Below are 72,089 nucleotides of genomic sequence, written 5' to 3' on the forward strand. Positions count from 1 at the left end.
AAATGAGGCAAGTTTCTTTGATAAAGCCTCATTGCTCATTACCAGAAGGAACTGAGTCAAATTTATTAAAAAAAAAAAAATAAGAGCCATGCCCCAATTGATCAAAATGATATCATCGGTACCTAAAGGGCTGAAAGTTCATGCATGTCCTTTGACGTAATAACACCACTACTAGGCATGAATACTAAAAGAGATTTAGGGGAAAAAACAGAAAATAAAAAAAAGGAAAATGATCTTTATGTATAAAAAATATAGCATCTCTCTTCTCAGGACAAAAAAAATTAGAAATTAAGGAGATATCCATCAATTAGGGAATTACTCAATAACCTGTGCTATGTGTTTGTGATAGAATATTATTGTTCTCTGGGAAGTGATGAGCAGGATGCCCTCAGAGAAAGAAAATATCTGGAAAGTCCTACATGCACAAAGTGAAATATACTATATGCAAAGTAATAGCAAGTTGTAAATATCCAGCTGTAAATAACTTTTTTATACTCAGTGTTTTCATCCACAACTATTCTGAAGAACTTATGATGAAAAACCCTATCTATGCAGATTGAAGCACTCTCTATACTCTCTCTTTTTTTAAACTTAATTTTCTTAGTATATATGTATATATTTTACATATACCTTCTGGTTCTAGGATATCAGAATAGTTTTCCTTGATGATTTCTTGAAATATGTTGTCCAGGGTCTTTTTTTTATTATTATTATGGTTTTCAGGAATCCAATAATTCCTAAATTATCTTTCCTGGAACTATTTTTCTAGTTAGGTTTATTTTTCCAATTAGATATTTTACATTTTCTCCTATTTTTTCCAGTTTTATAAATTTTGTTTGTTTCATGATGTCTCAATGAGTCATATGCTTCCATTTATCCAATTCTAATTTTTGATGAACTATTTTTTCAATTAGCTTTTTAAACCTCTTTTTACCATTTGACCAATTCTACTTTTAAAGGAGTTATTTTGTTCAGTGAATTCCACACCCCTTTGCCAAATTTATTTTTAAAGAGTTGGGTTTCTTTAAGTCAATTTTTAGTGATTCTTTTTCCAAACTGTCAATTTTTATTTTCATAATTGTTCTACATGGCTCTCATATCTTTTCCTATTTTTATTTCTACTTCTCTTACTTGATTTTAAATATCCTTTTTGAGCTCTCCTAATAAAATTTTCTGAATCTGAGACCAATTTGAATTCCCTTTTGAAGCTTCACGTCTAGGCATTTTGCTATTGCTATCTTCTTCTAGGTTTGTGTTCTGATCTTCGGTGTTATCTAGTAGCTTTCTATGATGATGGCTCTTTTTGCTTTTTTGCTCATTTTCTAAGGTTAATGTCTATTCATAGAGCACAGGAGAGGCTCCCAAGTTTCTTTTGCAGGGAGGGGATAGAAGCCTTTCATTGGCTTTCCGCACTGGAGCTGGAGATGATACCAACTTTCCCATTGCACAGTGTTTGCCTGGCCTAGTTGCCTTATTGTGTCAGAGTTCCAAGGGTTGTAATTTGCATTTTGCACTTGGATTAGATATCTCACAGCTGGCCTGCTGAGTCTATTTTTATTTTTTTAAAACTAATACCAAATAGTTTTGATTTCTGATTTATAGTATAACTTGCACTCTAGAAGTGCTTCTTATTTCTAACTTTTTTTTCATTGTTTCCCTCCACATTTCTTATTCTTTCAAATGTTTATTTCATTATTGTTTTGTCTAGCACTGTTATAAATTGTGTCCTTGATTGTTTTATTGGTATAGCAATTACACATTAACTTAGAATTTTTAACCTGGGGCCCTTGAGCCTAAATACACACACACACACACACACACACACACACACACACACACACATTTGTATTTCAATGTATCTGTTTTTCTTTGGAATGCTATGTATTTTAATTTATGTATTTAAAAATGTTATTCTGAATAAGGAGTTCATAAGGCTTTCTAAGATTGCCAAAGAGGTCAATGTGAACACCTTGGAAGTTCAGTCCCATCTTAGGTTATGTCACCATTTTAATGATATTAGCATAATCTATCCATGAGCACTAAATATCCTTCCAATTATTTAATTTATTAATTTTTAGGAAGGAAGGATATGAATATTTATTAAGTTGTTAATATGTGTCAAACATTGTGCTTAGTAGCTAAGAATAACAAAGTACATTTTAAATATAACCATCTCAAATATAACCTGTAAGCCACAGTTGTAACAAAAGTATTTTTAAGAATAAACAATGACAATCATTATTTTCTTTCACAATATGATGAATATAGAAATGTATTTAGAAGAATTACACATGTTTTTTCTATATTGGATTATTCGCTGTCTTTGAGATGATAGTAGAGAGGAGAGAGGGAGAAAAATTTTAAACACAAGGTTTGATAAAGATGAATGTTGAAAATTCTCTTTGCATGTATTTGGAAAACTAAAATATTATTAAAATAATAATTAAAAAAATATATGATGGTTGTAAAAATATGCCAATAATATATCTGATCTCATAGCATGTGCAAAACTCCACACCCAGAGTCCATTATCTTTTCAATTATGAGAGGATGGGACATTTTCTCATTTCTTCCCATGCCTGATCCTTATAATTTTGTAGGATTCAATTCCATTTTATTCTTCTCTGTTTACAATTTTTGTATTATTTTGTGGTTTTGCTTGGCACAGTGGAAAGAGCACTGAGTATGAAGTCAGAGGATCTAATTTCAGACTTGACTTTTGATACTTACCATCTGTGTGACCATGGGCAATCACTTAACCTATGTAGTCCTCAGGTTCTCATTTATAAAATGAGGGGCTTGGACTGCATGGCTTCTGAGATTTCATCTAGCACTAGACCTTTGGCTCTTGGGTCCCATTTATATTATTCTAAAATTAATCCATTTGTTTTCTTATATTTCTCTGTATTTCCTATAATTTCTTATAATGTAATAGTATTCCATTATATCTTCACAGTATCTTTAGTGTGCATCCTTTCTCTCTCTTCATGTACCTATGACATTGGTATAGGCTGTCATCATATCACATCTTGCTTATTACGATAACTTTTGGGCTCAAGTCTTTCCCTATTTCAAGTTATTCTCCACCAAGCTGCCAGTGATTTTCCTAAAACACAGGTCTGACCAGTCACTCTTTAGCCAGTGAACTCCAGTGTCCCCATTTTATTTTCAGATCAAATATGAGATGTTCCTTTTGGTATTTAAAGTTTTTCAATGAGTTAATAAGCATTTACTTAATACCTACTATGTGTCCTTTCCTCCCTTTTTAGGCTTCTTATACTTTTCTTTTTTGCATGCATTTGCAAGCAAGTAGGCATATGATGTCAACTTGCTTTTCTTCAAACACTCCCCTCTTTATCTTTAATAGTGGCTCCCTTTGACAGCTTAGTACTTAGCATAGGTTATGACAAAGCTTAAGGAATGATTGCTGACTAGCTGACAATATGCTTAGCTATTCCACAAAGTAGGGTACCTGATTTGTTTGTAGTTTTGTGCTATCATAAAATACATTGTGGTGAATATTTTGAAGTATCAGGGATATTTCTTTCAGTCCTCAAATCCTTTAAAGGAACTTTGGGGTTAAAGGCTATAATAAATTAAATCATTTTTAAAAATCTAATTTCAAAAATTTTTGAATTGTTGGAGTAAATTTTCAACTTCATTAAAACTGTTTTAGTGTTCCTGGATTCCTACAATATCTTCAAAATTATTTCCATATCTTGTTATAATAACCAATTTGTAGGATATGGAGTTAAACCTTAGAGATGTTTTAATTTGGATTACTATTAGTATTATTTTGAAGCATTTTTTTTCAGCCAAATTCAATAGTTTGCAACTCTTCAGAATGATCTGTTGGTGTTAATTAAAATTTTATTTATTGGGAAATAGCTCTTGGTCTTAAGCATTTGTGTTTATTTCCTTTATTTCTTGAAAATATAAAATATTTGATGTTAATATTTTTCTAATCAATAATACCCTTCTTAACATAACTATATTAATTTTGTTCATGAGAAAGGTTTTTCAACTTTGTTGTTATTGTTCTGTAGTCAGTGTCTGACTCTTTATGATCCCATATACCATAGATAGATTTCCACCTTTGATTACCTTCTCAAAACTGTCCAAGTTCGTATTCATCACTTCCATAGTACTGTCTATCCATTGTATATTTTTCCTTTCCTTTTTAATTTTGTTTTCAATCTTTCCCAAAATCAGGATCTTTTCCAATAAGTCCTGAATTCTCATTATATATTTGGCCTTCCAGTGAATAGTCTGAGGTTTTTTTTTTTTTTTAATGTTAAACTTCAAGTCAACTTTTGTACTCTCCTCTTTCAATCTTATCAAGAGGTTTCTTAATTCTTCCTTACTTTCTGCCACCACAATACTATTGTTTGCATATCTGAGATTACTGGTATTTCTCTCAATCATCTTAATTGTAATTTTTGGTTCATCATTTCAGAGTGTAATGCACTCTTTATATAAGTTAAATAAATAAGGTGACAAGATGTAACCTTGTCATATTTCTTTTCTGGTCTTAAAAAAATCAGTTGCTCCGTATTTTTTTCTGTTATTTCTTGTCTGGCATACAGGTTCCTCAAGAAAAAAATAAGATGATATGGTACTCATATCTTTTTGAGGACTTGCCACATTTTGTTGTGATCCACACAAAGGTTTTTGTGCAGTCAATAAAGCAGAAAGAGATGTGTTTGCTTTTTTTTTTTCCTAGAACTCCTTTGCTTTCTTGCTTTCTCTATAATTCAGCCAATATTAGCAATTTAATTTCTAGTTCCTCTGTTCCTTTGAAAATCAGTCTGGTCCATGGTACTGATACCTAAACCAGGTAGGACAAAAACAGAAAAGAAAATTATAGACCAATCTCCGTAATGAACATTGATGCAAAAATCTTAATAAAATATTAGCAAAAATTACAGAAAATCATCTCCAGGAAAATACACCATGACCAAGTCAGATTTATATCAGAATGCAGGACTGGATCAATATTAGGAAAACTATTAGCTTGATTGACTATATAATCACCAAATTAACAAAAAACATACAATCACTTCAATAGATGCAGAAAAAAACATTTGATAAAATTCAACATCCATTCCTATTAAAAACTCTCCAGGGGTCCTCAAACTTTTTAAATAGGAGGCCAGTTCACTGTCCCTCAGACTGTTGGAAGGCCAGACTATAGTAAAAACAAAAACTTTGTTTTGTGGGCCTTTAAATAAAAAAAAACTTCATAGCCCTGGGTGAGGGGGATAATCGTCCTCAGCTGCGCATCTGGCCTGCGGGCCATAGAGAGTATAGAAAATTAGTCTGATCTTCTAGTATTTCTTGGTTCATATACACTGAATCTAAGCTTGCAGAATCTTAAACAGCCATCTTCTGTTTGAACACATCCAACTTACTTTGGTTTGTAGAGCTTATGTTTCAGGTTCCTGTGCAATATTGATCTTTATAGTATGAGACAATTTTTTTTTTATCTCCAGAAACATCCAGAAATAGAAGAGCTTACTTTTATCTTTGGTCCAATTCCATTATTACATTTTTAGTACAGGAGTTATTAGTAGCTACTTTTTGCCCTTTCCCAGTAATCTATTGGATACCTTCTGACTTGAGGGAACTCATCTTCCCATGTCTTATCTTTTATCATTTTAATACTATTTATGGGGTTTTCTTGGCAAAAATGCTAGAGTGGTTTGACATTGCCTTCTCCAGTAGATCACCCTTTGTCAGAATTATCCACTATGACCTGTCCATCTTGGATAACCCTGAATGACATAGTTCATTTTTTCATAGAGTCTCAAGTCATTCTGCCATAACAAAGCAGTGATCAGGAAGGGCTTTAACTTAGTCTAATTTACATGATTTTATCTTTTATAACCTCCCCCAACCATAGTTGTGAGAGGTGCCTCTATCCATTTAATTTTTCAATGAACTGTCTGCACACATCCACACAGACACATGTGTATGTGTGTGTGTGTGTGTGTGTGTGTGTGTGTGTGTGTATGTGTGAGGGAGAGAGAGAGAGATAAAGAGACACAGAGAGATAAGGAGAGAGAATTTGGAAATATATAAATACAAATGTATCTATGTATGTAAGTATAGATGTATACTTACATATATACAAAATATTGCTCTAACTTGATCTCTATTTATCTATATGTATGTATATATACATTGTATTTTAAAATTTATTTACCAGGCTGATTTCCTATTTTCACAGTAGTTCCTATTAAAGGGTTGTAAGTTATTCTTTCAGTTTGTGTTTTATGGCTTATTAAACATTGAGTTATTGAATTCAATTATATTTGATTCTTATGAATTTAATTAGTTTTATTGATCTAATCTCCTATTTTTAACTTATTAATACCTTTGATAATTAAAGCTGTTTATTATAATCTGGCACCTGGAGATTTTTTATTTCATTCCTATGTTTGTTTGTTTGTTTTCATTATATTCCTTTATATTTGTGATTTGTTATTCTTTCATTGTAATGGGCTGAGGCTTGAGTTGATGCACTGAGGTCCCAAGCACATGAGGCTAAATAGTAATTGGACCATACTCTATTAATAGATAAGCTTTCCTTTTCCACTCCCCTGCCTCCACCCACCAAAATCGTCATTTCCTATACAACACATCAGGACTTGCACAAAGAGTGGGTGGGGGCCATTCTCTCTCCAAGCTTATCTATTAATAGAGTATGGTCCAATTACTATTTAGCCTCATGTGCTTGGGACCTCAGTGCATCAACTCAAGCCTCAGCCCATTACATCTTTTTTTTTTTTTTTTTTTTTCAGGTTAAGGGAAAAATCTTCCGGCAGACAGGTTTTATAACCCACCGGAAGGGCAATGTCCAGTGCGAGCAGCTCCACTATCTTTAGATAATCGCCAGGTGATGTGGAGAGACCCAGAAAGTGGTGAATGGAAGGGACCAGATAGGCTAACTGCTTGGGGGAGAGGGTTTGCTTGTATCTCTACAGTGGAGAAGGAATCAGATGGGTGCCAACGAGCCGTATTCGCCTTGTCCATCGCAGAGAGACGGAGCAGACTCTTGAAATGAAGGAGAAGACCCAAGAAATATCGGGTGGTTCTGTTGCTGATTGTGCTCACCATTGAAAGGGTGTGGCAGTTATGGCGTTTGACTCATGGACATAGAAAATCATTGGACTTCAAAACCCTCAGAAATCATTGGATTCTCTGAGACATAAGATTGTTGTAGGACTTTAAAGCCCTCAGGAATCATTGGATTTTCTGAGAAATGATAAGACTGTTACAGGACTTCAAAATCTGCTGGAATCATTGGATTCCCTAAGACATAAAAAGACTTTTGCTGGACTTCAAAAACTTGGGGGGATCATGTGAAGCAATGGACAATAGACTGGTTTTGGACTATCTCTTGGCTGCTGAAGAGGTGTATGTGTGACTGCTGTTTACATACTCTCCTTCTAGGACTTCTGGCAATCTTTTACATCATACTGTTGATTTATATTGTTTGTTATACCGTTACTTGGGTGCATAATTCATGTTTGTTATAACACATCAAGCCTGCACTGACTGTGGGGAGAGTCATCACTAATAGTCTCTGCGTTGTTGCTATGTGCTATGTGTTCCCATGCTGATGGGTTTGTGCATAATAAGACCCTTGAGCCCAGAAACTTGCTAGCAACCCCCACTTCCCTTTGGTGCTTTTCATCTCCCTTCCTGAGACGTCAGGGAGGGCGTGATTATCTCCTTTTTAGTGCTTTCACCTCCCTTCCTGAGAAGTCAGGGGGGTCGTGATCACTTCCTTTTCGGTGCTTTCACCTCCTTTCCTGAGAAATCAGGGAGGGTGTGATCACCTCCTCTTGGGGGCTCTGACCTCCCTGAAGAGTCAGGGATGGCATGATCACCTGTGTTCTAAAACAAAAGAAAGCGGGAGATGTAATGGGCTGAGGCTTGAGTTGATGCACTGAGGTCCCAAGCACATGAGGCTAAATAGTAATTGGACCATACTCTATTAATAGATAAGCTTGAAGAGAGAATGGCCCCCACCCACTCTTTGTGCAAGTCCTGATGTGTTGTATAGGAAATGATGATTTTGGTGGGTGGAGGCAGGGGAGTGGAAAAGGAAAGCTTATCTATTAATAGAGTATGGTCCAATTACTATTTAGCCTCATGTGCTTGGGACCTCAGTGCATCAACTCAAGCCTCAGCCCATTACATTTCATAAAAGATCATTTGGCCCAAAACCATTAAATAATGCCCAATGGTAACACAATTATTATAGCATAAAATGTATCCATCAATTTAGCTAGTTTTTTCTGTTATATTCATTTGATTGAACCATGAGAAATGAATATTCTTCAAATCACTTAATTCATTATTCAGTAAAAATGATTTTGATTAAAGCATTATCATAGCAAAAAGTTTGATAGTTGCAAAGTACTTTGGAACCCAACTGCTGCAATCCATAAATCAAGGAATTCCTATTGTAACATACCTGAGAAGCCCCTGGTTGAAGATATTGAAGGAGAGGAAACGTTCTATCTCTTCATAAATCAACCCATTTATGATTGGATCTAATAATTAAACAGTTTTTTTTTTCCTGACATCAAACATAAATTGGCTTCTTGCCAATTTCTATCCATTGCTCCATATGCTTCTATCTATTAATCTTTAATTTTTAATTTAAGAGTCAAATAAAACAAGTCTCAACCTCTACTATCTAACAATTCCCCAATTACTTGAACACAGTTAAAATTCTCTCTCTAGCCACCCCACACTTTCTTCTTTTTTTTTCAGTATAAAATGTCCAGTTTCTATGAATGGTAACATTTCAAGTCATCCTGATTCTTTCTTCTCTCTCAGCTCTCCTGCCAATCAGTTGTTAATATTGTGAATTCTAAGTGTATAATATTCCTTACATTTCATTCCTCTTCTATTTATTTAGAAGATCACCAACTTAGCTCAAGTATTCATTACCCTTCACCTGGATTTACCAAATTAATCTCATAATTTCTGTCCCCCTCCAACTCATCATCCACACAAATACCAAATTAATATTTTCCGGAACATGTCACTCCATTGCTCAAGAATGTCAAATGATTCTCTATTGCCTCTCATATAAAATACAAACTCTTCACATGCCCTCCCATACTTATTTCATATAGCCACCCTTCATGCACTCTAATCTCCAATCAAGCAGTTACTGAACTCTACATAATATTTCCACATCTGTGCTTTTTCAGAGTTTTCACTTATGTTCAGAATCCTTCTTACAATCCCTATCTTCCTTCATGGCTCATCTCAGGTGACATTTCCTATATGAAATAATTTCTGATCTCTCCATCTGTTAGCATCTTCTAGTGGATAGATTTGAAATTAGAAAAGCTGGGTTCAAATTCATTCTCTACCACATATTTGTATGATATTATACCTATCATTTAACCTATATGGGCCTCAGTTTCCTCATCAGTAAAATGAATGAAGTTTGATTAGATAATTTCCAAGTTCCTTTCTAGCTCCAACTATTATAATCTTACAAAACTGCCTTACTTACCTGTACAAAATTTACATCTTCTTCCAATAAGATGTTTAAAGGCAGGTACTCTTATTTTTGTCTTTTCATTCTCCCATTACCTAGACCATGGTTTTATTGAATGAATATTTAGTGCTTCATGAGTAATACACACACATAAAAGTAGATAGACATATCTATTTGTGCATATATACATATACATACATATACAATATGTATGTATGTATGTATGTTTTGGACCTCTGTAGTTCCCAAACAAAAGAAGACAAAACAAAACCCACAAACAAATCCCTTAACCCCAATAACATCCAAATACATTTTTTCCTTATAATTTCTTAGTCATGCATAATTCCTTAAACATATACTCAGTATGCCTTGATAAGGGAATAATGATGTTACTTGAAGGCTATTTTAATTTTAAAAATCTGTGTGTCTTGCTTTCCTGAATTTGGCAATGACAAATTATTGGATCTTAAATATAATGTTTTTTAAAGTTATGAGTAAATATAATTTGTAAAGTTACTTGCATTATAGCAAAATCAAGCTCTAAACTAATGAGGTAAAGTCAATTAGCATTGAATATTGTGGAATAGCTGAAGGTCAAAGTGTGAAATACACAACATGAAATTCACAATAACTCTAGTAGTGAGCCTGGATGCACTTCTTCTTTGGGAGAATGGGTTGAGGGCCACCACTAAATGATTGATGAGTGTTCTGGATGGATAAGAATGCCAGTCCCTAAAATGTGTAAAATGCATATTTCCTTTTTTCAGCCCTATAAACTACCAATGCATGGTCAGTGTGTTATTTAAAAGGCTGGTAATGTGAGTCTTTGTTAGTGTTTCCCAGTGTTTTATTTCCTTTTGCTTTCCTGGAACAACTAAGGCTAATGAAACCTGACATCTCAGTGCTATAATATGTTGACTCTCCTCTTTTGCCCTTATTATACATTGCAACTGCACATAAAATGTTCTGTTAAGATATTTTAGAATTTCTCCAAAGTGAATAAAGGGCCCAAGGTTATTTGTTTGCTTCTTGAAATGATGAATAAATAGACATTAGTGAAGAACCAGGTCAGAATAAGTAGTTGGATTTGTAATAGTAAGAATTATGTATCTTGTTACAGAATAAATCCTAGAACTGAGTGCAACCTTAGGAGATCATTGAGTCTAGCTCCCAGGATAATCTTTGCTTAAACTACTTAAAGATGAGTAGTTCTCTGTACAATTTTTTTTCAGTATCACTTATGATGAGAAGAAATCAAGAACTATTTTAGTTTTCTATTTATTTTTAGATCAGAGATTATGAGGAGAAAGGGACTTTAAAGGCTAAATAGCTCAGCTCCTCTATACATAGCACAGTGGATAAAATGTTAGACTTTAAGAACATCCTGATTTCTAATACTCCCTCAGGTACTGTTTAACTGCATAATACTGTAAATCACAAAACTTGTCTCAGATTCCTCACTGATGAAAGAAGATATTAATAGATTCTAATTCATAAGATTGTTGTGAGGATCAAGTGAGATAATACATGTAAGATGACTTACAAATCTTAAAACACTATGTAAATTCTTCCTCTTATTATTATTTTACAGATGAAGAAACTGAGGCCCAGAGAGATTAAATTGCAGAGTTCAATATAACTATTGATTCCCTAAGTGATTTTATTCAAATATTGGCTAGTTTCTTCCAGTGTTCTTCTTTGTCATTTTAACAAGTTAATACCAAGGAGACTTAAGGAAAATCATTTCTTTGGGTAGGTAAATTTTTAAAAAGGCATAATTATTACTGATAAATATATTGAAAAGAGCATTGTTTTGTTTATGAGCCCTGTTAGTCCCTTTTTCAAAAACGTTAATGGTTCTGGGACCTTCTAAAAAATACCCTTTCCTGGGTCCAAATTGGTTACCAAGAAATTCACAATGATAGCACACAAATTAAATTGCAATTGTTTATATATTCTGGAAATTTTAAAGTCTTCTTTCTTTTAGATAGAGTGGCAGGATTTCCTTGCCCTAAATGAGGAGGCACTTTGGAGTCAGAAAGGATGATTTCTTGGATTTTCTCCCTTCACAGTGTTTAGAATGGATGGTGATCAAATATGCTTAATATTCAAACCAGGAGACTGAACTTCATTTTATGCCAAGAAATTAGGACCAATATTCACTGAGAAGGAAGAATGTTTGACATTTAAAATGCCTATTTTTTCCCTTGTAGAAGATTACTGAAAGATCTTCCTTGCCTTACAGAAGACATAATTACTCACAAGCTGAAAGAAAAGTCACTGCCAAAACATTTGTATTTTTTCATTTCCTCCTGTTCTCCACTACTGGTTTCATGGGGATCATATAGGATCATTAATTTAGAGCTGAAAGAGATTTTAGAGGTAATCAAATCTAGCCGTCTAATTTTACAAATGAGGAAACTGAGACTCAGAGACAATAAATGACTTGCTCAGGGTAACCTGGTTAGTATTTGTAGCAGAATTCAAATTAGGATATTTCTGACTCCCTTCTACATCCAGTACTTTATAGGGAATAATGATGCTACTTGAAGGCTATTACAATTAAGAAGATTGTGTTTCCCCTTTCCCAGATTAGAGAAAGAGCATTATATTGTACCTTATATTTAATGATATTTAAAAAAAATATATATGGGGAAACAGACAAATAGGAGGGGGAATAGAGAAAGAGACAGAGAGAAAGACACACACACACACACACACAGAGAGAGACAGAGAGACAGAGAGAGGGGTGGGGGAGAGGGAGGGAGAATGACTCCTATATAGCATTTTTGTTGGCATTGGGGAGAAGCTAGCTATTTCAGTTTCAGAAATTAGATTTAGCAACTTCATCTTTCACAAGAGCAAAAGGGATATCAACATTTCACCACTTTCCAGTGGTGATAACCAAGCAATTTGCTGGAAATAAGTGTCACTGCATCAATGGAAATGAAGTTTGTTAGCCATAGGCCAAGGCAATTCCTCAGAGTCCTGCCAGCTAATCAAAGCCAAAGCAGTCTAGTAAAGGGTTTTTTGACAGTCTAAAAAATTGTAGACATTTATTTCCTCTCCTCTTGACACTTGTGTAGGGTTGGGGTTTCCTTCGTAAACCTACTTGGTTTCCCTAAGGGTTGTTCAGTGGGTTTTTCTGACAAATTTATAGTCTTGGATGGATTTGAGATCACAAGATAAAATCTTTGACAATTTTTTTCTTCCTCCATTATTTGAAAACATGTTTTGCTCATTAGGATTGGAGGTCTGATTCCTAAGGTTTTATTATCAAATTATCTAATGAAAAACTTGACACTAAAACAATTCTGAACCTACACCATCTATGGTGTGCTGGTTTGAAGAAACCACAAAACACATTACCAAAAGCTTCAAATATAATGAATCGCCTCAGTGAATGTTTCAGGTTGAGGGCCCCTTCAGACTATTTTTCTTTCCACTTTCCCAAGAAGACATTTTTGTCTAGGCAGATGAATATCTATCACCACAGGATGCAAACAGACAAATGTAATTATTTGGAGCTAAAAGTTCCATTGGCTGAATAAAAATGTCATATGTGCTTCCTTTCACATATGATGCCCAGAGACAGACCTTCATCAGTGGTCAAAAAAGAGGAAATTCTCAAAATTGTTCTATCCTTGACTGTTTTATCAGTTTCATTTGTGAATCAAATGAAAATAATGTATTTGATTTGTGCTGCTTCTATGAAAATAAAGCAATAGTTTGTAAAGTGAAAAATGAAGGTAATATTTTGTTACAAGAAAGTAAAAGGTTGGTTTAACAGATTCACTAATCAGAGAATCTCACTTTTGAAACGTAACTCATAAGCTAGCTAGTCCAACCTACAGTTGAAAAAGGATCCTCTCTATAACACAGCTTTAATATATATACAGAGAGAGCAAAATGGGGGGGGGGGGAGAGAGAGAGAGAGAGAGAGAGAGAGAGACTTTTAAAAGTTTTTAAAAGTTTAAAAGACTTATTAATTCCCAAATGAATAACTCAATTTTTCCTTATTATCATTTTTTCTTGACATTTTTGTGTGTTGATTGCCACTGTCATTTTGGAATATTATCTCTTTTCGGTTTGAAAAATAGTGTGTTCTCCTGATTCGTTCCTCTTATATTATAAACTGTGTCTTCCTTCTTCAACCTCTTGAAATGATGCTTCAATTGTCCTGGTCATCATCATCATCATCACTACCACCACCTCTACCATCTCCTCCTTCTTCTCTACCACCACCTCTTCCTCCTCTTCTTCTTCTTCCTTCTTCTCCTTCTCCATTTTCTCCTTCTCCTTCTTCTTTATCTTCTCTTCCTTCTCGTTCTGCTTCTCCTCCTCCTCGTTGTTGTTGTTGTTCTTCTTCTTTCTTTTCCTCCTCCTCCTTCTTTTTCCATCTTTCTCTAGGTGAAGAGAATTACAAGGACGAAGTTATTAAGCTAAAAACATGTACAATGTATAGCTCACGTGACAGGAAAGAGAAGTCAGATGAGATGAGAATGAAAGACAATGAATTCCAAAGAGGAGAGAGGAAGTGGAACAGATTATTTTAAATGCTGGGTTATCTCAATAGATTTGCTAATTTAGTCAATAGAGATCCATCATTGTTCTTTGATTATAAAAGCATAGGTGCTAGACCTAGAGATGGAAGAGATAATGGAAGTTACTTAGTTTAACCTTCTTGTTTAATAGATGAAGAACATGAGGACCAAAAAAGGTGAATCACTAACCTCAAGTCACAGAGAAATCATACACCAAAGCCAATGACTTCTTGATCCTCTTATTTTAAATTCAAGACTATTTCCACTATATCACAATAAATTTTACCAGGAAAATACTTTGATAAAATCAAAGTCAGAGGATGATTAATCCAGGAGCTTTATTTAGATTGAAATGAAATGGGGAAAGAGCAGAGAAAGGAAGAACCAGAAGTGTGAAAAGGATAGAAAGACCAGAGAGTATGAAACAAGGAGCCTAGTCTCGTTTATTAAGATCCAGTCTTACATATGACTGAGCCTTATACAAGGTTCTGGTTCTTGGGACCAGAGCTAGGGACTCTTTAGTGGAAGAAAAAGAGGACAAGCACCAAGAACCACAATAAACTATCCGAATAGTGTTCTGTGTTGTTACGTTTTCTTTGGCCTCTATCCTGTGGCTCTCATGCTGGTACATACTGTTATAGGACACTGAGCTACCTAACATTTAAATAGAGGAATTAGGCACATGGAGACAAATATTCCAAAGTCAGGTCAGAGTAGACCTGGATTATGTAAAAGCACTCAATGCTCTGAATTAAGCCAAGTTCATGACTATTTTCATTTATATTATAGAGTTCCCAATTTGCAAAGAAGATGTTTTCATGTCTAAAGATAATATATCCCTTACCAAATAATAATAAAAAGTCACAGGAAGGTTCAGTGTCAGAGCTTTTTTTTTTTTTTTTTTTTTTTACTTTTGAGAATTAATTATTTCAGGGTTGACAAATTTGCTGATCAGAGAACTATTGCCCTAACATTAATGTGAATAATGAGAGTAATGGGAACTGGCTATTTTTTTGTTCAGGATTTCCTAGAACTTAATGAAATTCTAGTGATTAGACCAATTTCCTTGGATGTGAATGACAGCAGAATATATTTAGTTTTCAGATATATTATCCAATTTCACAAATATTGTGGAGGATTGAAAAAATCCAAATATCATATTGATGCCCACGTTTCTAGGAACCCTGTTCAACACTGTACCTACAAAATATCTTGGATAAAGGTAAAAACTTCAAGATTCCTTTAAAGTTAGAGGAGCCTTGGGGAATATACTTTTTTTTTTTCTCTTTTTTTCCAGTAAGAAGTTTTCAAAGGCCACTTTCGTGTTAGCTGGACATGGCATTTTTCATTAAGTCAGTTCATATAAAAATTAATTATTTGGTCCAGGAAAAATTTAATATTTGTTATAAAGGATAACTTCTATTGTGGGGGTAGGAGATTAGAGTGGCAAGTTTGTGGGTAGTGATATATACTCTAAATAAGAACATCAACAAAACATGAATTTAATACTTAAAGGAAAACAAACAAAAAAGAAGTTGAGGAAAGACAAATAGAGCAATTTTGTCACTACTTCATTGATTTTTTGTGAATATAGTAGACACATGTTTAAATGTACATGTATATATGTGCATCTTTGTATGCCATATACATATATATATGTGTGTGTGTGTGTGTGTGTGTGTGTACATGTGTATATACACCCACATACAACACTGTATATCTGTCAAGCAAAATGAGTCACAAATATTTATTAAGTTTTTAATCTGGACCATGTATGGTGTTATGGTACTGAGCACAGTTCTTTCCTTCCAATACCTCAGAGTGTAATGAAAGAGACAACGTGCAAATGTATATATGCATATAAAATATCCAGGATAAATTTTAACAAACTTTTAAATGAAGGGATGTGTATATTTGTAGGTATACATATACATTTATTCCTATGAATCTCTTACTTTCTCAATTCAGTTCATCTATTTAAGAGAGAGAGAAGAGAGAAATAAGAAAGAAGTGACAAAGAGGCACACACACATACATATAAAGAGAAACAGAAAAACAGAGAGAGAGAGAGAGAGAGAAGAGAGAGAGAGAGAGAGAGAGAGAGAAGAGTTAGTATGTATAGAGTGCTGAACTTGGATTCAGAAAGACTTGCATTTCTCTTCTTCCTCAAACACTTTCTAGCTGCAGGACTTTGGGCAGATGCAGTTCACACTTTTTAGCCTCTGTTTTCCCATTTGTAAAATATAAATATTAATAGCATCAACCCATAGAGATATTTTGAAAGTCATAATATATGTAAAGGGTTTCAAGCTTCAAAGTGCTTTGTAGATCTGAATTATGATTTTAAATTCATTTATACTTCATAGCAATAACTGAATGTAACTGAAGTTCATAGTTTCTTATGCAACATTCTTTTTTTTTTTTGTCCTTTGAATGCTTTAATATTTGCATTAATTTGTGATTAAGTTCTTTAATCAAATAAAGAAAAGAGAAGGGAGAAGAAAAGAAAGAAAAGAGATGATAGCTGTAATCCTCACAGATTTGGAAAGCTTTACCCAGGTCTTGCCAGCACCCCTGATGCTAGGTGAAATATCTTCTTTTATAATACCTTGTGAACTTACTTCACAGACTGCAGACACTTGTTCCTTGTTAACATTGTGCTATTTGCCAAATCATGAAACAATGATCTGACCAAATAGAATTGGTGCCTTAGTTTTTTTTTTTTTTTTTTTTTTTTTTTTTGGGAATTGGTATCAACTGTACATATTTCTAGTGAACAGTAGTCATTTGAAGAACATATATTATACAGGATAACAATTCTCTGTGAAAAAGGTGAGATATGTGTGTATCTGTGTGTGTCTGTGTGTGAGTACATGTGTATGTAGGATTACTAACTCTTTGCTAATCAGAACATCATCATAGCCACACTTATTCCAATTCAATTTTTGGTATAGCTTCCTATCCTGAGAATTCTTCACAATATATGGAAAAAAAGAAACGTTCAATTCTTTTCTCTGACAATTCTTAGCCCTGTCATCATGGTCCAGTTAATCTTTCTGATTCATAGTTGCCTCATCTAAAAAAAATGGATAATGAAAGAAAAGGATTATTTTGATGACCAGACACAAACACACGTAAGGCAGTTAGCAAATTTCAAAGTTGTTCATAAACTTCAGTAATGATAAAGATCATGGAAATGGTAGTGATGATGATGTTGCCATGATGCAGTTGCATTATCTTTTCCCCCACGTGAAAAGACAGTACAAGTGATAAAACTCTCTCTCCCTAGACCCTATAGTATTAAGTACTGAGAAATTGAGAAGGAACCAAGTACTGCAATGGAAAAAGCATTGGATTTAGAATCTGAAGACTTAAGTTCTGCTGCCTATGTACTCTTGGATCTTGGTTTCATTTATAAAATGATGGGGATTGGATTAAATAACTTTTAAATTCCCTTTCACTATCAGTTAATGTTTTGGGGTTTTTATTTTTTTTAAATAATAAAAAGGAAAGATATTCTAAATATCTTTAGATTATATAGGTTATAGAAACTCATGGAAATACTTCATGTTGGCTGTCATCTTCATGTAAGAGATGTACATAAGTCTAGAGGGTATCTTCTTGAAAAAAAAAATGATGATTTATATAACGGGAAGGCATTTTCTATATTCATTTTCAGAAATTCTCAATAAAATCTTTGGTTTTCAATTACCTAATTAAGAGCTTTTTCATATATTATTATTTCCATTTCCTTTCCTTTATCTACCCTTTCTCCAGAAAAAAAAACTCGTTTAAAAGTGATTTTATTTGATTATTTTTTTTAACTTTTGTGCGGGATAAGCATGGATGAGTAAAAGACAAGAATCTAATTCACTGTGCCATATTTTTGGTTCTCTTTAGGAAAAAGAAAATGGAACCTGATTCATTAATGATTTATTTAATATATTAGTGAATTATCTGAGTAATGGTAATAGGGTATATACCACTAGTGATATCCTTCTTGCTTCCACATTACCATGAGTGCTAGCTCAGTGCTTGGGAGTTTAGGGTGTAATGTAGCCTGTGACTACTTCCCACTGGCCTTTTATAGTCCAACATTGAAGAAGTCAAATATTTTAGAAATGACAAAATAATACCTTTATTGACCTCTGAGCAGTCAGTCAGTCAATGAGCACTTATTAAGCACTTAGTCAAACACTATGCTAGAAGCTGGAAGAACTGGTGACTTTAGTTCATTTTTAAAAAGAAGTGACCTGCCTTTAATCATTTTTCCTCTTTTCTTCTTGGAGGTGGCAGATAGTCCATTCAGATTTATCTTTAAAGGGGTGAGCAAGGAAGATGTCTGTCTTTTCTCACATATAGGTAGAATTGGCAGTTGCTCCTGAACAACAGACTGATATTATTCTGAATGAGCTAAGTCTGGGTTTTAGGACCCCTGGCGGCCTTTTTCACTTTGTTTCCTTTTTTTTTTTTTTTTTTTTGAACATGGTGTCCAAACAGTGATAATGAATTGGACAAATCCTGTCTTGGAGGCAACACTGAAAAATCTACTGATTAGAAATCCTGGGTCTCTTGGAAGCAGATGATGGGAGGAAGTAGGGGAAATTGTTAAGTAAAGAGGCCTAGCCTCTGTCTTGGCTGGCCAAAAAGACATTTACAAGGAGTAAGACAACGCAGGGAGGAGGTGAAGCTTACTAATGCCTATTTACCAATACCCCTAACTACTTCATGTTGCGATATTTATTTCAATCTGGTAAAATATGATATTATTATTATTATTATTATTTATAGTTTAAGTTTCTGTTAGTGCATGATTCTGAGAACCTTTTGTGTCTAACATTTTATTTCTTTTATGTGGAGAAAAAATTGTTTCAAAGCTGATTAATATTTTATGTTGGACATCTTTCTATTCCTTCTTTTGGAGGTGACCCTAGAGCCAAAACTCCACTTTAATAATATTTTACATAAAGAGATGGGGTCAGAATATATAAAGCTAAAAGGCTGAAGAAAAGAACCATATTTTTAGACTTTCAGATTCCCCAAGGACTAAACCTAGCCATCACTTGTATGGGTTCAGAGAAAATGATTCCTTAGTGGAAAATCAGAGAATGCAGCTGTTTATGACTAGCAGTTACTATAACTGCTAGATAAGATAACTCTTAATTCTGGTATTTCTGTATTTAAAAAAAGAATGAATTTATGGGTCTTATTCCTCTAGGCATACTTAGTATAGCTCCATTTGGAGTCAATTCTATTCTTCATAGTTCCCAGCATAACCAAATTTTGCATTTAATATCTATGTACGTGAATATCTATGTACATCTGTAGTTAGTTGTATATGTGTCTTGGTGCTTGACATATTGGGTTATGAGCTCCATGAAGACAGGGTCTCATTTCCTACTTCCTCTAACTCCCCACAGCACCTGGTTCAGTACTCTGTGAGCAGTATACACTTAATCAGTGTTGTTGACTGACTGACTGATGGGGTGAGGGAAGAGAGGCAGAAAGAGGAGCTGAGTGTTTCCAAGGCCTTGTAGCTTTGAGTTGTGTCTTCTACAGGATGACACAGATTAGTTGCCATACTTTGGAATAGTCTTTATCTTAAAATGCTGATGATAGTACAACTTTATTCTTTACTACTTAATACTTTTCTATCAGTCAAAGAAGTAGGAATTAATTTTCAAATAAACTACTGTCACCCTGTTTTCTCTTGGGTTACTTTATGACAATAGGAGCCATAGCATCTATAGTAATAAAGGACTTGAGAGCTCACCTATACCATTATCTCAAACAATATCAACATCTTTACTAGCATTCCTAAAAGAATCTGTCTGAATAATTGTGGTTATGGGGAGGGAGTCTTATTATATTATTTACTCTCCCATTACCCATTTGAATAATTTTAGTAGTTAAAAAGTTATTTCACACATTAAGCTGAATCTTGCCTCTGGTCATTGATGCTGGATCTGTCCTCTGGTGCAAGAGAATAATTTTATTCTTTTTGTCACAAGTAAGCCTTGTTGCCTCAGTCACTATGAATTGTCTGGTAGTTAACTGGTGATTGACTATATATGCACATGTATTATGTTACAATCACTATGCCAACTGAATTCAGGGGCTACAGAACAACATTTGAACATTGTTAAGAAATTTCTGAAATCAGGATTTTGATTGTGAGATTGGGTGTTAGACTATAGTGAAGATGGGTAATAGGCTAATGTTGGAATATATTAAGGAAGTATGTGTGTGTGTGTGTGTGTGTGTGAGAGAGAGAGAGAGAGAGAGAGAGAGAGAGAGAGAGAGAGAGAGAGAGAGAGAGAGAGAGAGCAAAAGACAGAGAGAGACTTACAAAGATAGAGGCAAGGAGATAGAGAGAGATCAAAAGATAGAGAGGGTTAGCCTTGAAATGAGGAAGACTTAGGTTCAAGTCCTATCTTTGACACATAGTGGCTGACAGAACTTGTACTCCTCATGTCACCTTTCAGTGACCAAGGTAACTTACTAAGATTATACAATTCAAAGAAACTTCATTAGCAGAAATAATTGTCTTACCTGAGAATTGTCTAAACCAAAGAAATCACAGATCCGTTACTATCAATGCATGTATGTGCCCATTCATCAAACCAACCCTACACACTCACAAATATGTGTTTATGTGCATGTGCAGATATACATTTTTGTAAATACTGTTGAGTAGATTTATGACTGATTCTGTAATATATAACTCACATATATACAAATATGTGTTTATGCATATGTATATGCAAATTTGATCAGCTACTTATATGTATAATATGATTAGATTTGTAAGACTGACTATACTTATAAATTTTATCTAACTTAGTGATAGATGGGTATATACATATCTATATCTATATCTACACATATATACATATAGGTAATATTCTTATGCATGCATGCATATATTTTTATATATGGATACATGGATATACACACATATATGGTTATTAGCAATGTGGAAAAGTGTTTTCAAAATGTTTACATATGTATGTGCAAACAGTCATATATATGTGCTTACACACACATGTATTTCCCCTCTACTCCCAACGAGCTGTACTTCTTGGATTTGATATCATCATCACCATATCTCTTAGGAAATTAGGAAATCTTAGGATTCTTCTTATCCCCAGGAAACTTCATCATGGAGGTTACCTGGCACATAGTATATACCAAATAAATGTTTGTTGAATTGCATGTTTCTACGTAAGTCAGACAGATTGACAAATGATAGATAGATAGGTCTCCAGCCCTTTGTAAATGCATTTTATCCTTACCCAAGTGTCTTCATCCAGAAATCAGAATCCTACTCTCAGACACTTAGCTAACCAGTCACAGTCAATATCTTTGTTTCCTTTGTAAAGCCCCTATGATGCAAGTATTGATTATGGCACTTCCCCTATCTCCCTCCCCCTGATCCCCCCACCCCCACTATTTCTTGTTCAGGATTTCATAATACTTTACAATGCTTCTAGATTTCATTTGACTTTCCTTCCAACATTTATTTATCAGAGAATATCAGGTTTGACAAGTCTTGAGACTTGAATTCTCTGTTACAGTTCCACATATATAACCCCAGGAAACCAGCAGATGTTCTACTGATGCCTCTCCTGATTACCACAGCTGGAAGTGATCTCTCAACATCTGGACTCTTATAGTACATAGTATATACTACTAATGATATTTGCCACAAATTGTCTTACATTGTGAATATGTATTCTCCCCATTATTGGACTATAAGCTTCATGATGACAGGAAGTATAACATATATCTTTGTATATCATAAAACAACTAACAATGTATCTCAGATATCAAAAAAGCTCAATAGATAGTTGCTCAGGGGGTAAGTAATACAAATCAACCTCTAACTGAAAAAAGCCCCAGGTATTTGGAGAGTGAAGTTTTTGACCAAGAGATCTTCCCTTCTATCACATCACTCAATCTACTATAATATCACTCTTGGAAGATGAAAGGCAAGGGAAAAATAAGCCCCTACTCACTTATTCAGGTCTACTCTGCTTTGAAAAGGGGATTTAGTCCCTGGTTTGTCTCATTTCTACCAGCTTTTGTCTAGAAATTAAACCCAGGATTATTGGCTTTAATTATCTGATACTTTTACATTAATGAAAAAAGACAACTCAGAGCCATAAAAAATTCAGTATTCGGAAATATGCAAGATGTGGTGTGTTATCAAGAACACATTTATTTATTTATTTATTCTTTTACTTGGACTGGATTGGTTTCCCTTTAAGAAGACAAGGAAGCTAGCCTCAGGTTTGGATTGGATTGGAAGATTAAGTCTTAAACCTTTGGCATGATTTTTCTGTCACTCAGTCAGCTTGCATTTACTTATTTCATCTTCATCTCAATATTATTTCTCATCATTTATCTCCTATTTTTGTGACTTTTATCACCAGTTGGAATTTGTATATTGCTTTAAAGTTATAAATTCTTTTAAAAAGAATTTTATAAAAATTCTTAGAATTACAAAACAGTTCTCACACAAATAAAGTCAAATCTAAACAATTGGAAAAAAATATGAATTGTTCATGGCTAGCTTGAGCTATTATAATAAAAATGACAATTCTGCCTAAATTGGTCTATTTGTTGAGTGTCATACCAATCAAACTGCCAAAACATTATTTTATAGAACTAGAAAAATAATTTTAAAAAATTCCTCTGAAAGAACAAAAGTTCAAGAATATCAAGGGAATTAATGAAAAAAAAAATACAAAAGATGGTGGCTTAGCAGTACCAAATCTAAAACTATATTATAAAGCAGCAATCATCAAAACCATTTGGTACTGGCTAAGGAATAGAATGATGTATCTGTAATGGGCTGAGGCTTGAGTTGATGCACTGAGGTCCCAAGCACGTGAGGCTAAATAGTAATTGGACCATACTCTATTAACATATATGCTTGGAGAAAGAATGGCCCCTGCCCACTCTTTGTGCAAGTCCTGATGTGTTGTATAGGAAATGACATTTTTGGTAGGTGGAGGCAGGGAAGTGGAAAAGGGAAGTGGAAAGAGAGACTGCTGGCTGGCGTCTTGTCACAGCTGCTCGCATTGCTATCACGACCACCCTTCACCTCCAATCCCCCTCTGCTAGCTGGCTTCCTGTTGCAGCTGCCCATATTGCTATAGCAATCCTTCTTCACCTCTACTGAGAATAAAGATTGAAGATTTTTCCCTTAACCTGAATTCCTGACTCTGGCTGATTTTAAATACATGGTCATCCCAGTGGATTAGTAGAATAGATTAGATACACATGACTCAATAATCAAAGTCTATAGGAATCTAGTATTTGATAAACTCACAAACTCTAGTTTTTCACTATTAGACAAAAATTGCTGGAAAAATTGGAAAATAATATGTCAGAAACTCGGCATAGACCTGTCTCACACCCCACACCAAAATAAGGTCAAAATGAACACATAAATTGGGCATAAAGGATGATACCATAAGCAAATTAGGAGAACAAGGGATAATTTGCCTATCAGATCTTTGAAGAAGGAAGAAATTTATGACCAAAGAAGAACTAGAGAACATTATGAAAGATAAAATAGACAACTTTGATTATATTAAATTAAAAAGGTTTTGCACAAATAAAATCAATAGAAACAAGATTAAAGAAAAAAGAAACAAGATTAAAAAGAAAATACAAAATTGGGGAAAATCTATATTGCCAGTATTTTTGATAAAGTCCTCATTTCTAAAATATATAAAGAACCATATCAAATTTATAAGAATATAAGTCATTCATCAAATGATAAATTGTTAAAGGATATGAACAGAGAATTTTCAGATGACAAAATTAAAACCATTCATAATTATATGAAAAATGCTCTAAATTACTATTGATTAGAGAAATGAAAATTAAAATAACTCTGAGATACCCTCACACTCCTCAGATTGACTAATATGACAGGAAAAGATAATAATGAATATTGGAGGGGATGCGGGAAAACTAAAACCCTAATACATTGTTGGTGGAGTTGTGAAGTGATCCAAACACTCTGGAGAACAATCTGAAACTATGCCCAAAGATTTTTAAAACTATGTATACCCTTTGAATCAGCAGTGCCATTACTAGGTCCATATCCCAAGGATTCATAATCCTTAGATTATGAAATTATGAAATCCTTGAATCATAAAAGAGGGAAAAGGAACTACATGTGTAAAAATATTTGTAGCAGCTCTGTTTATGGTAGCAAAAAATTGGATAACAAGTAGATGATCATCAATTGGGGAATGACTTTACAATTTGTGACATATGAAGTTAATGGAATATTACTGTTCTATAAAAAGTGATGAACAAGCTGATTTTAGAAAAGCCTAGAAAGATTTACATGAACTGATGCTGAGAAAAACAAGCAGAACCAAGAATATGGAATACATTGTACACAATAACAGCAATAATGTGAGATGATCAACTATGAAAGACTTGGTTTTTCTCAGTGGTTCAGTTATCTAAGGCAATTCCAATAAACTTTGGACAGAAAATGCCATCTGCATCCAGAAAAAGAACTAAGGTAAGTGAATGTAAATCAACACATCTAATGTTTAATTCTTTTCTTTTTTAATTTCTCCCATGGTTTTTCCCTTTTGTTCTGATTTTTTTCTTCCTACATAACTCATAAAGCAATGTATGTTAATAAATAAATAAATTTTAAAAAAGGTTTATAAAGTTCTTTGTAAATATTATTTCATTTTATTCTCACAACAACTTCAAAATTAGATGAAATCCTCAATTATGAATGGAGAAACTGAAGCAGACAGATTAAATAATTTACCTATGGTTACCCATCTAGTATCTGATGCCAAATTTGAATTCAGTTCTTGCTGACTTCAAGTTCAGTTTTTTTTTTCCATTGTCTATGTCTAATAATACATGTATGTAAAAATCAGTTAAATATTCAATAAGTACCTACTATGTCCCAGAAATTATACTAAGCCCTTAGGGAGCTCACAATCAAATGCAGAAAATATTATGCAAACGAGATATAGAGTGGCAGTTGCATAGCATGGTGGAGGGAGCACCAAGCTAACCTGAGGTCAAGTTTGGCCTTGGATAACTACAAGTTATGTGACCCTGGACACCTCATTTGTAAAACAGGGATAATTGTTGTTCATTCATGTTTGACATTGTAACTCCATGGACCATATTGTCTGTAGGACAGAAAATATTATAACAACTTAAACCACTACACCTTGGGATTTCATTCAGTATTCTGTATAAACTCTTAGTACATTTACTTGTTAGCTTTGGCTTCTTAAAATGCAAGAATAGAGAACAATTTGAATTCTCCTAGAGTAAGAATATAGTCTTCAGAGAGACCCGTAGCCATGCATACAGCATGGCAATTAGAACTAGATTTGGGGTGAGAAAGACTACCTCTGACACTTACTGGCTTTGTAAGCATGGGAATATCACAATCTCTCTAAATTTCAATGTTTGCATCCATAAAATTAAAACAGTAGTATTTAGTATAAAGAATTGTTATTTGGATCAAATAAGATTATGTGTGTGTGTGTGTATGTGTGTTTGTGTGAAGAAAAACTACACAAAGATTAGTTTTTACTACTATCATTTATGCAAAATTTTGTTTATTCAATGTTGTGTGTGTGTGTTTTGGAGACAACATTCTCTCCCCCATTACACCAAGTTCCTTGAGACCAGGTACTGTGTTTTGTTGTTTTTGCTTGACTTTATATCCCCAGCCCTTAGCCCAGTTTTAGAAATATAGAAAGTACTTAGTATTTGTTGAATTTGCTTGCCTTTCCTCTTAGGACTTGGTACAGGATACTATACTGAGTAGCATATTGAGAATAGTAACAATTGTACACCATCAAAAAGTGTAACATTATCTTTATTGTAGTAATTTCATTGCAACTCCTACTGTGCATATCTGCTCATTCTTCATAATGTGTTCACACATCACTCTTATATGCTCATGAATAAGAAAAATTAAAAAAAAAAAAGACTAAAGTAAGACTTCTTATGACTCTGCACCTTCTCTGTGGCCCCATAGCCATGGTTAAATATTTTTAAATTTTCTATTTTACTAGCTGCCAGAGAAAATAGCATAAAATGGAAACATTTCTTGAAGTGATGCTATTAACCAATCAGGGGTAGTCACTGCTGTCAAATCTATGCTGTGAGAGGCCATTTTGGGGAGCTCAGAATCCTGGAGTGGTTGTCCACTGGGGGTATGTAAGTTTGAGCAATTAAATGACTTGTTAGCTACAAAGGTCTGTAGATTTCAGCTACTTCTCAAAATCTAGAAACCCACTGTGCACTATTATGAATTGGCTTATCCAACAAGTTTTGTGATTTTTAAAGGGTTTTGTTGATTTATTTAGAGAGCTTGGTCCTATTTGGGTGTCATAAACACAGTAAAGAAAAAGAACCATTGTAAATTCCCTAGTCCCAAGATAATCAAAGGAACCAGAGAAAGATTTGTAGCAATCTAGATATATCAAAAGAAAATGAAGATTGGCAGGGGAGCAATATTGGTGAGTGAGATTCACTGAAGTTTCACAAGGCAGTCTGACATTTAAATTGCAGGCAGCCCTGGGACTGTTCCAGGAGCTGCCCACAGTTGAATGCAGTTTTGATCATTTGGCAAGAATGAGGTAGGGTAAAGAGAGGGGGGAAAAAAAGAAAAATCAAATTATTCTCGGAAATCATGTTTAATGTAGAAATCTGGTTAATATTAAAATACAATCTGCAGTTTTCATGTATTCTATTCCTCAAGGAAAATATTTCCTGTTCAAGGGACAGGAGCAGTAAGTGGTCCGTTATTACATCACTTCCTATGTCAAACCCAACTAGCATTCATAATGTCTTACCATATTGATAATGTTAATTACAAAATGATCTAGTTTTTTCCCTTTCAGCTAAAGGTCTGGGCAATATTCCAATCATATGGATCAATTTAGCTTCAGAATGCTCTGGCCAAACTGCTATTTCATGAGCTATGTAAGACATAGCATTTCCCCATGCTTAAAAATGGGAGCCCCTTACTCTGCCCTCTACTATAACTCAACATCACATTTCCAAGAAAGCAGATTTTTTGATAGGAAAAACGAAAGCATCCTAAGGGACGTATACTCTCTATAAGACATAAATTAGTCAATTACATCTCTTCTAGCAGTGGCATGGATAATAATGCTCATTTACATGCTACTTTTCCTTTCAATAACTCTGTAAGTTAGGCAGTACAAAGACAATAAGCCCCATATTACAGGTGTGGAAACTGAGGCCTGATGAGATGAAGCAACTTGCCTTGACCACACAACTAATAAAGGTCAGAGTCAGTATAAAAAGCCAAGTCTCTATATTCAAAGTTCTTTCTATCATCACCTCTCCCTTTTCTATTTTGCCCCCAGAGCTTAAATTGTTCATGATGCCAGATACTGACATGCCATCTTTTAACTACTCCTTTAGGAGGGATGTTTGACAGTGTTACACTACTATGGATAACATGGAAGAAGTTTTCAAAGGCTCTAGATTGAATCTTTGATGAACTTAATGTTGCTTTATGGGATTATAATTGTCAATTTGGGATACATTCAATTGTAAGAGGAGCCTGATCACTGACCTTACCATACCCAGGGAAAGGTGAAGAAACAAATGATATTTAAGTGCTTACTATTTCACCAAGTACTATTTGAAGTGCTACAAATACAGCAAAGTGAGAATCCCTCACTTTAAGGGATTCTCACTTAAGGAAATCCTCACTTAAGGAGTTCATATTCTAATTTTGGGAAGATAACATATTTGTGGGACTTAGTTGAATAAAAAGGCCTAATGATCTTTAGGGTATATTATAGTTACATGGTAATACCTATGGATCTACAGGGGGTAACAATATCACAGATATTAAGTACTAGTTGTCTGAAAAGTATACTAGTAGGACAGATGGTGAGGCCATATGTTTCTTGGTGTATTATAAGCAAGAAAGTGGGTAAACCTAATAAATAGTTCTCCATCTTATTAAAGGAATTAACGGTTGGTGACATCTTATTTATTCACTGGTTATGAGTGGATACATCTATTTTATAATTAGGAGCCTGGAACGGTCTGGCCCATAGTCATTGGCAAGTTCTGAATTGATACAAGAGTAAGTTGAGGCCTTGGTTCTCTCCTTTAGAGGTGGAAATAGGGAGAGGGTTGCCTCCAGTTGGAAAGTAAAAAAGGGAAAAAGACCTTGCAAGGAAGATTAAAAAAAAGGGAAGGCCCTCATAAGATCTTGACAAGGAACAGATGAGTGTAAGAGGACAGTCACCTTATAAGTATGCTTTTCCTAGCCCTCCATTGTTCCATGAGAATTAGTTATTAAGTGAACTAGAGTGGATGATGGGAGCAGTTAAGGAATGAGGTAAGAAGGATTAAATAGAGGGGGAAGAATGCCTTGGAGTAGGGCAAATAACCATGGTATGACTTGAGGCTAGAAAAGAGAGAAGGAAGAATGGGCTTGGTCTTTCTTCTTATTCCACAAAGCTGATCTTTTGAAGAGATTCTAATGGCTGACACAAGTTATGAATACAAAAACATCAGGTGAGCAAAGGAATTTGAAAAGGAACCTAAGAGATGATCAAATTCAATTCCTTCATTGTAGAGACTAAGAAAATGAGATCCAGAGATGTGTTTTGTTCATGGTCACCCAATTAGTGACAGACACTAGACAAGAGCCCTAATATCTTGCAAAAATAGAATAATCACATTTTCCTAGATTTCCAATAAATGTAAATACCTCAAAAAAGAATTCATTGATCTTTCACTTATGTTTTTCTAACTTAAAGCTATTTATTCCCACTCTGCTCTGTTTGGGCAAGAGGTAATGAGAAAAGAGAAAAGATAAGAGTACTTTTAAAAAGAAAGGAAGAAAATAATGAGGAAGAGAAAGAAGGAAAAAGAAAAAGAAAAAAAAATGGATAATAGGGAATGGACAGAGGCATAATCAAAGTTGTAACTAACACTTCTTCTACCCAGGCAATTGTCACAATCCACTTCAGGGCTCCAGGTAGGCCTGGGATCTATTCCCTAGGTCTCAAGCTAGAGTTCTTGCCATTGTCTTCCCTTTCTACACCTTACTTTTAGTATAATTTCAAGGGTAGCATGAAGCTTACTTTCATTTGGTTGTTGTGGATAGCAGGTAGTTATCATTCCATTAGAGAGAGAGAGAGAGAAACCTGGGGATAGCTACATGTGGTATAACAACATAAATAACAGCAAAGGGCAGAAATCAAGACTTCTTTCTGCATCTTTCATTTAGTTTTAACTTCCTTAGATTCATATCTCATTACAAGAATGCCTTCCTCACAAACTGGTTAGAGCATGAACTATGTTTCAAAATCAAAAGAGACCTTCACTGGTAAGAATGCAGATCAACAATTTAATTTGAACAGAAACAAAAACCATTAAGAGGTCCAACTCAGAACTACACATTTGTAGTGATGATTAGGATTATGAATGGAAAATAAACTTCAAAATGATGGCTTGTGTGCTTATCACATAGCAATCTCAAATTAAATAGAGTATATAATCAACCAAGCAAGACTTGGAAAGGAATCTTAAATCACCCAATTTAATCCCTTTCTTTGCAGAAGCAAAAACTGAGGTCCAGAGGAGAGAAATGATTTATCCAAGAAAGACTGTATCTAACAGAGAAACAAATTCTTAATTAAAAATGGGAAATATCTGAAAAGCTAAGACAATATATATTTTCCAAGAAATTATATGGACAAGTGTCAAGACTTCTGGAACCTTGATTTACATTTCTACTTTTTGTGTTTTGATGCTTAAAGACAGCCAAAGTAAGAAACAAAACTCCAGGAATCCAGACTGCAAATACTCTTGTGTTAAGGATAAAGTTTTCCCCTACCCACCCACCCCCGGGTCTGTTTGTTCTGCTTTTAGATAACATTCTTTCTAGAGTTCCAGATTGAATCTGTTGAAAGAATGCTTGTACCTTTTCATGGTTTCTGGATAGTGAATGATAGGATATAAGGTATGTTTAATCATTTCCCAAGATATTTCTATGTGGATTGATGAGCACTGTTGATGTTTAAATTATTCTCTAATAGAAATAATGCAGAATAACCAAATTATGATAATTGGAAAAAAAGGCAAGTAGCTACCTCATTCCATTAAATGCTTCCTTTTCAGAAAATACGTATTGTCTCAACTTATCAGGTTATTTCCCATTTTTAATTAAGAATCTGCTTCTCTGTTGGAGAACATTTCTCAAAAAACTGGGACAGCCTGTTAACAGTTTCGGATCTTTCAGAATTAAATCCAGAAAGATTTTGCTTAACTTGGACATATCTTCCTGTACTTAGTAAGGTGGTCATTAAGGTCTAATGTTTGAATAATTGATCCTGTCCATCAAATTCACTAAATCCATTTGTCATCCCAGAAGCTATATTATATACCACAAAGCCCCAGTTTTGTTCCAGACTGAACAACAGTTACTTGGCAGCAAGAAAGAACAACCAGAAAATCAATTCATTGCATTTTTGTTTATTTTTCTCTTATGAAAAATGAGTTAATTCATTTAAAATAATTCTCATTTTATATTAAAAAGAAAAATATATTAGTAGCCACAGTAGAATTTAGCTTAATACTGTGCCCAAAGAGGACCCCACTCAGAAAAAAATGAAATCAAGCCCATACAGTTCTGGACTTGTGAGTGCCATAGAAACATATGTTCTTTGTATGTATCCATCATGATCATTGTTCACTCTGTTTGTGTTCAGTCTTCCCGGAGATCTTGTATATAAGTATGGGAGAGTGTAACCCAGCTTTATAAATAGAATTTTTTATATTTACTACTATTCTTACTCCATTGTTTTAATAACTCATTGCATCTACCTGCAAATCCTTAGATGGAAGCATTCTAGGGGGAGTCTTATGAGCTTTAGTTTTAAAGGAAACATCAGTGGAGTAACCTAGAAACTGAGGTAGTGGTTTTCCCCTAAGGACACAGTCTGTGAATGAGACTATATATATTGTAGATATAGTCCAGAGGTGTCTGTCTAAATTCATTCACATCTTATGAATAAACTATCACAAGGACTACTGTAGTAGAAAAAAGCAGTTATCCAAATGAGCATACACAAGAAAAACTGCTTTTTTCTCAACACCTATCCCACCCCTTGAAACTATATAAGCAGAGATGTGTGTAGGTAGAAAGAAAGATGACAGAAAGCAAGCAAAATGATAGTAGTACATCCCACTCATAACAACGAAACTCATTTTCCAAGTGTCTGTGATGGAGTGATAATGATGAAGTTAACAAGTATGTTCCCAACCACTGTTTCAGTGAGAGGTTCTGCCTTCTACTTTTGAACATCTAGACCCTGGAATGATAATTTTTTTTTTTTTTTACACATGAGAATTACTTGATAAATATATGTTGAATTGGGATCCTTTGATTTGAATCAAATTGTATTGAATTGCATGAATATTATGGAAAAATGAAGGTAGTTACATAGATTGAAGGAAGGAAAAAAATAATAGAATTAAGAAAGAATATATTTAAAATGAATAACATGACTTGTATTCAGTCTTTTGCTTAATTATGTCAAAATTATGTTAATTTTTCCACATGTGACTTGAGTCAGTTTGATATATCTGGACTTGGAATCAAGAAACAGATTTACATTACTGCTTTAGATTTTTACTACCTGAAGGATCATGGCTGTTACAACCTCCTAAACTTCAGTTTATTTATCTGTTAATGGAGATTAGTACTAATAACTATAAATCCTAAACAGAGTACCTATGGAGATCGAATAAAATTACATATATTAAACATTTAATAAATATAAATTACTATTATTAATTGATAAAATTATTAGCAGATTTAATAACTAAAATATTTAAACTTCAAATATGTGTGTATATGTATAAAGGTATATGCATATATATATTTTTTTTCTATACACATATATACATATATTTCTATATATAAATATCTACATCTATATCTAGTTACATGTATATAAACACACACAAATATCTTTTTATATAAACCTATCAGTCTATTTTTGTATTTATAGTCTTCAATTACCACCTAATTTGAAAAGGATATCACTGATAATATACCTAAAAATGGTACCATCTATATATTTTCTACTTGTTAAAGTTTTAGATTTATAGCTATAACCAGCATTTAATCAATCTGGATGGGGGAGAGGGAGTTATTCATAATATTCAAAATTGAAAAGTGCCTGTCTGTTCTACCCTCATCATTTTAAAAGGGAGAGGCCCAGACCCTGGCCCATGTAACTAGGTCCAAGGTCACATGGCTACTATGGAAGCAAAGTTATAATTCCAATTTAGATTTTTGTATTCCACATCCTGTGGTTTTTCTATTATACCACACTTCTGAGGCTACTATTTAATACCGATTAAGACTGTATGATTTGCTCAAGATCATAATAGATTCAAGTTAAAGTTATTTTTTAAAATTGTAGACTCACTGATTTTTCTTTTATATTATTAAAAGTTTCTTTGAAGATCCACTATTTATCCATTATTTTCTTGTGTTTGGTGACATAGAAGAATTGTTTTTCCATAAATTCAGTGTTGTTAAATTGGCAATGTTCCACAGCTTCTTCCTTGTCTCCCTCTATTTTCTTCTCTCTGTTCTTCTTTTAATACTTATTGATTGCATGTGAGCTTTGTTTTAGAAACTGAAGGAGTCATAAAGGAAATGCAAAGTTGGTCATAATTTCAATCAGGCTCATTTAGTGAGGCTCTTTATGGATTAATGACAATCATATTAGTAGAAGAATATAACAAATTTAAAAGTTAAGCATAAAGGTTTACCAGTATTGCATGTCATACCACATTTAATTGAGAAATCATATGGTGGGAAAAACTCAACACTGAGAAACAAGATACATGAGTTCTAATTTTCTTTTGTCATTGACTTGTCATCCCCTGTTTCTAGTTTTTGTGTTGGTATGTAGTGATAAGTAAATAAGCATTACACACACGCGCACACACACACACATACTCCTAACCTATCTTTTTAGCAATATTAGAAAAATTTGTTAATGCATCTAAAGGCACCAGACTACTGAAAAGAGAAGCTCTTTAAAAAAGAAAGTTATTTGATAAATTATCATGATCTATCATGAAATCTAACTAAGTTTGTAATTGCCCTAGAATGTACTAATATTCTTTGGGTTATTACTACATATACATTAATTTTGCCAAACATAAAACAAATTGAGGGAGACATTTAGATTTTCTTTCCAGATGGTCTGAAAGCATCAAGGTCAGCCTTCAAGAAAGCCTTCTCCCTCTTAGACAGGTTTTAAAATTTATCACCCCTCATTCAGGTTATAAAACTTATTTCTGGTGATCTCTTCCCCAGTTCCCTTCCTTATAATCCCTGGCAAAAGAAATCTTGAATTCTAAATTTTTCTGTTTTCATGTCTTAATCTGAATAACTTTTAACCACCATCTATCTGTCCTATATGCTTTTATTTGGGGGGAGGGGAGGAAGGTGGTGTAAGAGGAAATGGCATTCCAGATTCATATAATAATAATTGAAATAATACAAACTATAAGGATAAGTAGAAGGCAGAGAGTTTTCATTTTTTGAGGACGTTACACCTAGTTTCTATCTCAAAATTTCCTGAGCACTTAAGCTCAAAAGCAAGCTTTTTTAGGGTCCAATGATTGGAACTTTGCTCCAAGGTGCCAAATTTAGAAGACACTGCTTACACTTATAGTCAATTCCAACATGAATCACATATAAATCAATAAGTATTTATTAAGCACTTTACATTTGCCAAATACTTCACCAAACTGAGTTTACAAAGACAAACATGAAAAAGTCCCTATACTCAAGAAATTTAATTTAAAAAAATTGACAGCTAAATTCATATTATATGCAAATAAATGCATAGAAATTAAGGAGAAAGTAATGACAGTGGGTTAGCAAGGTGGTCCAGTTGATTAGAATATCAGTTCTGGCATTAGGAAGGCTTCAATTAAAATCTGGCCTCAGACACTTACTAGTTTTGTGATCCTGGTCAAATCCCTTACCCTCTTTGCCTCAATTTCCTCATCTATAAAGTGAGCTGGAGAGGGAAATGGCAAACTGCTCCAGTATCTTTACCAAGAAAACTTTATTGTGATCATGAAGTGTAGGACATGACTGCAAAATGACTGTATAACAAATAACAAATAAAGAAAAAAATAGAGGAGTCAGGAAATACTTCTTGAATAAAATTATGTTTGAACTAAATCTTGATAGGAGCTAAGGATTTCAAATGATTGGAGAGAACATTATAGACATGGGGCCATCCTGCGGAAATATGTGGATATCAATGATGGTTCATGTATGTTGAAAAGAAGTACACTAGGTTTGTTAAGGCATATTTTGTGTGAGAAGTGACATGTGCTGAGCTCAGACAGATAACCTGGAATCAAAATGTGTAGGACTTGGGACAGCAAATAGAGGAGTTTGGATGATTTCCAAGAAGTAATGGGGAATTTGTGAGCAGGGGAGTAATATAGTCAAACCTGTGCTTTTTGTAAATTTGGTCAATTGGATCAAAGTGGATCAAAAATATCAAACATTATGTGGCAAGCTGCATGTATCCAGTAATGGCCAATTAGAATATAATTGAGAAATATTTAATGAAATAAATAAAACAAGAAAGCATAGATAGCATTATATTTTAATACTAAGTCACTATGGAGTCTGAAAAGATCCTTATATATAAATTAGTTACCCCTGTATCTATAGAATTTGACATTACTGGTATGAAAAATAGTTATGAAAAGGAGAAAAATAGAGGTTGAAGACCAATTAAAAAACCATCGTAGTAGTTTAGATTTATTTAAAAAAAAATAATGAAGACCTGAACATAGGTTGTAGTGTGAGTATAAAGAATAGAATGAATATGAGAAATTTTGAGGATATGATTTGGGAACTGATTGAATGAGGGGCAATTAATTGTGAAGAGTTAAAGATGACTCCCAGATAGTAATCCTTAAAGGATTGAAAGACTGGTGGTGATCTTGACAAAAGTAGTGTGATTACAAGTGAACCTAGAAGAAAAATAAATAGATTTTGATATATATATCTTAGATTTGCAACATTTATGGGGCAATTTTGTGGGTGATGTGGGTTTATCTGGCAGAAATAAAAGGAAGAGAAAAAGGTTGGATGTGTAGATTTGCAAAATATATTGAATTTTTCTTAATCTTCATTTCTTTAGAGTTCTTTCTACAACATTTGACAATTTTGTCCACCTCTCTATCCCTGATAATTCTCAATTCTCTGAATTTTTGTGATACTTCTCTCTTCATTTTCCTTTTATCCTCATGAGCACATCCTCAATCTTCTTTGCTAGTCCATAGTCTATTTTGTTTAGTCATTTTTCAGTTTTTTCCTGAGTCTTTGTGACCCCATTTGGAGTTTTCTTGGCAAAGACAATTAAAGTGTTTGCCATTTTCCTCTCCAGCTATTCTAGTTCAAATCCTCATTCTCACTTACCTGGAGATAAGTAATTGCTTCCTTTCTGCCTCAAATCCTTCTCTCTAAACTATCTTCCACAAATTTTTCAAAATGATTTTCCTAAAGTTTAAGTCAAGTGTTGTTCCTCCTCAATAAACTCCAGTGGCTCCCTATTGACTCTAGGGTCAAATGTCAATTCTTTTGTTTGGTCTTTAGAATCTGGCTCCAATTCACCCTCCCAAGCCTTTGGGCAATATACTTTACTTTTCTTGACACACTATATAGTACAGAGAAACTGTCTTTTATACTATTCCTCTCAGACTACATTCCATTTTTAGTGTTTTAAGTCATTTCTCTGGTTTTCTCTCATTCTTGAAGTGCAGTCTACTTACCTACTAAAATTTGTAACTTTCCTAAGCTTTTCCTATCCCTCCCACCACTAATGCTTCTACCTTAAACAAAATAGTATATTGTTTATGCTTACATATGTATATTATATATGTACATGTACATATGTATGTGTGTGTGTATACACACACACACACACACACACACACACACAGATTGCTGAGAGAGTGTTTAGAGAGAAAACAGGAAAAGGCACAGGAGAAAATCCTGGGATATACCCAAGCTTAATGTCAAGAGCATCACTAGTCTTTCAGTCCTTTAGGATTACTGTCTGGGAATCATCTTTAAGTCTTTAGGTCCAGCACTCTATTCACCTAAACTGCTTTAGTATATGTTGAAAACAGAATCCTATGTCATATTTTCTTAAGAACAAATCCCGTGTTCTATTTCTGAAAGTATTATCTGCCTCATAGAAAGAATAGAATTTAATACTTGGTAAGACCAAAAATTTCATCCAAATATATGCTGGTCCTCATTTTAATTTATCCCCCTCAAACATCTCCTTTCCCCCATGGCAGTCTGGTTTCCTGGGGTCTGTTTCTCTTCACCAGAGGGCTATATCACATCAGCCCATTCTACCCCACAACTGAGGGCATGCAATATGCTTTGTGTTGCTTGGTCTGGGTGCAGGAATGCCTAGTTATAGCTTAGCTCATTAAATTTTTCAATATTTTCCAGTATTAACTATGATGGATTTTCATTAGTTTTGAACCTACTGAAATAACTATGAGACCCAGTGTATCCAATAAAAGGGGAAATGGGGGTGGGTAAGGAAAGAACAGCTTCCTTAAGACATTTACATTTGACTTAGGAAAGCTGGGCCTGTGCCCACTACAGTGAAATGATCAGCCTCACGGCTCAAAGTGATTTTTCTTAAGGTGTCACTGCCACACACAATCACGGTGGTGTTCTCTCTTGGCCAGGAATGACTTTGCTGATCTTCCAGGACTCTGAAACCCACGCCCTGGACCCGATTTACATCCATTTTTTTTTTTCCTGCCAAAGTGAAAACTGCAAAAAGGCACACGTGTGCTCTTTCCCTTTCCCAGCTCCCCTCAGTAGAATAGCTCACCTCTAGAGGAGACATCCTCCAATTTTGAATTTCTCCTGGCAGAATTCCCCAGATGGGATAGGGAAAAGAGGAGGAGACAAATACAAGGTATTGATGGGGAACAAGTAAAGGAGAATAAATCTTCATAGAACACAAGTTGAAGCTGCCAGACAATTATACCTTCCTAAATTTTGAGGCCAAACTGCTAGTTTAAAACTATGAGGAAAAAATAGGGGAGGAGGAAGGCAAAGGAAAGAAGAATGGAGAATGAGGGTGGAAAGAGGAAAGAAGGGTTAGAGACAGACAAATAATCCAAATTACCTAGAGTTGTTAGATGCTGAAAGGGTTTTTTTTAATAAAAGCATTTTTTTTTCATGTATATTCAGGCTTTGAAACAGATGGTTCTGAACAGGACAGATCCTCTTCCCCCTTCTGTATTTCCCTCTGTTAATACCAAGTTCCTTGGATCATTTTTGGAAGGGACCTAATGTTTAGCAACATTTTGTTGTTGTGATATTGAAATATATCATTAAAAAAAAAACAAACAAACTATAAATCCCTAAACCATAGGAAATCCTTTGAGAGACATATCGAAAATTACATAAATCAATGCTACCAGTATAGAAAAAGATAAGGTCATGGAGGAAACGATCTCTATTACTTAGACTATTTGAAAATGGAACCAAGAAGAACAATGATTAAAAAAAAAAAAAAACTAAAAAGAGTTAACTTCTCCATTAAGTACAGAATTATAGAAAAAAACAACCAGAAGCCTGTGGAGGCTAGGGAATGGGGAGAAGGAGATTATAAAAAACAAACCAAAGTTTGGAAAATGAAGCTAGGAGGTACTCCAACAAAGATACATCAGGGGTTTCATCACTGTGAGATTTGGGAATATGGACTTACCACTAGATCTTATTTTTGGTCTTCTAGAATAGAAGCTAGGGACAGTGTCAAATGCCAGAGGACACTGAACAGAGATAGAGAGCCCAGCAGTATGCTCCTTGAAAAAGTGGAAGCCAAAGTAAGAGATAGGAATTTGGGTACTTATACAATGGGGGATGAGGAGGATGAGGGGAAAGGGAGGAAAAGGAAGCATTCTGTAGGAAATCTGACACCAAGATCTTTAATATCTATATAGTACTTACCAGGTCCATAACAGAAAGAAAGAACCATATACTGATTGGACATGGTGTAAGAAAGAGATAAAATGTTTATAGTAGACCACCAAGAAATTGAAAGAGAAATCAAAGATTAAAGCAGAGAAAGGATGAACCCTACTATAATCCACCCCTCCCTGAATGGCAGTAGTAGCTAATCTAGAATTGGAAGGAAACAAGAACAGGGTAAACCCCTTCAAGAGTGTTAGAGAGAATAATTCCTGCCTTGGGCACAAAATTCAAATCCACACATAATGTAAAGGGTATAAAGGGTGGATCCCACTATCAGTGACCCCTCCCTGAATGGCAGTAGTAGTTCATCCAGAATAGAAAGAAAACAGGGACAGGATAAACCCATCCAAGAGTGCTAGAGATAATGGATTTTGCCTCCGCAACAAAGTTCAAATCCATGCCCTAAAACTCTAAATATGAACAAACAAAACAATATAGAAATATATAACTGTATCAAGAAGTCTCAAGTTGAGGAAGTCAATGATCTTTGCTTGCCTTTTTGCTGGTTCATATTTTATCAACGTTATGAATAAAAGTTCATATGATATGCTCACAGAACTTGCAGACAACAAAAACTAAGAGTAAGACTTAAGATAACTAATGATCATCAGGATCTAAAAGGATTTTGACATGTTAAGGGACTAGGTTGGATTTAAAAAGATGAAATTCAATAGTAAAAAATGTAAAGTTTTGCCATTGGGTACAACTTCACAGTAAAAGATAGGGAAGGCATGATTCAATATCATATATTCTAAAAAAGATATGTAGGGATTTTAGTCACTTGAAGACTGTGGACATGTCAGCTGCCTAATATAGAAGCTCCCCAAAAGCTAATTTAATCTTGGATTACGAACCTGTGAGGGTAAAACATAAAGAATAATCTTAAGGAAGCCAGATAGTGAACATTCCTATCAGTGTTATGCTTATATAAGTTCCTGGGTTTAGCAAAAGGGGATTTTAGAGACCATGAAGTTCAAAAATCTCCATTTTACACACAAGGAAACTGATGCACAAGGTGATCAAAGTAACTCACCAAAGTCACATAAGAAACTATCTTGAGTAATTTCAAATGGTTTCTACCTAGATTCCTGGCAATCTCTTACTGTGTTTGGGATTGTACTGAGTTGCTCTACTTTTCCATCTTTGACTGATTGATCTTTTCTACCCTAAAATCCCTATTTGCTACTTGGCCTGGTACCAAATGAGATTAAAATCTTGTTCTCTTAATACCTTCAAATTAAGCAACTTCAACTTTTCTGTTTCTCTTCTTTTTCTTTCTTTCTTTTTTTTTTTTTATATATAGCTTTTTATATACAAAACATATTCATGGGCAATTTTTCAACATTGACCCTTGCAAAAAACTTCTGTTTCAACTTTTCTCCTCCTTCCCTCCACCCCTCCCCTAAATGGCAGGCAGACCCATATATGTTAAATATGGTAAAGTATATATTAAATACAATATATGTATAAATATGTATATACAGGTATCTTGCTGCACAAGAAAGATAGGATTTAGAAAGAAGGTAAAAATAACCTGAGAAGAAAAAACAAAAATGCAAGCAAACAATAATAGAAAGAGTGGAAATGTTATGTTGTGGTCCATCCTCATTTCCCAGTGTTCTTTCTCTGGGTATAGCTGGTTCTGTTCATTACAGATCAATTGGAAATAATTTGGATTTTCTCATTGTTGAAGAGAGCCAATTGGTGGGCATCCATTCAATTTCCAGTTTCTAGCCACTATGAAAAGTGCTTGTTTGCTTCTTTTCAAACCAATACATTGATAGCTTCTTTCTGAATTTAGATAATTTCAACATTAATATATTCAGTTCCCCAAATTATGAAAACCTCAGTCCTCAGTCTCTCAGTATAATTTGAAATCAGATTGCCACCCATAGAATCCTATGTTTTCTCTTAGCAAAAAAAAAAAAAAAAAAAAAAGAAAAAGAAAAAAGAAAAAAGAAAAAAAAGAATATGAGCCTTGGATACTTTTCTTTAGATTTTTGATCAACTTCCTTAGCATAGCTTGACTGGGAAAGCTCTAATGTTGGAATGTGGAAGGCCTTCTGCCTATTAACATGTTGGTCAAAGCTTATGAGTGGTGTCTTTATCCCAGGAATATTCCTGATTCTCAATCAAATTCCTGCAGACACTTCTGCTTGTAATAAAAGGCTCTATTTGGAGCTCACTAAGTAAACCTAAGGTATTCCCTCTCCATGCCTCTTCCCCCCAAAAAAAGGAGTGTTTTGCCATTCTACTCTGGCTGCATGACTACAAGTCTTCTAGAAAGAAGTTGTCTTGAACTTCCAAGCCTTTCAATTTATTTGTATTCAATAATTTTTGTTTAGTGGGATATATGTAAGATTGTTTTTGTCTATGAGCTATTTATTATCAGAGAAATTCCTGAAAAGCTATGTGAGAAAGGTGTGAGATTTTTAGGTTACTTGGATTTTCCTAATGCTGACTTCAGCCCCAGAAATGCTCAGTAGTTTTAATAAGGCTCGTCTCCATTTCTCCCATCTCCACACCTTCATTCACCATTATATTATTGCCATCAATAGATTTTCCTGAAAGTCCCTTCTTCAGACTCACCCCTTCATTAACTAGTTTGTTCTGTTCAGTTATAGCCCCAGGCCTTAGGGTGGGAGTGAAAGAATATATATTTTGTGATAACAAACAGACTTCAGACTTGAACTTCCAAAAAAGTTACTCTAAACAATGGGAAAAAGGGAAATCATTTTGCCTAGAAAGTTCTTCCAGATCAGAAAAGGCCCCTAGGGAGTGTAATTTTTTTAAAAAAATAATTACTATTTCTGAAATACCTCAAACCTGGAAGATGAAGCCTTTGAGCCCTTATAGCCACAAGCTGCTTACAAGTAAGCTTTACTTTACTATCAAGTAAAAAAATACATCCATTTCTTCCTACTTCTTTCACTTCTCATATTTCTGTCTTTAGAAATGAACTATAGCTTACTCTTATATAAATGTTTAACACCAGTGGTTCAGCCATTATCAAAACAATATTTATATAGGACTTTTAAATTTTCAAAGCACTTCACATTGAAAAAGGCTCACTATTTACAGGATGAAAATATCTGTGTCAATCTAGTTTATGTGAGAACAGGACAAAGTGGAAAAGCATACTCCTGTAGCCAGACAACCATATTAACATAATATGTGTCTTTCATTAAACTGTATAAAATATATTCATTAGTTTATGTTGTGCTTACTATTTGTATATTACTATATTTATGTGCCAAAATTTGTTTAGTCATTCTCTTATTGATAGGTAATTATTTTCCTTCCTTCCTTCCTTCTTTCTTTTCTTTTGATTTCTTGCTATCACAAAAGTGTTGCTATAAATATTTTGGTGTATATGGGAACTGATCAAGATCAAGATCAAGATCGAGATATCCTTGGTGTATAACTAATAGTAAGACTTCTTTGTCAGAAAGAATTGATATTATCTACTTCATTTTTATGATTCCAAATGACTTTCCAAAATTGTTGTATTGCTTCACAGTTTCATTAAGATTTCACTAAAGTGCCTCTTTCCTCATGTTCTCCAACATTAGATATTGTCAGAATATACTCTTCATGACACTTGGCTTCCTTGTTGTTCCACAAATGAAATCAAATCAATAAAAATTAAATGTCTACTCTGTGTCAAACACTGGGCTAACTTCTGAGGATATAAAAGAGAGGCAAACGATAGTCCTCATCCTCAAGAAGTGTACAATCTAATGACAAGACACTCCAACTTAGCTTTGGGCATTTTCTCTGGAATGTCCTCCATCCCTTCTAACTCCTCCTATTAACTTCATAATTTCCTTTAATTCCTAATTAAATTCCATCTTTTACAGGCTGCTTTTCCAAAGTCTTCCTATTTATCCTGCATATATTTGGCTTTGGATATACTTATTTAAATGTTTTATCCCTCATTAGATTATAAGCTCCTTGAGGGCAGTTATTGTCTTTTGCCTCTTTTTCTATCTCATGCTTAACACAATTCCTGGAACATAGAGAGTATTTAAATAAAAATCAGATGGATAGCCTGGGAAAGTACTGAGGGGGCAAACGAGAGTGGAGGTTTCACTAATGAAGAAGAATAAGTTTAAGAGAGATGAGTCATAGAGATGGAGTGATAACAGGCTGTGGTTACAAAAAGGAATGTTAGATTTTTTGATTAAGAAAGTAGAATATTTGTGGGTAATGGTGGGAACCAGGTGTGACCTTCTCTATATGTGATTGAGGTAGAATGAAGGAGTGGATCATGAGATTTAAGCATACTAAAAAAAAATGGGATGGTAGGGAGTTAGAGGGGCAGCAATATAGATATTAAAGTCCTCTAACAAAAGAACAGGATTTCAGGAGGAGAGTGAGATGGTGAGTCAGATGCTGAATTCTTTGAGAAAGGAAGCAGAATTATTTGAGAGCTAATATACAACAAGAGTGATGACCTGAATTGTGTGGAATTTTTAATTGGGTGAATTTGAAAGAGAGTTTACAAGTGATAGTAGTGAGATTGTAGAAGTGACAGTAGAGACGAAGGAGTTTTCCAACTCCCTTCCAGAAATAATGTATTGGGGAAGAGGATAGAAATGAAGGCACAGCCAGAGCTAGAAAGGATAGTCAGGGATGCAATGTTGTTAGGACAGAAGCTGGTGAAAGTGAGGATTAGTGAAGACGAGTATAAGAGAAAAAGATCTACAACAACACAAAGATTGTTCTATATGTCATAGGACTTCAGAGAACATAGTAGAAAGCATAAAGGATAAGTAGCTCTGGAGTGGGACGTGAATGGGATAATGTTGAGGAGACTAGGGAGAGGAGAATATGAGATTAGAATTATTTGTTTCTTATGTGGCCAGTGAATGATGAATAAAAGGATAAGGAAAGAAATATCTATAAAGAGATAATTACTTTTAGGAATAGTAGGGGATGACAGATGATTAAAAAAAAAATTGCATTCTCTAAGGAGTATTCTTACTGACATGAGCCAGGGGTTCAAACACTTTAGACCTATAAAACAATAGAAAAGTTAGCTTGAAGATATTGGTATAATTTGCAAAATTAACACATGGCATTGTCCTTATAATATTGAGGTATTGAAGAAGTAAAATGCCAGATCAAGAATCTTTCCATATCACTTCCAAGCATTATTTTTATTTATTTATTTTTGCTGAGGCAATTGGGGTAAAGTGACTTGCCCAAGGTCACACAGCTAGGACGGATAAGCGTCTGGGGCTCAGGTCCTCCTGACTTCAGGGCTGATGATCTAACCACTGCACCACCTAGCTGCCCCTCCAAGCAGTATTCTTTAGTCATATTCAAATCTTATTGACACTGTATGGGTTTTCTTAGCAAACATAATAGGGTGGTTTGCCAGTTCCTTCTTCAGGAGATTAAGGCAAACAAAAATTAAGTGATTTGTCAAGGTCCCAGAGCTGGTTTTGAACTCAGGTCTTCCTGATTACAAGTTCAGCATTCTATCCACTGAGCCCCTAGCTTCTCAAATCATCTAGGTGCCTCAAACATGAACAGTGTACCCCGGAAATATCTCAGATGAACCCGTGTGGGGGGATGGGTGCAAGATCCCCTTTTCCAACATCGTCAGGTGCAAAGAGAAAACATCTCTTTAATCCCAGCCGGGAGAGGCCCAGATACACCTGGAAGTCATCCCAACTCTGCCATGTGTTCCTGGAACCTGACAGCTTCCAGCTTGTCCAGGATTTAAAAGCAAAAGACTCGAGCCTTCTCATTGGATAGACTAAAAGGACGTAACCATCCTTGACCAATGATCATCAGTGTTGTTTGCCTCCCACAGGTGATGTCACTTCCTGCAACTTCCTGTATCCCAGGGTTCAAAGTACATCACTCTAGAGATCATGTGACTCCCCCCCCAGGGTCCCAGCTCTGGGAACAGGGATCATGTGACTCAATACTGAACATACCTCATCCAATCAGTCCTGTTCAAACCTCTATAGAATTATATCCCCTTAAGGTCTATCCTCCCAACCTGAAACACTAAGTTATAAATGGGAGTCAGAGGAAATAATTAACTTACACTCAAGCTATTCTATGAGTGCATATTCTGAAAACTATAATTCATGAGATGTCACTGCTGTGCTTACCTTTAGGTGTCCGTGAGTTGACTTAGTTCAAAGCAAAGGCATTTACTGTGAAGATACCCTAAGAACAACAGTAACAAAATACTCCCACCAAAAACCCAGGATCCCCTCTCACAAATAATACCAAAAGAAACTATTCAACAAATCTCTGCAGAATGCAATAGTAAACAAATAAATTCACATTTATAGGGTACTTTAAAAGACCAGCATTAAACATCAGATTTTTTTACTCTTTCTAAGCTTAAAAGGGAGAAATCCCTATGCTCCAAGTTCAAATCTCCCAAATCTGCCAAATGCAGTAGAGTATTGTTATTCTCTTTTTATTGACTAGTAAATTGGCTCCAAGAGAAAGATTGGCTTAAATTCCACAACATAAGCAAAAGAAAATATTAAGACCAGAAAATACCATTCCCTTAAGAAAACTTGACTTTCATAGGTTGAACTTTTGAAATCTGCTTATCAACTGATTTTTAGGAACAAATATCCACCTCCTTTTGGCTAACATTCTATGCTTAAACAGAATGGCAAAATGGATAGAGGATCAGCCTTGTAATAAAAAAGCTGAGGATTCAACACCCAGATCTGAGACAGAATAACTTTATTATTTGTGGGAAAATTACATGGTCTTTTAGTGCCCAAGGCAAGACTCTTAAGGTAAAGGTTGTTAAAAATTACCAATCTGCATTGGTGGAGGTACTTTCCACATTGATGAGTTCCTTCTTCTCTCCCTTCCCCTCCCAAATGCATTTCACTACTAGATTGCCTTTTATAGAACAGAGTTAAACTTGAAATTTTAACTAATAGAAGATAATCAAAGACAATTTACTACTTGTACTTTTCAAGACATTATTCCTTGCTCTAGGGTTTTCCCTCTAATGAAAGATAAATGATGGGTTATGAGTCATTTATCTCTATCTACCTTCCAAAGCTCAACCATCAAACCTTTTAGCAAAAGAATTTGAAGTATGTATTGCTGACAGAGAGGATATGCTGGGAAGGCTCAGAAACAAAAGATATCTGAGGGTTAGTACATGTTTTTCTTTTGTTAGTTAAGGTGGGATTTCCTTTCAGAGAAAGACTGAGCCTGCTTTGCTCTCAGAAGGTTAGCTAAGCAATGGGAATGATTATCAGTTTGTCTTCAGGTTGAAAATCATTGTAGTAGGGATGGTTTTAATATTCCTAATATTCTTGCTTAATTTGCTCTCAGATTTCATTAATAAATCTTGAGCTGTTTATTGTTTCAATATTAAGAAATAGAATACAGAGAAGTTAATAATTGGTAGGAGGCCCAATCCTTAGGTCATTTACATACTTATGATTATTAATTAGATTCTGTATAAAATAGGAAAAGCCTGCTATCTTGAGTGTGAATTAGTGATTTCTAGCATCTTCTAAGATCTTTTAATTAATTTTATTTTCTTCAAGTTTAGTGGTGCACTTTTGCAATTCCTGCTTCCTGGTAAGCTGAGACTAGTGAATTTGGTTAACTGAAGCCCTTCAGTCTGACCACAGTATGGTGAGTCCCCAAGAAGGAGGTTGTCTGAGTGCAAATTGACCCAAATTAGACACACAATAAACCAAAGCTTTTGTGCCCAAATAAGTATTGGCTATTGTACTTCTAGCCTGGGCAAGGTTGTAGTGGATAGAATGCCAGACTCAGTAAGGCCTGAGTTAAAATATAGACTCAGATAATTACTAAATGTGAGATCCTAATCAAATCATGTAACCATTTTTTGCTTCACTTTCCTCTCTATAAAATCAGGATGATAATAGTATACTTTCTTTCCAGGGTTGTAAGGACCAAAGGAGATGACATTTTCAGTTGTATTTGACATTCCATGATCCCACAAAGTATTTTTGTTTTTGTTTTTTAACAAAGATACTAGAGTGGTTTGCCATTTCCTTTTCCAGCTCATTTTGTAGAAGAGGAACTGAGGCAAACATGATTAAAGGACTTGCCCGATATAAATATTTGAAGTCACATTTGAAAGATGAGTCTTCCTGATTCTAGACATGACACCATATTTACCATACCACCTAATTCCTTAATAAATGCTAGCTATTACATGCAATATATGTGTGTGTGTATCTGTATATATATATATATATATGTGTGTGTGTGTGTGTATATATGTATATATATATATATATAACATACAGAACATATGACATGGCAAAGTTCTCTCCATAAATTTGAGATTGGATTTATATGTTTAGATTAATATATTCATATGTGTATAAGTATATATACAAACATATCCATGTACATATAATCCCTCTATGAGTTCAGAAAAATAACATTCAAGTCAGAAAATAAACAACATATAAATCTAGGAGGGCTTCTGTCCACAGAGTCAAAGAAAATGTTATCTCTTGGGTCTTGTAGTATGTTTCATGATGAATGAGTTAAAGATGAATGATTTCTAAGTCTAATTGACCAAGATGGAAAGAGATTTCATAGATGCAATGAGTTAGTACATTTTCTTATGCTAGTCCCTCATTGCCTCTGGAATGTTCCCATGTAGTTTCTGAATAAGTTGGGATTTGTCCAGGGGAAAATAGGACAATTTCCCATTGGCCAAAAGAAAGCTATGCTTTTTTGTTTGTTTTATTAGCTTTTCTTTTTACTTTACATTCATTAACCTCCCTCCCTCTGTCATTGGCCTTTAAGATTTGAGTAAAAAAAAAAAAAAAAACAGTGTATCAGGGTGTATTACATTCTATATCTGCTGGCCCCCACCTTTCTACTGAAAGGAAGGAGATGTATATTATCATCATTTATCCAGAGATTTTACTAATCATTATAACCAATTGGAGCTTAATTGCCATTTGGGATTATATGTACAGTATTTTGTGAAGTAGAGAAACTAGGAAATTGGAAAGATGGCAAGGACCAGAGCAAGTAACTTTAACCAGTATATATTTATGTGTATGTACATGTGCACACGGGAACATTTTGTGTGTGTGTGTGTGTGTATATATGTGTGTATATATATATATATATATATATATTATATATATATATATAACATACAGAACATATGACATGGCAAAGTTCTCTCCATAAATTTGAGATTGGATTTATATGTTTAGATTAATATATTCATATGTGTATAAGTATATATACAAACATATCCATGTACATATAATCCCTCTATGAGTTCAGAAAAATAACATTCAAGTCAGAAAATAAACAACATATAAATCTAGGAGGGCTTCTGTCCACAGAGTCAAAGAAAATGTTATCTCTTGGGTCTTGTAGTATGTTTCATGATGAATGAGTTAAAGATGAATGATTTCTAAGTCTAATTGACCAAGATGGAAAGAGATTTCATAGATGCAATGAGTTAGTACATTTTCTTATGCTAGTCCCTCATTGCCTCTGGAATGTTCCCATGTAGTTTCTGAATAAGTTGGGATTTGTCCAGGGGAAAATAGGACAATTTCCCATTGGCCAAAAGAAAGCTATGCTTTTTTGTTTGTTTTATTAGCTTTTCTTTTTACTTTACATTCATTAACCTCCCTCCCTCTGTCATTGGCCTTTAAGATTTGAGTAAAAAAAAAAAAAAAAAAAACAGTGTATCAGGGTGTATTACATTCTATATCTGCTGGCCCCCACCTTTCTACTGAAAGGAAGGAGATGTATATTATCATCATTTATCCAGAGATTTTACTAATCATTATAACCAATTGGAGCTTAATTGCCATTTGGGATTATATGTACAGTATTTTGTGAAGTAGAGAAACTAGGAAATTAGAAAGATGGCAAGGACCAGAGCAAGTAACTTTAACCAGTATATATTTATGTGTATGTACATGTGCACACGGGAACATTTTGTGTGTGTGTGTGTGTGTGTGTATATATGTATATATATATATATATATATATATATATGTGTGTGTGTGTGTGTATATATGTATATATATATATATATAACATACAGAACATATGACATGGCAAAGTTCTCTCCATAAATTTGAGATTGGATTTATATGTTTAGATTAATATATTCATATGTGTATAAGTATATATACAAACATATCCATGTACATATAATCCCTCTATGAGTTCAGAAAAATAACATTCAAGTCAGAAAATAAACAACATATAAATCTAGGAGGGCTTCTGTCCACAGAGTCAAAGAAAATGTTATCTCTTGGGTCTTGTAGTATGTTTCATGATGAATGAGTTAAAGATGAATGATTTCTAAGTCTAATTGACCAAGATGGAAAGAGATTTCATAGATGCAATGAGTTAGTACATTTTCTTATGCTAGGCCCTCATTGCCTCTGGAATGTTCCCATGTAGTTTCTGAATAAGTTGGGATTTGTCCAGGGGAAAATAGGACAATTTCCCATTGGCCAAAAGAAAGCTATGCTTTTTTGTTTGTTTTATTAGCTTTTCTTTTTACTTTACATTCATTAACCTCCCTCCCTCTGTCATTGGCCTTTAAGATTTGAGTAAAAAAAAAAAAAAAAAACAGTGTATCAGGGTGTATTACATTCTATATCTGCTGGCCCCCACTTTTCTACTGAAAGGAAGGAGATGTATATTATCATCATTTATCCAGAGATTTTACTAATCATTATAACCAATTGGAGCTTAATTGCCATTTGGGATTATATGTACAGTATTTTGTGAAGTAGAGAAACTAGGAAATTAGAAAGATGGCAAGGACCAGAGCAAGTAACTTTAACCAGTATATATTTATGTGTATGTACATGTGCACACGGGAACATTTTGTGTGTGTGTGTGTGTGTGTATATATATATATATATATATATATATATATATATATATATATATATATATATATAAAACCTTCCCCTTGTTGCTTTGGTAGATCAACTCTAGAGTAAATTGAATTTAAGTCCCATTTACCAAAGAATTCCTGGTGTTCAGATCCTCCATAAACCTCAGATTTCTGGGCTTTTTCTTAAACATTATACACATACATGTATAATGTAATGCATGTAGGTACATGTTCATGAACATATGCAGACACATGTGTATGTGTGATTTTATATGTGAGTATATACTTCTCTTAAGTTGGATGAATATTTGGCAACAAAAATAATTGCAATAAAAATCTTTTTCATTTTTTTTTTCTGATGAAAATTCTTTTTTGTCCTAGATAAATAGTTATACGAATCACTTCAATGTCCTGTTCAATCTTAGCAGAAATAGTTGAAATTATGCTGCTGAGGAGAACATTAGTGGGTAATATGATACAAGGTAATATAACAAAAAGAATGAATTGGTGATCCCAAGCTATAACTTCATATATATTATATATATGTTATCATATTGTCAGTATCAGTATCATATAGTCAGAGGAAATAGATGGCATTGTAAATAGAGTGCTGAGTCTAGAGTAAAGAATGTTCATTTTCCTGAGTTCAAATCTATCCTCAAACACTTATTAACTGTATGATCCTCAGCAAGTCATTTAACCTTCTTTCCCTTGGTTATCTTATTTGTAAAATGAACTGGAGACAGTAAACATTTGACAAATCAGCATAGTATTATTCCCAAGAAAATCTCAAATGGGGTCATAATCAGACATCATTGAACAACAACAAAAATCATCTTGTTATAGATTGAGACTTGGAAAGAACCTTAAAGGCCATATAGTCCATCATCTGTAACTTTTATTTTAAATTTGAGGAAACTGAGTTTCAGAGAAGTTATAACTTACCTATAATACAATTGTTTTATATATATATAGGAAATGATAGAGCCAGAATTTAAACTGACTTCAAATCATTCAAGAGTTTGAGTTTTTAACTGTTCAATATCATATAAACAAAAGAGCCAGGTGTTTGTTTTTTTAAGACATGTTTATCTATGTCTTATTCACATGTAGACAATCTTGAGTGGGATCTTCAGAAAAAAAAGAAGCTTATGTTCCATCTTAAAATCAAAACCTCATGTATTTTAATTTTACTATTGAAACCATTTGGATATGATTGGGTGTGGTGATATTGTCTAGTATGTTCAAAGGACAATACAGTATGTGGGTGTAAATATGGCAAACCCCTTCAGGGCATCTATCTTCAGTAACTTTAGTTGCCAAGACTGCCTCACCACACCCTATCTTCAATTATTTGGCAGTTCCAATGTAGAATTAAAAGCTCTGAAATCAATGGTTGGGTATAAGTTGATTTGGATATGAAATGTGTGTGTGTGTTATTTTAGCAGTATGAGAGTTCTGGTATGGAAACTCCTTTTACTGCTACAGAATAGCAACTCATTTATAATTCCATGTGTAATTTATAAATTCTGGAGAGTTGCTCATTACACTGAGAGATTAAGTAACTTTCTATTTGCTAATGCTCAGTGCTTTAATATTCTCACTAGTCTTATGTTAGCTAAGGCTAATATTCCTATCACTATGGCAAATAATATAATGGACAACACTGATTTTATTCAAGTCCCTCTCTTTTATTTATTTATTTGCTATAAAGGCCTGTAGTCATTCACCATTACATTTGATATTGGCTTTTTGTTTTGGGTAGATACTATTCACCTTATATATGGGAAGGTCCATATATTTCCACAATTTTTAGTATTATTAACAGAAACTGGTATTGAATTTTGTCAAAAATATCTCCTGATATAATTATGTGGCTTTTGTTATTTTTTGTTATTGATATGGTTTTGCCTTTATTGTTTTCCCCATAATAAAGCAACCCTGAATTCCTAACAAAAACCTAACCTACACTCCTTTGTTAATATTTGCTTCAATGCTCATTAGGGTTATTCGATCTTGCCTTCTGTCTCATTTCTTGGCTTCCATCTGCATTTTCTGGATGTTCAATGTAAGTGATAGCTTTAGCCCTATCTCTATCCATTTCTATTTGTGCAATTTACTGATCAGATCATAGTTTTGTCCCTACTGAAGCTGCAACAGGCTAAACTGGTTTTTGGAAATCAAGATTGATTCAGGTTACCTAGAGGGCCCTGGACAACTGTCTCTTCTCTATATCCTTAATTCTCTGTTTTGATCACAAAATATTAGAAATAATGCCAGTTTTGGGGTCTTCTGTAAAGCCTCCTACAACATCCTTCTCTGATGCCTCTTCTATATCTCAGACTCCCTGGGCAAACTTCTTCCAGTAATTAACTTTGTTATCTTCTTCAGAGGAATTCATGCTGGCTTCAGAACACTTGGAGGGTCCTAAAATATATAGTCACTGCACCAGGCAGATGAATTTCATTTTATAGTGATTTAAAGTGATCTTTCACTCCTCTGCTGTTGCTTTTATAGGTCACTGTCAAGAGTCCACTGACCTTAAGCCAGAGATTTTACCAGAGATTGTCCTTTGTTCAGGCTTCCATAACACATCCCCTCCTCAGAACAATCTCAGACTTCTGGCCTTTAACAACAATAAAACAATCAAACAACCAAACAAAAAGCCCTGGACTAATTGGAGAAGTCTATTCCTTTTGGTTTCATTGAGCATTGCTTCATTTGCAACTTTAAAAAATCTTGTTGTGAAGGAGGTTTGACAAGCAAATTTGGCTTAGCTAGAATTTTTAATATCCCCATCTCTTCAAAAAGTATCCAGTTCTTTCTACTCGTAACCATCTTAATTCAGGTGTTCATTTCCTTTCATTGGAATTACATTAATAGTATCCTACTTGTTTTTTACAGTTTCAGTTTTTCTCCTCCTTCAATCTACCTTCCACACAGCTGTCATAACAATAATCCTGATGCATAGGATCTGACTATGTCACCTCTCATCCCAGGAAGAAACGTCAATATCTTTTTGCCTCTTGGACAAAATATAAATCCCTCTTTGATTTTTAAAGCTCTTCTTGATCTGACTCCAGCCTTCCTTTCTTGGTGGATCATACATTATTGTCTTTCACATAGACTACATTCCAGCCAAACTACCTTGTCTAATTATACCTGGATAATTATTTTCATCTACAATCTCTGTGCATAGATTTCCCTGTGCCTCCATCCCCCATACCAGAAAAATATTTCTTGCTCACTTACCTCTTACACTTTCTAACATCCTTCAAGTGTCGCTTATGTGTTACCTCCTAAATATACTCTATCCTGATGTCTTGGTTACTAATGTCTTTCCCTTGGAAAATTATATTGTAGGGGCAGCTAGATGGCATAGTAAATAGAGTACTGCCTCTGGATTTAGGAGGACCTATGCATATACTTATATATATTTATACATATATGTATACACATGCAACAACATATTTGTATATATGTACACATATGTGTTTCTGTGTGTATGTGTATATATGCATATGCTTGCTAAATTACTCAGAAGAAGTTCAAATTTTTTAGAGATTCAGAGTTATTAAACATACAAAGTAAGGGTCCAGTTAAGCCAATAATTCTTTCAAGTACAGACCTCTTCTATTATTTCCCACTTGATAAGTTTGTATTATAATTTGCAGCTACAAAGGAGAACCTTGGCAAACCTGTTGACAGATGGATTCCAAAATGGGAGTGACTCTTTAATCTTTCAGCTATTCTCTCAGTCTTTCTGCAAGAGCAAACATCAGACTAGTCCCAATGCAGGCAGCTGCTTATTGATGTTTGACTGTAGGTGGCAAGACCCCTGTGAACTAATCATCAAGCATAAAAGCTAGTCCTGTCCTGGAGAGCTAGCTAAACATCCTATTTCAAGTGGGAGTGATTATAGATTCTGATACAGAAGCTTTGAGAAAGGTTATGGGTCATTGGGGATATTAGCAGACCAAAAGACTCCCAAATAAGTAAATTTTATCTTCAATTGGTTATTCCCTTTTCTCCTGCACAGAATTCCCACTTTTCTTAATGTGAATAGCACTCTGTCTTTCAAATTAAAAGTAAGAATGGCAAAGACAAAAAAGCATAGTTTATAGTCATATATCACTTTAAGATTTGCAGAGAGCTTTACAGGATCATTTTATTTGATCCTCAGAACAATCTGTTGAAGTGAGTACTATTATCATTTTTGTTTTCTATAATTTATGCGAGGAAATAGATTAAAAGAAGATCAATAGCTTGTCCAGAGTTATAAAATTAGTAAGAGTTTGAAGAGAGATATCAGTGCAAGTTTTCCTGACATGAAGTCCAATGCACTATTCATTAGAGTACATTGTTTCAGAAACAATCAATTTATGAGGTAAAAGAACAAGGTGGAACCAGTATCTTAAAGTTATGCTCTATGCTGGTTTTTTCTCCTCTCCCCCATTAAAGAGTGGAGATCTTTGCTTGAGATTTAACTGATTTGCAGTATTGAGGCTTGGGCCACTAATATAGCAATTAAGAGTTCTATTTCTATAACTGAAGCTTCTGACCAACAGCCATCTGTGTTTCCCCAGTTCGGGGAAGCCAGTCTCAGCAGAATCAATGTGACAAACATTGAATATCCTTTCCTTGTTATATCCAGCATTTTCTTAATGCTAAATGGATTAGAAGTGTCCCATTTCACTCTAATATTAGAACCTAAACTACTTGAGGACAGCCTTGACTCAGGTCTTTCCTACAATAGTTTTCCCTCCCCCCTTTTCCTCCTTCCCCTCCTCCTCCTTCGTAAAGCTGTACATTAGTTTAACTGTTCTGGAAAACACATTATCTTCCTTCATGGACTCATATTCATTCAAACTGACTCCTGTCTCCACACTTGTGTACTAACTGCTACCCATATTGGAAAATCACTCAATCCTCAACTTATTAGACCCCATCTTTCAAAAGATAATATATTCTATATGAAATCTTTCTCAATTCTGCAGACTGTTGATATCTTCCCTGCAAAATTACTATTTATCTGCTTTGTATCTATTTTATATATCCATATATCTGGACATATTTGATATCCATCTATAGATCTATAGGGTATATTTATATCAATGTGTGTGTTTATACTCACATATATGTATGTTTATACACACACACACATACATATGTTTGTTTTCTCTGATTGATAGAATATAAATTCCTTGAGAACTCAGATTGTTTCTTTTTTTACCCCTTTGTATTTCCAGTGCCTGCAATAGTAACTAAAGCCTAGTAGACCTTTAATATATTCCCATTTATTGATCAACTTAGTTTTTAAAGAAGTGTGGGCTTGACCAAAATAACTTTCAGGGATGAAAGGAGGGAAAGTCTAAACCTGTGATTTCATTACTAAGGGAATTCCAAGATGAATAATTTATTTACTGATGCAGATCTTGACTTTACTATATAACTTTAGAGGGTTATCTGGAATACATCCTTCACACTTTTATATGTTCTGCACTTTTTTGTATGCATTCTCCATGAATTTTTCAGTTAAGATGTATGTAAAAATACTTTAGAAATGGCCCTGGATGTTTGAAGATTGTCAGTAGAGTTGGAAATCTAATATACACTATGATTCTAGAAAAAAAAAATTTGAAATTTGGAAGGTGATAGAGGTGATATTTCTTGCCCCACCCACTATTTTTCTAATATCCTTCTAAATAATTAAAAGATGATAATTTCTATAGATAAAAGCCTCTCATAAGGTAGAATATAGTGTATGGATACCCAGTTCAAAGAAAGGAGATAGCCAAAAGGGGACATTAATAAACTAAATTCTCATGCTTGTTGGGAGAACAATAAAAGTAGCATTTAATTCAATGGAATTAGGACCATAGGAATGTGCTGTAGTTGATAAACTCATGACAAAAAGTGTTGGGTCAGTTGTTTTAGGCACTGCTTCCCATCTTAATGAACTTGGTGTTAACTCTCCTCTCCTGGTTGATGTCAGGATTTCATGGTCTAAGAAAACAAGCAACTCTTGCCTCCAGGGCTCCAAAATACCAATTTGTTTTTCATGTACCTATCTTTCGTGGATGAAGCTCTCTGATTTTGCCAACTTCCTTTTAGTTCATTGATTCATGAATGCTGATGGCAGTTTCAGACAGTGGGTTATGGAAAGAACATTGAACTTGGAGCCAGAAAACTTAGGATGAAATTCTACCTTTGATAATTTTTTTTACCCATATTTCTCAGGAAGTCACTTCATCAGTTTGGATCTCAGTTTCTTCAAATGGAGGGGACTGGATGAAATGATCTCATCTAAATACTTTGATTCAATAAGACTAGAGTTAGAAAGTTAAATCAATATTTATTTAACACCTCCTTCATGCAGATCCCTGCATTGACTCCAAGAGAGATATAAAAATATCACCAAACAGTTATCAGATTAAATGTGCATTAATAAGCCAAGGCAATTCTTTTTGAGAATCATCCCATGATTTTGCTAGCTGCTCTGCAGATCCCCACCTAGTTACTCTCATTTCTGAGATGCCATGATTCTTCGATCATTTACATTATTTAGTGACAAGCTAGGAAATTAATAGGGACATCACATTTCTCCAAACATGATCTGTGAACATGGAACTACTTTTAGCGCTCTCTTCATTGCCCTTTCACAGAGACAGGGAAAACTGAATTGGAAGGTAGTTGATTGGCTGCAGAGCTTCCAGGGAGTTGGAGGTTGGAAATTGTAGACACCTGGGCTGTTACATTATCATAAACTTCTTTTATAGCCACAATTGATGCTAGATGAAAGTTGCTTGGAAAAGTTGGTGGAGCTCTGCAGGTGATGGTTTATAATGACTGTGATAAAAAGAGAGCTAGGAGGCAAAGCATAGAAAGCTTCGGAAAGTTCAGAAGAGATCCTTATCACCATCAGACAGCTGTTTATTTTCTTAATATGATGACCATTTGTGTAGTTCTCAAAGTTCTCCCCATGGAGGAAGAAGGAGAGTGAAACACAGAGAATTGCTTCTATCATTATTTTTTTCTTTCTGTATAATTTTTGCACAAAGCAATTTTTGCCAGTGAAAAGTTCCTTCCAGGATACTGTGCACCTGTTCAAAGGATTGAATTCCTCATTCTTTTGTGCAAAACAGATGGGGGAGGGGAGAGAGTGTCTTTAATATTATCTATATGTTCCTCCACCCACATTCTGCACCTGTTCCTTTCAGGAGCTGACTAGCAAAATATCTTTATTATATAATGACCTTCATTCGAAATTCCACTTATGAAGCAGTGGTTACAAATAACAAGAGCACAATATTACTCAGACTATCAGTGTTACTAAAATCCAAACATCATGGAACAATGTCTATTTTTAATCATGAGAGCAATTCTCCATAACAACAGCAATTCTTAGGAAATTGGACTGCTTCTCTTAAATGCTAAGATCAGGTTACGTGTTCTTTCATACAAGACTATATGTCTGATGCAATAGTAGCTCGTGTCTCTGGCACTATGATCACTTTTCTTTTCTGATGTTATTGCATACAAGCATTAAAAAACACCTTACGCTAAACAAATCATTAAATAATGTAGTATAGTAGATGAATGGTCCAATTTGGTTTTATAGTTTGATGTAACATCTGTGATACATTTCAGGCAAATTGAGACTCTTTAATAACCTATACCATATTCAAAACATTAAACATGAGAAACCGTGAGGATTACTGGAAAGAACATGGATTTGGAGCCAGAAGACATGGGGTGTGCCATATAAAGAAGGCTTGAGCTTTTATACACACACGCACACATATACATATATATGTATGTATGTATATATATATATATATATATACACACATACACATGACATATGTATATCATATACAAATTATATTGTGAATGTATGTATATCTATGTATTTGAAGTTTAAATATTTATATAATATGCTACTCTAAATGTATATAGTATACTTGTGTGCATCTATACACATTTATGCATATATATACATGCATATATATGCTACACACTTACAAATATATGTGCATGTTTAAATAGACAATACACATATATAACATTATATGTGTGTGTGTATATATATGTATATATATATACCCAGATATGTATAGATCCATATACATACACACAAATATGCATATTATATATATACACATATATTTATAAGCATTTTATGTATATTTAAGTGGGTTGTATATAAACACACACATAGATGTGCACAAACATATTTATATAAGCATAAACAACTTATGAATGGTATTTGCATTTTTCTTGGTATCTAGAGAGGTATGGACATTTTGATCATACATTTTAGCATTTCCAAATAACCTGCCTTTTAAAAATATTTTCCCTCTATCCTTTTTCATTCTAAAAGTATCACAAAGCAATATTCTTTTCTGTCATAGCTCCTTATAGATCTTAGGTCAGGCATGTAAATGTGTTTTAAGGGTAAAGAGGTACACAAAAATGATGATGAAAGATGGAGAAGAGAAAAAAGGAAAAGTTTAGCAAAAAGAGGAGGAGATTGTGGCAGTAAAGAGGTATTAGAGAGTATGCAAAGAAGATAACCAGGATGGTGAAAATCCTTGAGCTCATCCCACTGTAGACCCATTGAAAGAATTCATGTTTAATTTGGAGGGGGAAAAGACTTCATGGGGGAACTTGATATATATATATATATATATTTTATGAAAGGATGATTAGACTTTTTCTTCTTGATTTCAAAGAACAGCAAAACTGTGTAGAATCACAAAGAGACAAATATAAACTTAAAGAAAAGCTTCCTAAAGATTAGAGCTATATTCAAAGTGGAACAGGTTACCTCAGGAAATGGTTTCCCATTTATTGAAGTTCTTCAAGAAAATATCAGATGACAACTCTTTTTTTTTTCCCCTGATGCAATTGGGGTTAAGTGACTTGCCCAGGGTCACACAGAACTAGGAAATATTAAATGTCTGAGGCCAGATTTTAACTCAGGTTCTCCTGACTCCAGAGCTGGTTCTCTATGCACTGCAACACCTAGCTATGTGAAATTCTTGCTCATATGTTGCCATAATCTTTGAGATCCCTTCCAACTTAAAATATAGAATTCTTGAGTCTGTATCACTGTACTAGGCCTGATAGGAGAATATTTCAGGAGTTTTTTTTTTTCCCCTTTTCTCATAAAACTTGTAACTTTTAATTTAGAGAGCCTATTTTCTTGGAACATATAGAAAACCAGCAAGTTTAATTTATTGAATGTTCTGCAAACATGTTTTCAAATAAAATTGGGAAAGGAAGAGAGAAGGGACTCAATTTAGGTATAGAATTGATTTTAGTTCATCTAAGTGAATTTCATTCCCAACAATTGTGCACAAGTCTGAAAGAAACAAAATCAAACAAATGCAATGGAAATTGGGCAATAAATTATTTTGCTCCACAGTGAAACAGGGAAATCATGCATGGAAGAGTTTGAGCCATGCTGTGATGGGATAATATGAACTATGGTCTCTTTTCCATCATTATAGGAGCTTACTGGTTCAAGAATGAACTAGTAAGTTCAATACCATTCTCTCTTGAGACTGTCAAAGTTTCTCTCAAAGAGACTAGTTTGAATTTATGTCCTACTTTCCTAATCCTAAAACTACACTAGGAGACTAACAAAGATCCCATAAATGATGAGTAAGATAAAAATGTTGCTAAGATGGAGTAGAGCCCTCAACTCTTAGTTGACTTCATTTGCTTGGAAAATCCTCATAAATGCTATCCTGCTGGTAAAGTCTTAAAACATTAATATCACAAGGTACCAGGCTTGTTTATTTTTCCCCCATTGTAATATTTTAAGTCTGTGGCTATAGTCTTGACATTGACTTCCATAAAAATAACTGTTTTACTGCTAAACCAAAAATTCTTTATATAGCTCTAAAGTGAATAAACTCTGTTGTTATTTATACTCCAAAGTTATTAATAAAGTGGAGAAGCTTTGATCTTGTATAGTTAAGAGGCTATAACCTGTAAATTAATTTTGCCTGGGCAATTCAAATTTGGTGTGAACAACCTAGAACTTGGAGAAGGAACAATGTCAGCTGTTTTCTTGATATTTTTCTTTCTCAAGAAAAACAGTTCTAGGCTTGAAAAGAGCTACATATATATATATGTTTATAGAATAGAGCAGGAAGAATATTGGTGGGATAATCTAAAAATCATCTTACCTGTCAAAGTTTCAGTTTAAATGAGGGGCTTTCTCCAAGTTTTCTCCCAGTTCTAGCATTCTATAACTATAATTCTATGATACATTCTATCTAGATTATCTTCTCTGAACTCCTTGATTTTTACTATTTTTTAAAAAAATGGATTTCCTTCTCTCACTCAAATTAGTTGTGAGGGGGTATCCATAGGATTGATCACATTGATCTCTTTCTTATCATCACTGGATTTTTGACCTGTTCTATTTCTACCCTGGGTCAGTTCACCTCTTTCTAGTTAGCTTGATACTCCTTTCCCCTGATCCTAGGAGTATACCATATTATTGTCACATTTAGTTCAGACTTCCTTTTAGCTTAGCAGTTAATGCAACCGATTGTGGATTGGAAACAGGAAAACTCATTTTCCTGAATTAATGTCTGGTCTCAGATATATATTAGCTGTGTGGCCTTGGGTAAGTACTTAACCCTGTATGCTTCAGTTTCCTTATCTGTAAAATAAGTTGAGGAAGGAAATTGCAAACCACTGCAGTATTTTTGCCAAGAAAACCCCAAAACCTACGAATCAGACATGACTGAAATAGTGGAAAAAGAACACCAATGAAGCTAAGAGTTCATGAGGTACAACCACATCAACTTTTTGGTTAGCAGAAGTTGCAGGCAAATTCTGTTAATCTTTCTCACTTCTAATTTTGACGTTCAAACAACAATAACAACAATAACAACAGAAGTTGATTACATCAGGATAAATAGAGTCACTATGACATTTCCTAAGAAATTGAAGGACTATCATCAGTGGATGCATAGGGATTGGTTAGCTCTCACTGAAAAATGGAGGATCAATTTGGAGAACTCTAGAAACTTTCAAAGTCCCTTTTTGTTGTCAATACCTATCTTCTTGAATATAGTTACATTTATTTTCTCACTAAACTTAGAATACAAATAAAAGGCACTATTAGGTGTTGGAGATATAAAAAAAAGTGGGAAAATAAATAACTCTATTTTCAAAGAGTAATGGAGAAATGGAGAAAAGGAGAAATTCATCATGTAAATAATTCTGAGCAAACAAGATAAATAAAGGATAAATTAGGGATCGTTTCACAAGGAAAGGCCTCCAAAATAAGGAAAATTGGGAATAGCTTGTAGATGTGACCTTAGCTAAGTTAAACTGGAAAATTCACAATTTTCATTATTACTTAATGAATGTTTGATTATTGTATTTCTCTTTTGAAGTTTGTTTGTTATTGGGTAGAAGTTTCTGATGGGTGTATTGGACCTGTAATTTCACTGTTGTAGGGAATTCTGAGTGAGGAAATTCCCAGCAATACAGATCAGTCATTGTTCTGCAACTTGGAGAATTAAAGATATGCCTTGGTCATGTAGAAGTCAAATAACTTTAATGAATCAGTGTGTTTCATAGGGATTTAAAGGGATTTGGACCTAGGTATTTCTGATTCCCTATTTTACTCTTAAAATTCTTTACTTCAATACATATCAGTTCAATGAACATTTATTAACGTTCTTTTTCTCAAAGAGATGAAATACAATAGAGGATGGAGAAGTTTAGTGATAATATATATATGAAAAAGTGTAATTAAAAAGGCAGAATGTGATAAGTGCGTAAGAGAAGTTGAACCAGATGATATAGAAGATTCAAGAAAGAAAGAATCATTTATAGCCGTTAGGAAAGGCATCAGGATGAAGATATTGTCCTGAAGGATTTGAAAGATTTCAGTAAATAGAAAATGGAAAGATGTCTTTTTCAGGCATAGGATATGCCTTGTGGCAGTTCATAAAATAGTAAGTCAAAACTGAGTAACAGAGAGGAAAGCCTGAAAAGTTTGAATACCAAAAAAGTAATTAATGTGAATTAAGGAAAGAAAAGTAGGTAATCTTCCTAAGTGCAGATATCAAATAAAAATTTCCATCAAAAGAAAACAAAATAAGTTGAAGAAATGACAAATTTTCCAAGATGGAGAAAGAATCCCTTACCTCTAAAGGCATTCCATTCCATTTCATTGTTGAAGAATTCTAGTTAAGAAAAAGTTTTCCTTGATACAATGTTGAAATTAGCCCCATTGTTCCTGATTCTGTGAATATAACTATCATATGCCAAGTCTTTTCTTCTTCTATCGTGGTGGCCATACAGAGAATTTCATTAACTTTTTTGACTATCACAGTACATCACTGACATATTGAACTTTCAGTCCTCTAAAATCCTCAGATTTTTAAAATTATGTTTCTTTTTTTTTCCTGGTTATCTACATATCTATATATCTATGTATCTATATATCTATAGCTATATCTATATCTATATCTATATCTACACACACACACACACACACACACACACACACACACACCTTTATGAAACTCATTGGGGAAGAAAAATCAGAACAAAAGGGAAAAACCAGGAGGGAGAAAAAACAAAAAACAAAGAAAGTGAACATAGCATGTGCTGATTTACATTCATACTTCATAGTTCTTTTTCTGTATGCAGATGGCATTTTCTATCCAAAGTTTTTGAGATTGCCTTGGATCACTGAAGCACTGAGAAGAACCATATTTGATCATTACAATCTTGCTATTCATGTATACAATGTGTTCCTGGTTTTGCTTGTCACTCAGCATCAGTTCATGTAAATTTTTCTAGGCCTTTCTAAAATCAGCTTGTTCATCATTTTTTTAATAGAACAATAATATTCCATTATTTTCATCTACCATATTTTATTCAGCCATTCCCCAATTGATGGGCATCTACTCATTTTGTAATTATTTACCACTTTTTACACATATGGGTCTTTCTCTCCTTTATGATTTCCTTGAGGTACAGACCCAGCAGTGACACTCTTGGGTCAAAGGGTATGCGCAGTTTTATAGCCCTTTGAGCATACTTACAAAATGCTCTCTGGATTGGTTGGATCATTTCACAATTCTGCCAACAATGTATTAGTGTCCTAGTTTTCCCATATCCTTTCCAACAATTATTATTTTTTCCTGTCATCTTAACCAATCTGAGAGGTATGAGGTGATATAGCAGAGTTGTTTTAATTTGCATTTCTTAAATTTTTCATATGACTAAAGATGGTTTTAATTTCACCATCTGAAAATTGTCTGTTCATATACCTTGATCATTTATCAATTGGGAAATTTTGATATAGTTATTTATATATTTTAGAAATGAGGCTTTTATCAGAAATACTGGCTAAACATTTTTCCCCCAGCTTTTTAGTTCCCTTTTCATCTTGTTCATGTTGGTCAGATTTTTTTTTCCAAAGCAATCATTATCTTCCATGTCTTCCCATTCTTATACTCATGAAGTTTATTTTATTTTATTTTTTTTGTTCCTAAAGTCCAGGCTTTTCATCTATCCCTCTTGATTTTTATCTTATATGATTCAACCTAGTGCTTCAATATATGATCTCTTTGGTTCTTAACTCTATCATCAGTTTCTTTAGCTTTCTCTTCCAGATTTTTGTTATGAACAAATTTCACGAACATCCCATCTACACCTTTATTCAAATTATAGCTAACATATTACACAGCACAAATCCTTGAGAATATTCCACTAAAAGCCTGTGTCATGTTGATATTGAACCAGTCCAGATATTTAATCACTTTTGAATCTATCTGTTTGTATTATTCAATCAATATCTCAACATTCCCTCCCTAAAAATTATATGATATTCTTTATCAAAAGCTGCTTTAAAATCTAAAGCAAACTACAACCAAATGTATTGGGAGCAATATCTTGATACCTTACTTACATGCAAGTTAGGCTAGTTTTTCCTTAAAAGATATTAAAACCGTCCTGAAATTTGATTGTTTTAGGTCACGAAAGATATTTCCTGGTTTCCAGAGTATAAAATAACACTGATAGCTTTGCCTTCCCGGTGAGTCAAGGTTCATTTAACTGCAATGAATAACTGAGAAACAGGAGCTGAGCTCAACGAAATTAAGTTCAAATATCCTTAATGTATATCTTGGTTGAATATTCTGCCTCTACTACAATTCAGTAAATCTTTTGTTGCTAATTACTAAATGGAGTATCACATTTTATTCCAATACTGAACTTAAACTACTAGAGGACTATCCTGAGTCACACTCAGTGCAGAATACATGACATTCTCTTCATCCAGTGTTTCAATAATCCTGTCAAAAAAATGAAATTAGATGAATTTGGCATAACCAATTCTTATTAAAGCCATGTTAATACTTTGCAATCATCATCTTGTCCATGTCTAGATATTCACCAAACATCTTATTAATGATTGATTCTATATTTTCTCAGGAATCAAGATCAAACTTAATTTTTGTTCATATACTATTTTTTGCCCTTTTATGAAATTTAGACAGCATTCTCCCTTCTCCAATTTTGAGTTTTACCTGAGAGTGATTTAGTTATTACAACTGCTAGACCTTTCAGTACTCAACCATGTAATCTATCTTAGGTGATTTGGATTCATTAAAGATAGGTAGGTGTTCTCTTACTTTTTCCTTCTCTTGTATATAAATTGCTGTTTGATATTTTTCCTCTGTCATTTCCAATGTCAAAATAATCCTCTTTTTCAAAGAAAAGATAATCTAATGGGAACTGAGCACTTCTGCCTTCTCTCTGTTATCAAGCAAGACTGTTTTTGCCTTTGTATATCTAGTATTAAGCACAATGCCTAGTATGTAGTGGGATTAATAATGATTTGATGATTTCACTTGACTATTTGATCTGCTGCTGCTCTACCTTCCAAATAGTACACTTAGAAACTATTCAAGAGAGTATATAAGCCATTTAGCTTGGCATTTCCTAGACCCACATGTTCTCTTCTTCGCCCAATTCTTTTTGCCTTTCCCCCAATATCTATCCTAGCCAATTTGCTAAGATTTGTAATAAAATCAAAACTTCTATTTCCTCTGGAAAGAGCATGCAAATTTATTTCCCTACTGTTTCACTTACCATCTTTGTTATTACCTTAACTTTTCCCCCTTGATACCACTCCTCTATTGCTGTTTTCTTTCTTAGATTATATCTGTCTCACTTAGGTATGTGTATCAAGAGTATTAGCCACATAGTGAATGCTTAATAAGTGTTTCTCATTCATTCCTTCATTCAGATAACTACCCATCCATTTACTATAATAACATGAGACATTATAGGAGTCATGACTAAGAAAGTTAATTTTGGTCTAGAGAATCAAAGGGACTACCATGAAGGTACAAACATTATCATCTCCGTTTTAAAGATACAAAAGGTCATTTAAGTAGTAAATGGTAAAGCTAGCAAAGAAAGGCAGAGTTACTGACATCAAGTTCAAGACTAATTCCCACTCAGTCCATTGAAATTTCATGCCTTAAACAGCTTCAGACAAGTACTACAGAGGTTACACTGCAATTACTCCAGCCGCCCAGACAGCCTCTCATGTCCCCATAAGAATAAAAAGAAAACAAGGGTTTTTGCTGTAAATTCATTTTTATGGAAGCGGTCAAATCACATGGCCCTCTGTTTGAGTCTTTAGTACAGTAATAAAAACAAAAGGGGTAGACAGCTCCCTGTAGGGGGGAAAGGCAGAGGAAGAAAAACACACACACAATCAAATAACCCACCTAATGAAAATGAGTTTGAAATGGGAGTCAGGTAAGTGCAAGAAGCTAAGGCTTTTTCAGGAACCTTTGAACCTATGTTCAGCCCATCTTTGATAAGTCTGCCCTTTAGACTAGTGTAAAAGTGAAGAGGTAGGCACATTGTGATTTCTTAAAGACAGGATTCCTACTCTTTTTCTTATTCAGACATCAAGATAAGTATGAGGGATGTTTTTATTGAAAAACCTCTCAATTTCTGATATTTTAGTACCCACTTTCCCCCAAAGTAATTCCTTATTTATTCTGATCCATTTCTCTGTATTCTGGAGTTAAACATAACACATCATTTTAGTCTCTCATTTTGCTCACTGATTTCAAACAACAAAGTGGTACCATAGCCAACTCTGACTTAGAATTTTTGTATTTAAAGTTAATTCTCTTTTTTGACTAAAACTGAGTTGTCAATTGGTTAGAATTCTTGCCTTCTATCAGTATAAACTTGTATTCAAGTCTTATCTCTCCTACATATTAGTTATTTATGGACAAATCATTTAATCTCTTAGTGCCCTAGTATAAATGAAAGGAAATTTGCCAAACCAGGGACAAGTTTGCACATCAGGAATTCTTAACAATGATGATATTACCGATTACACTGAAAACAAAAAGAAAAGAGAGGGAGGGAGAGAGTTTCCATATTCATAAGTCATAAGTCATAGTATCATAGTCTTAGACATGGTGCCTTAGAAGACATCTTGTCAAATTCCTCCAATTTAGAACTAAGAATTTATAAGTTAAATGACTTCTCCAAGGTCCAATAGGTATAAAGTTAAAAAACTAAAGAAGTTTTAGAATTTTTTCTCATTAGGAAACACTCTAGGTTTTTTTAATTATTGATTTTATGGCAATTCATGTCTCTCCTCTCCACCCACATCCCTTTCTCTCTCTAGAATCATAAGATGAATGAATGATTATTATTAAAGTCTATTGGGATTTAAAATATTCCTTTGTTGATTAGTTGGATATTTTGCTTTTCATCAAAGGTTTCCCAGTAAATATTCAGTTTCAAAGGGGCAAATTTAAATATTATAAGAGAGAGCCTATGATGGTGTTGTGTAGTAGTTACAAATACAGAGAAATATTAATTACATTTTAATTTGATTTGGACCAGCACTCAGAAGTATTGCCTGCGCTGATTATTTGATATTATCTGTTGTAATGGATACAGTCAGTCTTTGAGCTAAGAGGAGTGGGATTCAATTCCTAACTCTGAAATAGTGACTATATGATTCTGGGGAAATCACTTAATTTCTTAGCTTCTAAGACAATTGAGAATGCAAGTACCAGGGAAGTTATTAATCCTCATTGGTATGTGTAGTTTTTTCTTTTCTAAAATATGATGGTTATCTGGGAGCAGGTTTCTTGGGGAGGTTTCTGGAGGCAGCCTTAGTTTCAGTTCAGATCAATAATCACCAATCAATAAACATCTTCAGACAGAAGTTAAAATCCAGTCCTTTATTGTCTCTTCCAAAATAGATCAGTTAGTTTTCTTTGGTTCCGAGAGCTCTCGTTGCTAGTCTTTTGCCTCTGCCTCTGCCTCTGCCAGCTTCAACCTCTCCTCTTCCAAATCCCCAGTTCTGCCCAACTGCAGTCTCTAGCTTCTTAATCTCTGCCACTGACTTCTGCTTTCTCAATCTCTTCAAGTTATTGACTGAAGCTCTAAGAGCTTCTTATATATGATCTCTTAAAGGTGTGAACCCAAAGGTTGACTCCTCCTCTGAGAGAGTGGGATTGTGGGAGGTGTAAACTTGTGAATCTCATACTGAATCATGAAATCTCCCAAACTTGTGAACTAATGTATGAGCTGATGTGTGAACTCTCAAAGGTGTAAACATAAGCATTGTTTCTATCAATTCCAGTGACAACACCTTTTAAGGATTCTAATAGGTATGAAGTCTATTCTCAGCGAAAATTCTCTATTGCAATAAAGAAAGAAAAAAAGAAAGCAGAAAAAAAAAGGTGGAAGGAAAAAGAAAGAAAAATGAACAAAGAAAGAGAGAAGCAAAGAAAGAAAAAAACAAAAATAAAATTAAAGAGAAAGAGGAAGGAAAGAAAAGAGGAAGGAAGAAAAGAATGAAGAAGATAATGATAAAGAAAAGAAAGTAAGGAAAGAAAGAAGGCTACATTGAACCAACAAATGAAGCAAATATTTCCAAACAAATACTTTGTTCTTCTCCAGGCTATATATGTGATCTCAAATTTTAAAAAAATTAGTTATTAAACTTTGAAACCCATTATGTTAAAAAGTATGTTTCAAAGTCAAGCCTGTAGCTTCTCATTACTAATATGTAAATTTGAATGGTGATTCTAGAGACTACTATAAGATTCTAGAGACTACTTCAGTAATATAGCCTTTTGATTATGATTGAAATAAGAATATTATATAAAAGATTATGATACAGATAATTTTTGTTCCACTGAACAGTTTATTTATGGAGGCCATATTAAAAAAAAAAGCAAAACTTAGTGAATTTATAGATTTTAAATTGAGATGTGTATTTGAAATGTCCAATGAAAATGATAAATTGATTATTATTGAGCCTAGCAAAACTGTTCTACTGAATTCATCCAAAGAAAATGTATACATGCCAAAAATGATGTAATTGATTTTACTCAATGATACTAAAACAAGAAAACTAGTGAATTATATAAAAGACTTTAGAAAGAAAGGGTAAAATTGTCAAAAGCAAATTCACAATTGGGAAAAAAAAATAAAGCCCAGAAAAGTATTATATACAGATAAATTCACATCAAACTAAGTCATGTGTTTGTGTTTTTTGAGAGTGGATCAAGGACTAAAATCCACTCATTCTTTGTCATCTCTTTAAAGTCTTAAGTTCCTTCAAAAGAGCTTAAATGGCTCTTAAAGCTTAAAAGCTCTTAAATAGCTTTTTTCTAATATCTTTGATAAGACATCTGCAAGAACTTCCAAATCAAGCCCTCTGTTAACTTCCTTATTATTCAAAGATACTAAACCCTTTACGGTTAATTTGGCGGGCAAGTTGATGTCATCCTTCAATTATTATGCTTACTCCATATACCTATCCAGTTTGCCAAATGTGGTTATTTCTATTAGAGAAATATGGATGAAACATTGAATAAACTGATGAAATGAGAGTCAGGAATATCTGAGTTCAAATATAGCTTCAGAACATTAATGCAAGTCATTTAACATCAATCTGCCTCCATGGCCCCATCTCTGAAATTGGAACAATAATAGTACTTGCCTCAGATTTCTGAGGATAAAATGATGCAATATTTGTAAAGAGTAAATTATAAAGTAAAACATAATTGTAGACCACCCATTTCCTCATTCTTTTCTCTTTCTCTTTTTGTTGTGAGAAAGAATTAGAAACTGAGAGAATATTAATAAGTTGTAAAATGACTAAATTATAGTAAAGGGATATAATAGAATACTACTGTGCTGCAGGAATGATGAAGGAGATGGTTTCAGGGAAAAAAAAAAAAAAACAAAACTAGAAAACAAAACTGGAATGAAGTAATGAAAATTAAGTGAGCATTGCCCAGAGGAACAATATATATAATAGCATCAATATACTAAAGATAAACAATTTTGAACAATGTAGTAACTTTTATCAGCAAAGTGACTAACTATAATTCCGAAAACTCATGATAAACTATCCTGCCCATATCTAAATAGAGAATTGATGATATGAGTTGTTGTCTTTTCCTCCCTTCCTCTCTCCTTCTTTCCTTCCTCCTTCCTTCCTTCCTTCCTTCCTTCTTCCTTCCTTCCTTCCTTCCTTCCTTCCTTCCTTCCTTCCTTTCTTCCTTCCTTCTTCCTTCTTCCTTCCTTCCTTCTTTCTTTCCTTCCTTCCTTCTTTCTTTCCTTCCTTTCTTCCTTCTTTCTTCCTTCCTTCCTTCCTTCCTTCCTTCCTTCCTTCTTCCTTCCTTCCTTCTTTCTTCCTTCCTTCCTTCCTTCTTTCTTTCCTTCCTTCCTTCCTTCCTTCCTTCCTTCCTTCCTTCTTTCTTTCCTTTGTTTTTCTTTCTTTCTTCTAACATGATGATTTGTTTTTCATGAGAAAATATATTTGTAAAGCTTTTGATTTACTTGCTTTCTCAGTATATGCAGTAGGGGAGAATTTAGAAGACAAAATTAAATTAAATTAAATTTAAGTAAAAAATAAAACATAAAATGTGGGGGGCAGAGCCATTATGGTGCAGTAAAGGCAAGAACTTTTCCAATCCACCCCCCAAACTATTCCAAATTCCTTTAAATAATAACTCTAAAACATTTTAGAACATTAGAATACCCCCAAAAAGATGCAGCAAAACATTTTCAAGTTTAGAAACTCAGCAGAGTGTGACACCAGGATGGAGTCCTGGGGTAGGACACTCCATGCAGCTCTCAGCCCAGACAGCCCAGAGACACCAAAGAGGAACTGGAAGGTCAGAGGAAAAAGCCTGCAGAACCAGAGTGAGTCCCCAGTGCACAATTCCAGCACAGGCCCTCCCCAACGTCAGCTCTAGCTCCAGCCCAGATCCCAGAGTCAGCAAGGTTGGACTTCTGAATCACTAGTAGTGCAGGAGGCTTCTAGATCTCTCAGCTCGGGGACACCAGGAAGGACTCAGAAGGTTAGTGGAGAAGGGCTGTGGCAATGGGGAGTGAAGTCCTAGCACAGCCCTAATCCACAGAGTCCCATGCCTGCCCCTGCAACTAGATCTTATGGCTATACTGGGGTGGGGATATAGCTAACAGCTCTAGGGCAAAAAAAACTACTTGCGGTCAGAATCCTAAATGGATTTTTGAAAACAGTTGCACTAAAACTTTGAAGGTTGGGTCAATGCACCCTCTACATTGGAAACAGAGTCCTACTTTAACAAAGAGTTTGAAGGCAAATAGTAGCCTTAGGAAAATGAGCAAAAAAAAAAAATGTTTCTGATCATTGAAAGTTATTATGATGACAAGGAGGATCAAAGCATTCAGAAGATGACAACAAAATCACAACTCCTATATCTACAGCCTCCAAGAAATATAAGATTTGGGCTCAAAGAGGAAATAACGTACATACTAAATAGGGAAATAGAAATACATTTTATCCTGGAGGAAAATAAGAGAGGAATGGGATAAGGGAAGAAGGAGGGTTATAAATGAGGCTGCATAGTGGAGGAAGGAGTGGTAGTAGCAAAACCTTTTTGAGAAGGAATAGGGTGAAAGGAGAGAGGATAAATTGGAGGAATACAATTAGCAATAGCAATTGTAAAAAAAAAAAATCAAAGCAAGTCTCTTTGATGAAATATTATTGTTCTCTGGAAATGATGAGCAGTATACTCTCAGGAAAAAAAAAAAAGAGAGAGAACCTAGAAAGTCCTCCATGAACAAAGTTAAATATACTGTATACAAAGTAATAACAATGTTCTGAGATGCCCACCTGTAAATGACTTTGCTATTCTCTGTACTACAATTATCCTGCTGAAGGACTTATGATGAAAAATCCTGTCTATACTCAAAGAAAGATATAATCAAACCTGAATGTAGATCAAAGCATCTCTCTATCTCTCTATTTTTAGCTTAAATTTATTTTGAGGGTTTTTATTGTCATGAGTGTGGGAAATCTATGATTTCTTTCACAACTTGACTATTATGAAAATGTTTTGCATAGCTTTACACATGATTTTTAAATTATGGGTGGGGATGAGGGAGAGAACCTAGAACTCAAAAAACTTTAAAATAAATATTAAAATTATTTGAAATGTAACTGGAAAGAAATCAAAATAATACATTTTAACAAAATAAAAAAGATAAAACAACCTGAAAAAATACCTCTTAATTAACTAATCATTTACTGAAAAGAAGAGTTTTATGATGAGGATAAGAGATAGAAATAAATATTATATAGCATCTATCACATACCAGACCCTATATTCCTCATATTACCTACCTAGAAGCTCAAGACCTATAAAAGGGCTAACCTTAAGGATATGCAATTGAGTAATCAATGAAGATTATATAGGGAAATTGTAGAAAGTGTACACTACAACATTGCAGGCCATAAAAATTTAACAGCAACCACATACCTTGCAAAGCATGGCCCCCTGTATTTAGAATTATACATCAGAAGTTCACTGACTTTCACAGGTTCACAGACAACAAAATTTCCATACTAAAAATATACACTTCATCATCAAGTACCAATGATCTTATAATGAGTTTGTGGTAACAGATCATAAATGTATTTATTATATCATATGGGTATTTGTGTGTATGGACAAGTCATTTAACTTCTGCCTGCTTATTTTTTCAACTCTAAATAATAATATCTAATTCCTAAGATAGATGTGAGAATGAATGAGTAAATATTTATAAAGTACTTAGCATAGTTCCTGGCATATAATAGTTGCTTAATGCATCTTTGTTCCCTTCTTTCCTTCTCATAAAAGAATAATAGGATAGTGTTTTGTCCTTGGATCATTTCTCTCTGAACTCCATCAAAAAATGAAAATGAAATAATAACAATAATAATACTAAAAGGTTCTCCATGGCTGATATTCAGCTCTCTTTAGCCAACTATATGCCATCAAATGACTGAATCACATTGAATTGTTTGTGGAAACGGAAAAGCTTAAGATGGCAATTTGGGATTAGATCTTTTCCTTTGGAAATTGCAAAAGCTTTATCTTTAAGGAGCCTGGATTTAGTAATCAATGTAGATTATTCAAAGAAATGGTAGAAACTGCAATGTATCATTGAAGACTTAAAAGAGTAATAACTACTGAATACATAGCAAAACTAGAATTATTAACAAGAAGCCCACTATCTTTCCTAACCTGATGAATAGTGAGCCTTCATAGTTCAACTATAGAAAAAAATTCAAAATGTTCTAGAGATATTTTGCACAATATTTTGTGCTTGAACTAAGCAGTCATTATTCATTAATTTGTTACTCATAATCACCTGGACATTGTTTCATATTTAAGAATATATTTTCAATAATATTTATATTTTAACAGGTGTTGTCATCTTAAATGCATATACTGAATAGACTATAGGAAATAAAAAATTTTCAAAGTATAGAGACTTTACTAATGAAATAAAAATTATATATAGGAACAGGATGGGACACACACTATCCCCATCCTACAACAAACTATTTGAATGATACTGAGAAAACCTCCAGTGAGCTTATAAAGCTTATAAGTTATAAAAGTA

This window comes from Antechinus flavipes, chromosome 4 (genome assembly GCF_016432865.1).
Source record: "Antechinus flavipes isolate AdamAnt ecotype Samford, QLD, Australia chromosome 4, AdamAnt_v2, whole genome shotgun sequence".
In the NCBI taxonomy this organism is placed as follows: Eukaryota; Metazoa; Chordata; class Mammalia; order Dasyuromorphia; family Dasyuridae; genus Antechinus; species Antechinus flavipes.